Source organism: Mesoplodon densirostris, chromosome 2 (assembly GCF_025265405.1).
Source record: "Mesoplodon densirostris isolate mMesDen1 chromosome 2, mMesDen1 primary haplotype, whole genome shotgun sequence".
NCBI classification, from domain to species: Eukaryota; Metazoa; Chordata; class Mammalia; order Artiodactyla; family Ziphiidae; genus Mesoplodon; species Mesoplodon densirostris.
In genome coordinates, this window is record NC_082662.1 from 118986556 (window position 1) to 119056211 (window position 69656).

A 69656-nucleotide genomic window follows, 5' to 3' on the forward strand; every position below is an offset into this window, starting at 1 on the left:
CTTACTCCAACCTGACTTTTGTGTTGTAAAGCCAGGCACTGCCTCCTCCGACATACTCAGGGCTGAAGGATCGGCTGCAGAGCTAGGGTGGTTGAGGGCTGTTTACAAGCTCCAAGGGAGTGGGGGAAGGGAGACCAGGTCACCTCCAGTTGTTTTTAAAAGGGCTTAACTCCGGCAAGCTTCACATTCCTTCCCTGGATTTTCCAGCCTTATCTCCTTTGGGATCCTCAGAAGGACAAGTTAGGGCGTGGGGCAGGCAGAAAGTGTTGGAGGTGGGATCAGAGGGAGGGAGAAGCCAGGGCAGCTACCATACAGGTGCTGGCACGATCCTCCCGGCTTGAGAGTGAGGGAAGGGCTTTTCTGTTCCTGGCACCCTTCTTTCCCCAGCCTCTTCGTTGCAACCCAGAGAGGAGGGAAGATGAAGTAACCAGTCCCCTGCGGATTGGATGCTTCCCCTATGTTTTCCACCCAGTTCTCACAGCCACATCTCTATGAGGTAGTAATTATCCCCATCACCAAAGAAGAAACTGAAACCAAGAGAGATAACTGTCCAAACTCAAAAGTTAGTGCTCTTTTCTCAACTCAGGCTGCCTCTCTGAAGGAAAGGTGTGAGATTGAGGCAGAAAGGAGGGGGATGACCAAATTCAGGGTAAAGGAATTGCTTCCCAGGCTTTTGTTTGAATATACCTCAAAGCTACCAGTGCTTAAGCTTCAGGCCTCCCATTTGTATGAACCCCTTGAAAAAGTAAGTTGAGGGAATTCCCTGGTGGTCCAGTGGTTAGGACTCCGCGCTTCTACTGCACGGGGCACAGGTTTGATTCCTGGTCAGGGAACTAAGATCCTGCATGCTGTGCGGCATGGCCAGAAAAAAAAGTAAGCTGAGTTAAGGATACATTTTACTTTGGATTTAATGAAACAGGTTTGTGTGGTTCTCCACCACTTACACGGATAGTTAAGTTACCGCCAGCTGTCCAGGTGGAGGAACGGCTGCCTGGAACACTCCTTCCACCAAACCACTATGCCACCTCACCTGATGTCAGGACAGGAGGGACTGGCCATAATCTCCATGGGAATATGTGCTATGATGCTCACACCAAGAGTATTTGCAAAGTGGAGGAAAAACAAGGTTTGAAATGAACAAAGCCAGAAGTCCCTCTGTGAAAAGATTCTAAGCCTCTGTTATGTAAAACTGTGAATGTTCTGTTCTTATCAAGACCTGGTCAAACTGAAGTTCTCTCTGGCCTGGAAGAGACCCAGTGATGCAACATATGTAATTATAAGCACAGTATGCATCTCATCAGAGAAAAAAAGCTGCCTTCAAAGGACCTAAACTCATTGACTACTTCCGTTTTTCCAACAGTGATAGGTTTTCCTTTTGACTTCTCCTTGATAGTTTTAAACACACATGCTTACTTGGAGTTTTCTAGGTATAATGAGATGGTCTTTCCATTTGAAAACTATTCAAGCCTTGTGTACTAGTTTTCTACCACTGCTGCAGCAACTTACCACAAACTTAGTGGTTTAAAACAACATAAAGTTATTACCTTACAATTCTGGAGTTCAACAAGGGTCTTACTGGGTAAAAACCAGGTGTCGGCAGAGCTGCGTTCCTTACTAAGGCTCTAGGCTGAATCCTTTATCTAGTTTCTAGAGGCCACTCATGTTCCTTAGCTCATGACCCCCTTCCTCCGTCTTTAAAGCCAGTAACATTGTAGGATTTCCCTGGTGGTCCAGTGGTTAAGACTCCGCTCTCCCAATGCAGGGGGCCTGGGTTACATCCTGATCAGGGATATAGATCTACTATACTGCAGTGAAGATCCCTCTCGCAGCAACGAAGATCCCACATGCCGCAACTAGAACCCAGTGCAGCTAAATAAATAAATTTAAAAATTAAAAAAAAAAGCCAGTAACATTGCATCTCTCTGAGCACTCCACCTTAGTCGCATCTCGTTCTCGGAAAGGTTCCCTGAGTTTTAGACTTGTGATTAGGTTGGGTCCACCTGGATAATCCAAGAGAATCTCTCCATCTCAGGGTCCCTAATCTAACCATATCTGCAGAGTCCCTTTTGCCTGTAGATAAATATTCATATTTCTGGGAATTAAGAGGTGGACATTTGCAGGAGGGGAGGTGGTGCACTGTTCTGCCTCTCACACCTTGCTACATATCAGTGATATTTTAATGATCTATAATATATTCTCAAAAAGTTGAAAAAACTTACATATGCTTTTCTAAACTGCTTTTTGGAAAGTGTCTTTAAAAATTTAAATAATACAGGGCTTCCCTGTTGGCGCAGTGGTAGAGAGTCCGCCTGCCGATGCAGGGGACACGGGTTCGTGCCCCGGTCCGGGAAGATCCCACATGCCGCAGAGCGGCTGGGCCCGTGAGCCATGGCCGCTGAGCCTGCGCGTCCGGAGCCTGTGCTCTGCAACGGGAGAGGCCAAAACAGTGAGAGGCCCGCGTACAGAAAAAAAAAAAAAAAAAAAAAAAAAAAAAATTTAAATAATACAGAATTCCCTGGTGGCGCAGTTGTTAAGAATCCACCTGCCAATGCAGGGGACACGGGTTCGAGCCCTGTTCCAGGAAGATCCCACATGCCGTGGAGCAACTAAGCCTGTGCGCCACAACTACTGAGCCCATGCGCCACAACTACTGAAGCCTGAGCGCCTAGAGCCCAAAAGCCACAACTACTGAAGCCCGCACACATAGAGCCCGTGCTCCGCAACAAGAGATGCCACCTCAATGAGAAGCCCGCGCTCCACAATGAAGAGTAGACCCTGCTCGCCACAACCAGAGAAAACCCGCACTCAGCAACGAAGACCCAACGCAGCCAGAAAGAAAGAAAGAAAGAAAGAGTACATTTTCTTCTTTTGTCAACTTTACAAGTATGTATTAAAGGATGGAAAATTTACCGAAAAATTAATGGGTTTATTCCACACAGCAAAGGAAACCATCAACAAAAGGAAAAGGCAACCTACCAAATGGGAGAAAATATTTGCAAATCATATATCTGATAAGGGTAAATATTCAAAGTGTGTAAAGAACTCATATAACTCAACAGCCAAAAAAAAAAAAAAAAAAAACCATTGAAAAATGGGTATAGGATATGAATAGAGATTTTTCCGGAGAAGACATATGTACAGCCAACAGGTACATGAAAAGATGCTCAACGTCACTAATCATATGGAAAATGCAAATCAAAACGACAATGAGCTATCACCTCATAACTGTTAGGATGGCTATTATCAAAAAGACAGGAAATAACAAGTGTTGGCGAGGATGTGGAGAGAGGGGAATTCTTGTGCACTGTTCGTGGGAATGTAAACTGGTGCAGTCTCTATGGAAAACAGTATGAAGGTTCCTCAAAAAATTAAAAATAGAACTACCATATGATTCAGCAATTCCACTTCTGGGTATTTATTCAAAAGAAACAAAAACACTACTCAAAAAGATATATGTACCCCATATTCACTGCAGCAATAGCCAAGACATGGAAGGAATCTAAATGTCCATCAATGGATAAAGGAAATGTGGTGTATATACACAATGGAATATTATTTAGTCATGAAAAAGACTGAAATCTTTCTATTTGCAACAACATGGATGGCCCTTGAGGGCATTATGCTAAGTAAAATAAGTCAAATAGAGAAAGACAAATACTGTGTGGTATCACTTATATGTGGAATCTAAAGAAAGAACTCATAGGTACAGAGAACAGACTGGTGATTGCCAGAGGCAGGGCAGGGGGTCAAAAAGTACAAACTTCTAGTTATAAAATAAATAAGTCCTGGGACTTCCCTGGCAGTCCAGTGGTTAAGACTCTGTGCTTCCACTGCAGGGGGTGCAGTTTCAATCCCTGGATGGGGAATTAAGATGCCATATGCCATACAGCATGGCCAAAATATTAAAAAAATAAAAAATAAATTAATTTAATTTAATTAAAAAGTCCTGGAGATATAATGTACATCATGGTGACTGTAGTTAGTAATATTGTACTGTATATTTGAAAGTTGCTAAGAGAATAGATCTTGAAAGTTTTCATCATAAGGAAAAAACTGTGTGGTGATAAATTATTGTGGTGATCATTTCACAATATATACAAATATTGAATCATTGTATTGTACACCTGAAACTAATACAATGTTATATGTCAATTATATTTCAATAAAAGATATTAATGGGTTTATGAAACACAAATAATAAAAATGAACCATGAATCAGTAGAAATTATTTTGAAATTGAGAAGCAAATTGAAACAAAAATTTTCAGATTACCAGAAAAGGTAATTCAATAAGAGGAACAGATAAATTTTGAACAGCATAAACAAGCACTTGGATTGTTTAATAATCCAACTAACAAGGGGAAGAAAATTGTATGGACATATTGGGGAAATATTAAATTTCTTGTTGACTTGATATAAAAGATTGACACTGATGGAGATTGCATAAAACTCACATTAGTACACTAAAATAAGGACTTATGACAATCGGGTAAATGAGTGTCATCAACTCAAAGAACACTTAAGATTAATTACTGAAGGACTTCCATGGTGGTCCAGTGGGTAAGACTCCGTACTCCCAATGCAGGGGGCCCAGTTTCGATCCCTGGTCAGGCAACTAGATCCCACATGCAAGCCGCAACTAAGAGTCCGCATGGCACAACAAAGATCCCATGTGCCACAACTAAGACCCAGCACAGTCTAAATAAAAAAAATTTTTTTTAAAAGATTAATAACTGGACAATCTCCTGAAATTCTACAACTCATATAAGAGAGAAATTTCAGAGGTTTTTCCCAAATTTGACAACAATCAAAAAATTGATACAACAAGAAGCTGTGAAATGAAACATTCTAATCTATCAATAATAAAAGTGGTGATCAAAATCATGCCAGAGGAAAAACACTGAATTATTATTCTGTTCTCCATATAAAGTAATATTATAAAATCTTTATCATGTGAAGAGACAAAGAATAAGTTGCCAAAAAAAAGGTAAGGGCGAAAACTATTTTAGACTTGTTTCAGGCAGTGAATTCATATGAATCTTATGTCACTCTTCCAGATGTTATGATGTTTATAGTATTTGCCAGATTTTTATTTTTTGAATTTTTTTGCCACACCGCACAGCACGTGGGATCTTAGTTTCCCAACCAGGGATGGAACCCGTGCCCTCTGCAGTGGAAGCACGGAGTCTTAACCACTGGACCGCCAGGGAAATCCCTGCCAGGTTTTTTTTTAATGTATAATTTGTTGTCACATTATTCTAGTTCAATGTTTACTCCTGTAATTAATTTTGTTTTTCTTAAAAGGAGCTTCCAAAATTGTGTAAGCTTCAGGCCTCACAAAACCCAGTTCCACCTCTGAGAAGTGGGGAGACAACCTTTCCCTTCTCAGCAATTGGCTCAATTGCCCAGCTGTGTCTGGTGGGTGTGGGTGGATTTCCCTCGCTCTCATCTCCCGACCTCAGCCACGCTCAGCCCACTCCTCCCCTCACCATCCTGTTCCACTTTCTCCCCTCTGCCCTTCCTTTTCTTCCTGTGTCTTCTACTTGCTGTGCATCTTTGGGGGCTTCCTCCTTCTAGCCCAGTGCTTAAGCTCTCATTTCACTCTCCTCCTGTGCTCTGACCCATTTTCAGCATTCTCATTGCCTAGCAAGCCGAGGGATGAGAACAATGGGGGGTAGGTTTAAGAGGCTGGCTGCTGCTGCCTGAGGAAGAGGGCAGGTCCAGATTATCTGCCTAACCCTAACTCCACCTCTGGCTGCCTGACACTTCCTACCAAGTCGCCACTCCCAGAGAAGTCTCACGGTAAACCCAGGATTGCTGGCCAGGAGCCCAGATCCCGGAGAGTTGCTGGGTGTCTCGGAGCAGCGAGCAGAGCCCAGGGGCTGGGCTGGGTCCCTCAGCTTCTCCTCACCCTACCAGGCCTTGGGGCGCTGGGTCAGGCAGGCCTCACCCTGCTGTTCTCCTGAGATGCTCCCCACATTGGCTGAGGCAGGAGGGATAGGAATTTTGACTCTGTGATGAACAAGCACGTTTAAATGGGAGGAGCCTGGGAGACAGGACCCAGAGGAGCCATTTGGTTAAAATGAAAACTCTGGCCTCTCACTAGAGCATGTCTCCTAAGAGCATGAGAAAGGAGACTGATTCCCTTTCTCTCTCTCTCTCTCTCTCTCTCTCTCTCTCCCTCTCTCTCTGATATGCATTTAGGAACAGGGATCAGAGTTGTGGATTCTGGATGTAGCATGGGGGGAGCAGGGCCCCACATGGACAAAAGGCAAAAAGATGGGGCTTCCACATTCCCATAGAAGACTTTGTGTTAAGTGCATGGAGTTGTGGGTTAGTGGTGGTCTATTGCACTCCTGTTTTCTCCGAACTCCTTTGCTGCATATACACATCCTCGCAGTTCTCCAGGATAGAGTCCCCAGCTCCTTCCTCCGGACCCACCTCCTTGGGCAGCTTCTACTCCCATCTTAGGGGTGACACCTGCCCGTGATGGGAACTCTAGGATGCCCATCAGGTCTCAGTAAATCATCATTTCCTAGGCTGTTCAGAGCCCACAATTCTATCTAAGGCAGCCTGGAAGATGCTCTCCCATGACTTATGCTCCTGGGGTAGCTCAGTGAAGAAGAAAATTAGTGACTGATTTTGGAGCCAGACCAACAGACTTTGACCCCTGGCACCATTACTTATAGCTGAGAGACCTTAGGTGAACTGCCTAACCACCTGGGCCTTGTTTCCTCATCTGGGCGGTGGATAATAGCCCAAAAGAGAGGCGCTGGGAAGAGCAGACCAGGCTGGAAAATCAGTTTGCATGGTGCCTGGTGATTTTCTTCCCTTCTCCTTCCCACAGAGCAGGGAGGTACTGGGTGGGGTGGGGTGGGGTGGGGGGAAGAATGTCTCTTGTCCTCAGTGTCGTATAAACGACCAAGAGTCAGACTGTAAATCCTCTAAGTTGCAAAGGATGCCTGAGAGACTGTTTCACAACCCCCTTCTTCCTGGAATACTTGAACTATCAAAATTGCCTCAAGTCTCTCTAAAACAAAGTATGGCTTAAAAGATAAATAAATACTTAAATGCGTGAATTATTTTCCTCCAGGAATTTGCTGCCTTCCTGCTTTCTTCCAAATTCTCTTTCTCTTTCCCATTCTTCAAAACTGTAGAGCCTTCCTGCTACAACCTGAGAGACTGGGCAAGGGACAGGGATGGAGAAGAGAGTCTGAGGAGCAAGAAGAAATTTTGGGCCAAGGAGAAAGATAGTGAGCACCAGGGAAAGAGTTGGGGTGGAGTGGAACTGGGGGAGGAAGATGGTTAGGGTGGGAGTGAAGTGGGGACTACAGGGTGATGCTTGTGCCTGGCTGGAGGCCCTGCGTCTAGATGGGGGAGGGAGGGAAAGACGAGAGGGCGCAGGCCAGAAGGGCAACATCACCCTCTGATACTGGTGCCCCCACCCACAGGAAGAGGCGTGCATGAGGAGATGAACCTCCAGAGCCGTGACAGAGAGAGCCCCATGCTGGTCATACATCCCCTTTTCCTCAACCTCCCTACCTGGCCACGTTCCCACTGGGCAGATAACCCTCAGGCCAAGGAGAAAGTCATCAACAAATCTGCAGCCTCCCCTACTTCTTCAAAATCTCATCACCCTCCTGCTCGCCCCAGGTCCTTGGGCCAGTGTCGCCCTGGTGCCCTGCACACGTCTCCAGACACCTGGCACCAGCTTCCCCTCCTACGTGACCAGCAGGGCCCTGGACTGGGTGGCGGATGCTGAGATAAGGCCAAGGAGGGGAAAACAACCCAAGCCAGGAAGTTACACAGCCTGGTTCCCCCGGCAACCCAGCCACAGTCGCCAAACAGTACAGCGTGTGGGGGGGGGGGGGGGGACAACTCCCGTTCAAGGCGCAGCCAGGGCTGGCTCAGAGCTCAGTTTCCTTGTTGGAGAAACTTCTCTCTCCAAATCCCCTAGGACAGTGTTGCCGCCTAAGAATTATGGGGTAAGCCAGTTTGAAATGCAAATTCAAGACACCACCCACATCACCTCCACCACAGATTCCCGGCCTCATAGGTCTAATAGGACTAACTAGAATCTGCATTTCTAACCAGTACCCCAGGGGATTCCAATGCTCGCAGTCTTAGAGGGTAGCTGGGTTGGGGGAAAATACAGGATGGGGCCTACAGTCAGCCCATCCCCAGGGATGCTTGACATGGGTATTTTCAACACCCGGTGACTGACCAGGAGTCCAGAGACCTGGATTCCAGTACATGCAGAACCAATTCAAAACCATGAACTTGGGCTGAGCTCCTCTGGGCCTGCTACTAATGTTCTGAGAACCATGAGCTATCTAAAGACACATAAGGTGTGCTTTCTACTCTCAAGATCCCTGGGACCCTGACCCATCACTTTCAGCCTCTCGGTTTCAGTTTCTCTCTTATCCCCAAAGGGTATAAAAATATTCAAGCCTTCCCAAGAGGTGACAAGTCTCCCTGGAATTAATAGATATGGAAGTGCCTTGAAAATACAACTCTCAGATACTGTCCTGGGGGCTGTGGTAGTCTTTATGGCTGGAAGGAAATGGTAGGCTGTCAGAGGGCTCCAAAATGTCAGGGGACCTTGGGCTTCCCTGGTGGCGCAGTGGTTGAGAGTCCGCCTGCCGATGCAGGGGACACGGGTTCCTGCCCCGGTCCGGGAAGATCCCACGTGCTGAGGAGCGGCTGGGCCCGTGAGCCATGGCTGCTGAGCCTGCACGTCCGGAGCCTGTGCTCCGCAACGGGAGAGGCCACAACAGTGAGAGGCCCGTGTACCGCAAAAAAAAAAAAAAAAAAAAAAAAAAAAAAAATCAGGGGACCTTCAGGACAGAAACCCCAAGTTGCAAGATCAGGGCCTGGGCCTCAGGGTTTCTTAGTTCCTTTCTGTGGCTGCCAGATCTCCGTTTGCCTTGGAGAGGTGGCTGCTGCAGAGCTGAACTTCCTGCACCTCTTCCTAAGCCAGACCTCTCCCTTCCTCACTGTGGCCCTGGCCTCCACCTACAGAAAAACCACAGTTCATGCTGGCTGCAGGCCGAACCCCTCCCCAGGGTCAGCCACCAAGCCAGGGAGCTCCACGATGGGGTGAGCAATTAGCTTGGACTTCTTCTGCCACAAGTTTTAAGTCCCAGTTCAGCCACCTGCTAGGTAGGTTCTGCAAGTTACTTTTGCTCTCTTAGCCTCAGTTTCCTCATCTGTAAAATAGGAGAGAATAACATTCTGTGGTGGTGGTCAAGCTCCTTCTCCTGGATTTCCCATCCTAGCCACAGACACCATTTGCTTAGTGGCTGAATCCAGAAGCCCGTCTTTCTGGATCCCTCGCCCCCTTCTTCAACTCTGCACAGTCAGAGTACTAAACGATTTTGAAATCCAGTCTCTTCTTTCCAACCCCACTGGCCCTCCTTCCCAAGGCCATTCTTGCCTCTGCTGTGACTGCTGCAGTACCTCCTGGAGTTGGCCTGCCTCACTCACTAGTCTTCTCCAACCCTAGGCCATTCTCTACCCTGCAGCCTAAGGAAATCGGCTAAATTAAAACCCAGCTCTCATCTCCTCATCCCCCTGCTTAAAATCCTTCAATGTCTTCCCCTGCCCTTAATGAAAAGTCCAAAATTATTCATTGACATTGAAGGCCCTCTGATGATGTGCATTTCTCAGCACCCACTGCTCTGGCCTCTAAACACACCCATTCTACTGTCCAGCCCTGCACATTCCTACCTCCAGCCCACACCCATGCTGCAGCTCGGCGGAGACCGGAGACCGCTGTCCTCTTCAACACTACTGGCCTCTCCTTTACGCTTCTAATTATCCTTAAATCCTCCGTTCAGACCTTCCAGAAATCTTCACTGATGCCCCTCCCCGTGAGGCTGGGTTAAGTCCCCTCCTCTGGGTTCTCACCTAGACTCCCCTTAGCACACCACAAATCACATTATAATTGGCTCTCTGCTCTTCTAGCTCCTCCCAGGAGTTAGTACTCCTCCTAGTACTTGTTTTGTTGACTTTTGTACCCTCCAACACCCAGTAGATGCCTCGCCCTGAATAGGTGCTCAATAAATATTTTTTGAAATAATGAAAGAACAAATACAATATACAGGTAAAGCTTTCAGCAGAGTAAGTAACAGAAAAATGGTAGTGAATCATCATCATCATCATCACCGTGATGGTTCAGCCCCGCACGGAGCTACATTTCTCTCATGGAAACACAACTCAAAATTCAGGCCCTGCTCACAGCGGGGTGAAATGGTGTGACAGCCCCAGTGTTTGGGGAGATGCTTGTATGGCCCACTCCCCACCTACCCTCCCCCAGTGATGTTGATCTCTCCCCACCCAATCCCTGGTTCTCACCCTGACTCAGGCTTCTTTGCCCAACCCCACTCCAGGCAGGAAAGGAACAGCCCCTTCACCCCCCACTGAAACTTGACCTCTGACCACAGAGCCAGTGACTACGCCTTCTTCCGGAGGAGCAATCCCACCCCCACCAACCAGCAGCCCCACTCCCCCCAGCAGATCAGGGGAGAGGATCCCTGAGACACGTAGCCTCAGCTCACCATGACATCATCACCAACCTCCACCCCAGAAATGATCCAGGGCTGCGGGAGGCTGGCAGGTGATCCTCCCAAAGAGCCCTATTTGCATTTCTCCAAAGGCACATGTCACTGACTTCCTGAATTATCATGGCTCCTATCCATGTTTTACCTCCCCTACAGGACTAGGTACTTTTTGAGCAAAGAGATCATGTATTAATAATCTTCATATCCCCCATAAGGCCTGGCATAGGGTAGAACCCCAATAATTGTTGAAGGAATTAATACATGAATGAAAAAATGGGTGTGTATATGAGTGTTCCCAGGCAGAATTGCTCATTTTCCACCTTAAGAAGATGAGATTTGTCCTATTATTGAAGACCTTCCTCCTGACCCTTAAGAGAATCCAGAGGCTAATAACACCTCAGACTCAAGAGGATCACTTTTCCTTGTTTAACCTAAATTTCTCTAGGTGCAACTTCAGTGCATTTTCTTTTAATCTACCTCCCTAGCCACTGGGACTAAAACTCATTTCTTCACAAGGAGACAGTTACTAATTTACCTTTAGCCTTCTCCTCAACAAATTTAATCCCAGGCCCTTTATTGCTCCCTCCCTGGGGCCCTACTGCCCAGCCCTTTCCCTGTTCCACTGGTCTTTGGGCCTTTTGCCAAGCTCTCAAAGGCCTCTCTGGGCTGCACAGGCAGGAATGGACATATTGTTCTCCATGGAGCCATGGACAAACACTCAGACGCTTACCCTCTGCCTACACACACCCGACACACACCTCTCTGCACCCCCAGTCCCCAGTCCTTGGTAAACACATACTCACAGGCAGCCTCCACACAAGGTCACAGTTTCATCTCCTCCCAATCCCACCCCCTGAGCCCTGGCCCTGTGAATTCTCACACACCTGGACGCACACTCAGTGCACATGAACAGACGGCACAGAACTATACTTTTCCCCTACAGGTCAGCCACACTGTGAACCCCTCCTCCTCCCCCCCTCCCTCTCCCCCTTCTCCTCCTCCTCCCCCTCTCCATCCTCTTCCTCCTCCCCCTTCCCCTCTTCTTGCTCCTCCCCCCTCCTTCTCCTCCCCCTCCCCCTCCCCCTCCTCTTCCTCCTCCCTGCCTTCCTTCTCCAGCTCTCCTTCCCATCAGCCACCATGGGCCAAGCCTACTTTCCCTTTACCTCCACAGTGATCTTCCACTGCAAGGCTGAAGGCAAGGAGTAAATGAACCAATGCCGGCTCCTACCCCTTCCTCCTGCCCTCTTCCCATTTTTTTCTGCCAAATCCTCAACCACCTTCCACTTGCCCAGAGCACACAAACCATCCTCCATCCCCTTCCCAACCTCCACTCCTCTGGCTATAGGGAGAACTGGCTTCTCCGGTTTTTACCTTTGGGAAATGAACAGTGAGGAAGCATTGGAAACTGATAGGAAATGAGGAAGCATTGGAAACTGACAGGAAATGAGGAAGCATTGAAAACTGATATGGAAACTGGTTTCATTTCAGATCCAATGGCAGGCTGGGTCACTGGGACCCTGGGCTGGCTGGGCACCAGGCCAGGGGATTCAGGAGCATGAGGGCAGTGTGATATTCACTCATTCATTCCTTCATTCAACAAATATTTATCCAGCACCTACAACATGCCAGGCACTACTCTGCATCAACAAAACCAACACAAACCTGCCCTTACAGAGTGTACATCCTGTGGGTGGAGACAGAAGATAAATAAGTAAAATACATTGAGTATCACATAGTGATAGGAGAAAGGAGGGAAGGAGGATGGGGTGCAGGCTGAGAGTGGAGTGTGCAATTTTAAACACGGTGGCCAGGGAAGGCAGTATGTTTGAACTGAAAGGTGACATTTGAACAAAGACCTGAAGGAGAGAAAGTAGCCACGGTGACACCTGGAAGGGGAGATTGTTCTGGGCAGCAGGAACCGTACTGCAGGCGCAGGGTATTAGGGAACACCAGTGTGGAAAGCCATGGGGAATGAGTTGCTAGGAGATGACAGGAGAAGGGGGTGCCACTCAGAGAAGCTTTTCCTTATATTCCCAGGCCTGGGACCCATTCTGGGCTCCAGGGCCTGATGGAGTGCCAGGAGAGATGAGAGGGGCCAAATTAGGGATAAAACTGTGATTTCAGATGGAACAAAATGCTGTAAAGCAAACAGAAAACAAAACGAAATGTTGAGGTGTCAATGGAGGCCATTTCCAGAAGGAAGGAGCTGCGACCTGGAGCGAAGTGGATTAAGGGGCGACGTGGAAGGGCCTCCCAGAGCTTGCTGGTGGGTGGTGGTTCCAGCCAGGAGGGAGGTGAGCCCCGTGGCTGAGCACCTCTCAAATCCAGTCCAGCTGGAGCAGCATAGGCTCAGCCGGCTCCCAGCCAGGATGACCTGGGTTCAAAACCCCTGTCCGCCCACTAAATCCTTATGTGCCTTTGGGTGAGTTTCTTGTCCTGGGACCCAGTATGCTCATCTGGGAACAAAATGAGGGAAATAATACAGTTATATCCACCTCGTGGACTAACATGGGAATCTGCTGGGAGAAGACAGTGGTTCTCAGTCTTGGCTCTGCGGTGTGCCAGTCCCAGAAAGTCGTGAGGCCTGTGACCCATAATTCATTAGAGCTATAGTTAAATCACAGAAGGGTGCAAATGTTTTTTTTTTTTGGTTTAAATATCAATGAATTCAATGTTGCCTCTGCGATGACATCACTCTTCCTCACTGGCATTCCACGGAGGCTTGGGAGATAACGGGGTGGAGTGACAGCTAATCCCCTGGGAATTTGCAAATAGGCTGCACCCTATCTTATCTGTGCCACAGCCCAAGGGAGCACAGCATGCAAGCAAATACCATCTCGCCCATGGCTGGAGCTCGGATAAGGTGGAGAGCCCCTGAGCTGATGGCTAATGTACAGCAGTGGCATGGGGCCTGGCACACAGTAGGTGCTTCTTGGCAGAGGGAACCACAGTGGGGTGGGAGAAAGGAGAATGGAAGCTCTCTTGTTATCCACCACTGCACAATTGGTCACCCTCAGGCACAATGCTGTGGCTTTCCCATCCTCAGGAAATAGAGATACACTGAAGTAGACATGGGGAGAGGGACAGTGGAGGCCAGGCTGGCTGACGCAGGTGGGAGCTGAAGTGGGGGACTGGCCCAGAGCCTCTAGGGAGACACAGGGTCTGATGGGAAAGCCGTAGGGTTGGAACTACATTCATGCCTGGGTCAGGGCTGGGAGCTCAGGACAACCTGACCCCAAAATTGATTATTGTGGTCCAAGGCCACCCGTCCAGAAGGAATGCTGCTAGGCTCACCAGCAAGCAGCTCACAAGTGCCTGGGATGATCAACAAGGCTTCCTGCCTCCAGCCACCACCACCAACTCCTTCCTGCTCACTCATCCCCCAGCTCACCAGATCCTCACCACCACAATGCCTACCCCTGGCCCCCAGACTGGTCTGGCCACCAGAGGCCACCTTGCATCAAGCCTGCCTGAGGGCCTCCCATCCAGACACCTGCCAGGACTCAGGACTGTGTGGACGGCCGGCCCCACCTTCCTGCAGTGGCTGAGAACTCTTCTGGCTGTGGGAAGGGCCCAGCCAGGAGCACCTGGGTAGGTGACGGCCCCCCTCCCTGTGGACCCTGGCCATGTATGCTGTCATCATGGCTTCTAGCCCGAGGGCAGCTGGGAGGGCCTGTCCCATCTCAACCCCACCCCTAAACCAAGTGAGAAAAAGAATGGGAAGGAAATGGATGATGGGGAGATGTTTGTAACCTTTCATTTCAAAGCCCTCTTCCCTGGAGCCAGTCACTGCCCTTCCCCCACATTCCTCCCTTCCCAACAGTGGACTCAGTGGCCCCAGACACAGCCCGAGTCCATCCAAAAAAAGACAGAGATTCTTTATTTAAATCAGCAAACTCAGATTCTTCAAGCCCCAGCCCATGGTGGGCAGCCTTCCCTCCCGAGTCCCCTCACTCCCACCCCTTAGCCACAGAGAGGGGAATGGAAAATGAGAAGCCAGAAGGCCTCTGCCAGGGCAGGCTGCCTCAGAAGTGTGGTGAGCGCAGTCCAGCTGGGGCTGGGGGGGCAGCCGCCACAGACCCCTCCCTATAAATTAAGTCCCTGCAGCCACAGCTGTGGGCGAGGCGTACTTGTGGGGAGAAGGCCATTAGGCAGCATCCCTGACTCCCAGCCAAGGAATGGATTAGGGCACAGGGCTCAGGGGAAGAGAGGCCAGAGAGAAAGAGAAGAGGTATGGTGGGGAGAGGGGGTGATGCCCCCCTAATTTTGGTCCCGGGCAAAAGAGGCCAGTTGGTCCAGTTTTGGTGGATTTAGAGAAGGGAATGTATTAGTAAGCACAGTGTGGAGGCCACCGTCAGGCACCCCCGGAGGAGACAGGTCAGGCCCCCACCCTGGCAGAGGGGAGCGTGAGAGCTCCAGGGGCTCTCAGGGAATGTCACTGCTAAAATATATATATACATATATATATATATATATATATATATATATATATATATATATATATATATATATACACATACATATATATATATATATATTAACCATTCACGGCAGGCAGGGGCAGGGCTGTTGGTGGGATCAGAGGATCTGGCGTGGCATCCCATAGCCGGTCATGCCTGCCTGAGATGCCCCGCGATTGGTCCCCATCTGTAACCCAATCACATTCTTGCCCTCCTGCAGCTGGTTGTCTGAGAAGTTCCGAGGGTTCTCCTTGGATTTCCTGCGTGGAAAGGGAGTGCTGGTTAGGAGGAGGGTGAAGGCTGTCCCAATAAATGTCCTCCATGGACACAGCACAGGCTTTCTTTGGCTTAAGTGCTGGTGCCAGCTCGGCCCTGGAGAGCCTTGAGCTCTCTGAAGCCACCCCCTCATATCTCCAAAGGGACTGTCCCTTGCCATCCTGGGAGACTCGTGAGGATTAAGTGAGACGAGGAATGTGAAAGTGCTTTGTAAAGGGCATTTCCGAGGGACAGGAGTGGGCAGGATCAACGCGCCAGCCCGGGGCCTGGGCTGCCCCAGCAGTACTCACTTGGGAAACCAGTTGGGATCTCCAGAGAAGAGCCCATTGTTCTGGGCTACCGCCAGCCCACCCAGGTTCATCAGTGTCCGCTGCACACAGGCCATGTTCTTTCCTGGGAAGAGGGAGGGGGTGTGTTGGCCTCAGTGGGTCTGGGGTCCTGCATGCCAGGCTTCCACCTCTATCACTAAGTCAGCAGGCCCAGCTTCCTAAGTCTTTTACTCTTGGTCTCCCTATCTTTCTCCAACCCAACCCCCAATATGGCCAACTCCTACACACACACACACACACACACACACACACACACTCTCTCTCTCTCTCTCTCTCTCTCTCTCTCTCTCTCTCTTTGTCCTCAGGTGTCGGAAACCTGCCCCTTTTCCCTGGTGGACATGGCCCAGCCCAGCCTCTGGTCTTCTGGATGACAGTGCCCTGGCCCTGACCCACCTTCCCATAGATCCACAGTCTGGAAGATGTCAGTGGTGTTGATGCCGTAGCGCTCGGCTGCTTGCAGGAACTGGGAGATCTGCTCCATCTGCTTGAAGGCCATGGTGGAGGCCTGGATCTTCTTCACTGGGGCCTGGCCCTCGGGGTACAGACCATTAATGAGCTCACACAGCACCTGGGTGAGGACAGTAGGTGTGCAGAAGTGAGGCCCTGCCTACCACAGATCAGAATGTACCACCCTCGGCGCTAGAGACAGTGAACCGCAGAGATGCCTCTCCTACCTGAAGACAGCTCTGACTCTACCTGGAGTGAGCATCAGGCTCCTTCCTGCCCAGCCCCCGCCTCTGAGCCCAGAGTGTAAACCGTGCTATTCCAGGATTACCAACTACAGCACACCTCCCCCAGCTCTTCCCTTAGAGCTCCTCTTCCTTCCGTCACACACGGCTTCCACTGCAGGGAGGCACGTTCACCCTCCCACTTCCCTCAGCAGGAGGGAGGAAGGCAGGGGGCCTCTGCACGATGAAGATGTCCCGGCTCAAGAAAAGCGGGGAGGGGGCTGCCCTCCGTTCTTCAGCTGAGAAAATCCCCGGTCCCTCAGACCCAGCCCTGCTCTCTTGGCACTTCTGGTCAGAGGCGCCCAGCTCTCACCGTGCCATCCTTGAGCCAGTTCTGAAAGTTCTCGCGCCCAGGCTGGGGCCGGCCCACATCCTTGCGGCACTGGGTGGTGATCCATTGGATCAGGATCTGCTCCAGGTCTGCATCATATTGTTTCTCAATCTTCTGCTGCACCTCCCGGCTCAGGCCGTAGGCAGGTCCTCTGTTGGCCATTCCAAAGGGTGGTGGTGTCTGGGGGAAGCTGGGGAGAGGATACATCCAGGCCTGTGATCAGCGCTCTGCAGCCTGTGGGGTGGGGGATTCTGACACACACCATATCCCCAGGGTGGGCCCCAGAGGTGAGGAGGTGAGAACAGCCACCAAATGAGGGAAGTCTCACCTTAACCCCTGGACATGGGCTAGAGTCTCAGTGCTCAGAACTCTAGGAGGTGTTAAGGCACCTCTGGGTTCTTCCACCCCTGTGACAGGTAGCCTGTCTACTCTACTGAGGCTTCCCATTAGATTTCATTTGAATGGTTCCACTGCTACAATGAAATATAAAACCCACTGGAATAGAAAATAGGGTAAATGAGGCCAGGATTGGGGGTTCAGTCCCTCATTTGGGGTGGTCAGTTTTAGCAAAGGCAAACTAGTCATTCTAACCCCAACCCTGCCTTTTCCAGTTCTGGGCAAGAGAATGATTTGGAAAGAATATGGAGGGTCTGGAGAAACCTATGTCAGGAGCTAGGGGACTGGACAGATCTACCCTTAATTAGCCACTGGATTTTAATTGAACACCCACTATTTGTGCTGGGGATTGTGGAAGAGACAGAAGTCCTTGGTCCTAAAGTTGCCCACAGTGCCATCAGAGAGACAAAGTGAGCACACATGAAAGGGCAAGAGTTGTACATGATGAATATTAAACTACATAGTCAGACCATATGTTATAGGAATTGAGAGAGGAGTATTGGCAGAAGCAGCCTGGAGGACTTCCTGGAAGAGGTAGGTCTGAGTAGGTCCTTAACAGATTTCACCAGGCAAAGGGGTTCCCATGAGAAACCAGGTAATACCTAATTCTACTTTCCTTTCTAGAAGCAGTGGTAGGCAGAATAATGGCCCCCCAAAGGTGTCTATGTCCTAATTCCCAGAACCTGGAAATGTTACCTGATATGGCAAAAGGGATTTTTGCAGATGTGATTGAATTACAGATCTTGAGATAGGGAGAGTACCCTGGGTCTCCGGGGGGGCCAATGTACTCACGACGAGGGTCCTTATGAGCGAAAGAGGAAGGCAGATGAGTCAGAGTGGGAGAAGTGAGAAGGAAGCCAAGGTTGGAGTGACGCAGGGTCATGAACCAAGCAATGCAGATGGCCTCCAGAAGCTGGGAAAGGCAAGGAATGGAATCTCCCCTAAGTCCCCCGGAAGGAATGCAAGCCCTGCCAACACCTTGATTTTAGCCAGTGAAACCTAGCTCTGCAATATATTATATGTGTGTTGATTTAAGTCACTCAGTTTGTGATAATTTGTTACAGCAGGAATAGGGCACTAATCCAGGAGCCTTGGGTGGCATTTTTAGGGAAACCCAGGAAGAGAGGGAGGGATGGGGTAATACACAGTGGGGTTTCTTTAACTTAGTTGGAGGACCTCAGTTAGGAAGAACTGGGTGGTTTCCTGACCACTGGCCTGGGTTGACAGCACCTCGCAGTGGGCAGTCTGTCCCCACCTGCCACCTCCCTGCCTAGGTCCCACACCCAGAGCCCTGTCCTAGGCATGCTACCCATGCCGAGGGGGAGCCAGGACCCCATTTCCTGCCCCCATCCCCTCCCCATGGGCTCTTCTTTCTGCTCTGAGATAGAGCTGGCTGACTGTACATAAAAGGGGATGCCCCAGGCCAGGCACCTCTGTTCAAGGAGAGGGAAGGGAAACACTGCCTCTCCCCACCTCTGGCCCGAGGCCAGGTCAGACTTAAGGGATGGAGTCACTCTGGCTCCCTGGGTCCCGTGCACAGCATGTAGAGCCACCCCAACACCCCCTCACTGTGCCTCGGGGCAGGCCACAGGGACAGCAGCTGCCTCAAACGCCCTCCCACCTCTCAGCCTCAGCAGAGCTGGGGCTCGGGCCAGTCCCCTCCCCCCCCACCTCAACATGGCTACTCCTTCCGACTGCAGCCTATTGGGCTGCACATTTCCGGCAGCGATCCTCCCCATATCAGTTATTGTTAAACCTCATTAAGACAACCCAGCCCCACTTCACCCAGCCCGGAAGCCCGGCCAGATAAATGTCAGTCTGGGCCCTGACCCACACCACCAGCCAGCACACACTCAGCAGGGGGAGAGCAGGCTGGTCGAGTGGAGAGAGGGAGACAAGACTCTCTCCCCTCAGCCCAGCCCCAGCTGCCCAGCCGAGAGCCACTCAGTCTCCGTAAGCCTGTGACCCCTGACGCACAGGGCCACGGCTGGGAGGCTCAGAAGGAAGGAGAGGGGGGCCAGAGGCTGCTGCCACCAGTAAGCCCCCTTTTCCCAGCCCAATGTTCAGACCTCACTTCTGGGAGCAGCTTCACTGTGGTCACCTGGGCCTCAGGGCTGTGTCTCCATGAAGCCAAGTGGCCTGAGGCCCAGGGATCACTATGGCCCAGGGAAAGAAAGGACAGGGGAATGATTAACCCAGACACCAGGGTTAGGAGGGGAGCGCAGGACGGAAGAGTGACCCCTTCAGTGTCACCTAGGGTGTGGACGGGCAGGACAGACTCAGCCTCCCAGACCCACCTCTGGGTGGGTGTTGGGGGCTCGCCTAAACTCTGGTGCCTGGGCGCATCTGGCAAGGTCACAGACTCCAGCTGCCGTGTCTCAGCTCCACTTGGTGGCCATTGCCCTAGATCCCGAGGTGCCAGAGCCATAAAGCAGAGCTCTGGGAGGAGGCAGGCCAGACGGGCCCAGCCTGCCCACGGCTGCTCTCCCCACCACCGCGAGCAGGCACACGCTGAGGGGCTGCGGCCGCTGGAACTGGAGTGGCCCACGCTAGTGACACTCAGGGGACCTACCCTGGCTCTCCCTTAAAGGAGGGAAGGTAGCCAGTTGCCTACTGCGGTGGGGAAAGGCTGTGTGGGAGATGCCCAGAGCTGGGGGTCCAAAGGGAAAACAACAGCTGCACAGCTTGGGGGGTGGATTGGCAGTGAGTAACCTAAACTCCAGAGCTGCCTACAGCGGTGGGAACAGCCCTCACTCCCACCCACAAGGTTACAACAGTTGGGAAAGGGGGAGGGGCCACAAAAGGCACTCCAGCCCTCAGCCCCACCCAGACCCTGGGCTGGAAGCTTACCTCACCCCACCGCCGACGCCAAAGAAAAAGCGGACATGGGGTGGGAGTAGGATTCCAGGGCTCCTGGCTGGGGTGTTGAACTGGAAAGACAAAGGGACTCTCCATTCATTGTGCAGAGAAGACACAGGGGAACTTCCCAATCCAGAATTGGCATTAAGACTATTTTGAAAAGGCGAAACAGGGATACTTGCCCCCAAAGTGAAGTGCCACAGGGAGCGGGGGTAATGGGAGACCTATGATTGAGGGGCCACCTTGGGGCAGCCCCCTTGGTATCAAGAGTCAGCGAGCAGAAGAGAAAGCTGAAGCTATACAAACAGGAAGCCACAAGGCTTGCGCAGGAGGAGGGGTATGGTGGGGGCCGTTGCCATGGCTTCTGTGTACCAAACACAGGAATGGGGCAGGGTGGGGGCACCAGGCAGAAACATCCACTCGGCGCAGGAGTGGCGGGGAGGCTCCGAGTGGGGGCGGGGCGGGGGCGGGGCGAGGGCGGGGAGCAGAAGTGGGATCCTTGGGAAAGGGGCCGCTTCACAGGTACAGACAGGTGCAAGGGATTCCTCGAGGAAGCAGCTGTGGAGGGTACGGAGGGCGTGCGGAGAAGGGAAATTACAAGTTTTGGGGTAGAGAAGTAGATTTAAGGAAATAGTTCAGGAGTAGAAGAAATGTCCTGGGAACAGAAGGTACATTCTGAGCTAGAGAGCCCCATAACAAAATCCTGGGCGGGAGAAGGGATGGGGGTGGGTGGGGGAGAAGGGATGGGGGTGGAGGAGAAGGGATGAGGGGTGGGGGAGAAGGGATGGGGGTGGGGAGAAGGGATTAGAGGCCAATCCCCAGAGAGCAAAAGAGGGACCCGGGGTGTGGAGTGGGGGGGTGGGGGGAGAACTGCACTTGGACAAAGACTTATTTGTTGATTCTGGAAGGGTAGGGCCCTGCCGACCCCACCCTATCTTGGCCTCCTCGGCAGTCTTCCCTGTGGACTAGGAAGGAGAAACTGGAAGTGGGGTTAAAGACGGGGAGCTGTCCCTCTGTCTGGTGCTCTGGAGTCAGAAAACTAGGAGAGCCACAGGTCTCCTCCTACAACGGATCCCTACACCAGTCCATCCTCACTTCTACCCCGTTTCTTTCAGCTCACAGACACCAAGGTGCCCCAGAACTTCACAGATACCGGCTCCAGGAGACTCCAGGAGACCTGCAGAGGGAGGGGGGCGGTGGGGGGAGGTGGCAGTCCATTTCCGGTCCTGCCGCCCCTCCCTCGCCACACCCTGGGCCGTTACTGGGATGAATCACCCACCGCCCGCCGCTGGGGTGACGCAGTGGTCTGGGCAGCCCGCCCGCCCGCGGCCACCACCGACTTTCCCAGCAGCAGGGGGCAAGGGGTGGGGGCATCGGCTCCCGTAGGGGCTGGAGGCCTGGAAAGCATCCATCCTCCCTCAACACCGCCTCCTACAGGCAGGGCTGCAGCCTCCCAGCTGCTTCAGGTCGGGGGGACTCTCCTGGAGGCGATTGGAGCTTCAACTCCCCGCCCGAACCCGGGAAGGCGAGGCCACTGCGGGACCCGCGCACGGAGCCCCCTCGCCCCAACCCGCGACGCCAAATCCCCAGAAAAACGAGCTACAGAAGAATGAACAGAAAGGTCGGCTTCGGGGACGCAGAGGGCAGGCAGCACCCACACGTGCTCCTGGAACTAGGAAGTGAAGTGTCGCTTCGGAAGCCCCGGCGGCGCCGAGCTGGCCAGGGTGGGCGCCGGGACCCTGTACGCTCCATCACTCAGGGCCAGCCAGCTAATCCCTGACGCCCCCCTTTCCCCACCCCAGCGAAGACCTGGCGGGCAGGAGCCGGCGGGCAGGACGCAGTCCCCGAGTCCCTGATCCGGACGGCCGGCCCCGTCTATGCACTCGCAACAGCGGCTGACCTCATTGCTCAACAATGCGGGGTCAGAGCCTGGGGACAGACCTGACAGCCCGGGGAGGGGCAGAGCAGTCAACGGACCCTTGCCTGTTAGCCCTTGATCACCAAGCTCACTGGAGCAAGTCGCAAGCTCTGGCTTCTAGCTTTCTAGAGACCCCTCCCTCCAGCTCACCGTTCACGCGGGCCGGAGAGTTGCGCACTCAAGGCGGGGTCTGCAGCGCGAGTGAAGCGCCGGGGCCGGGCCCAGCCGATGGTTCTCAGCCTGCTCCCGCCTCGGACGGGGCGGACCAGGGGCGGGGCAAGGGCCGAGAGGGCTTAAAGGCGCCGCAGTCCAGAAGCCGAGGGCAGTGCTTAAAAGAGAGGGGCGGTGGACAAGAACCTGAGTTAAAGGACTTGGAGGCAGTAGCCTCCACTCTTGAGAACCCCTACCCCTACCCCAGAGCCCTTAAACTTGTGCCCCAGTGGGAAACTTTCTGCCTAGGTTAGCTCAAGACTGTGGGCGTTTTTATGCGGGAAGAAACCTCTTGGTTTAAAAAGGGTGGTTAGGTAAATGGAGGCACAGGAAGACGCTCACCGCCCCCACCCCCACCCCACCCCCACACAACTGTCTAGGGTGTAGCAGGACTGGGACTAGCAGGCCAGGACAGCTCCGGGTCTTGGTGGTCTTGCTCCCCACCTTCTTCAAGCCCCAGACTAGCAGTGAGGTCATTCTGTGCCCAGGGCCCAAGAGGCATGATCAGCGTTGGGACGCAGGGTTCAGACTTGACTTCTTTTTTTTAAACAATTATATTTTTTTATTTTATAATTTATTTATTTATTTGAGGGCTGTGTTAAGTCTTTGTTGTGGTGTGCAGGCTTCTCATTGTACTGGCTTCTCTTGTTGTGGAGCACAGGCTCTAGATGTGTGGGCTTCAGTAGTTGTGGCACATGAGCTCAGTAGTTGTCGTTTGCGGGCTCTAGAGCGCAGGCTCAGTAGTTGTGGTGCACGGGCTTAGTTGCTCCACGGCATGTGGGATCTTCCCGGACCAGGGCTCGAACCCGTATCCTCTGCATTGGCAGGCGGATTCTCAACCACTGCACCACCAAGGAAGTTCCCAGACTTGACTTATTTCCCCTTCATTTCCTCCTCTATGACCTGGCACCTCTTCTTAATCCTGGAGGGATCAAAAGAACCCTCAGTGGAGGAGAAGGCTGGCAGTTCTGTCTCTGAAGGTGGAGAGCCTCGTTTGGGGGTTGAAGGAGGGCTCCCTCCTCCCTGTTTTCAGGCTTCAGTTGAGCAGTCCCTCTGGGGTGGAGTCCCTGCTTACATCCATCAGTGGAGTTCTTCATAGATGATAGAAGACCCAGTTGAGCCTGGTTTTCAAGCGCATCACCAACCAGTGCCGGACTTCCCTCGTAGTGCAGTGGTTAAGAATCCGCCTGCCATGCAGGGGACACAGGTTTGGTCATTGGTCCAGGAAGATCCCACATGCTGCAGAGCAACTAAGCCCGTGCACCACAACTACTGAGCCTGCACTCTAGAGCCCACGAGCCACAACTACTGAGCCTGCGTGCCACAACTACTGAAGCCCGTGCGCCTAGAGCCCGTGCTCCACAACAAGAGAAGCCACTGCAATGAGAAGCCCACGCACCACAACAAAGAGTAGCCCCCACTCCACGCAACTAGAGAAAGCCCGAGCACAGCAACGAAGACCCAATGCAGCCAAAAATAAAATAAATTTTAAAAATAATAATTTAAAAAAAAACAGTGCCTTCCCACTTTTCCATTCTCTCTTGCCTAATCCTCCCTACCCCTATATTCCAGTGATTCCCTGGTAGGCCAAGGAATCCTCCGTGCCTTTACACAGGCTGTTCCTCTGCCTGGGATGTGTCTCCTCCCTTGACTGACTTCTCACCTGCTCTATCCATCACCAACTTTGTGACTTTGGGGCAACTTACTAAAGCACTGTACACCTCAGTTCCCTAGTCTATAAAATAGAGCTAATAGTACTACCTACCTCAGAGTGGTAGAGAATTAAATGATACATGTAAAGAGCTCACAGCAGTGCCTGGCACATAGTGAGTGCTCAGCTGTGGCTATTATCATTGTTCTCACTTCCTGTGATCATGCCTGCAATCGTCCCAATTTATCCCAGCTCAAGCTGTAAGCATTCAGTTTGCTGACTCCTTCCTTCGTGCTACCTTAATAACCAACACATACTTTATCACAGAACTTATCACATCATACTGTAACTATTTCTTTCTTTCTTTTTTTTTTTTTTTTGCGGTACACGGGCCTCTCACTGTTGTGGCCTCTCCCGTTGTGGAGCACAGGCTCCGGACGCGCAGGCTCAGCGCCCATGGCTCACAGGCCCAGCCGCTCTGCGGCATGTGGGATCTTCCCGGACCAGGGCACGAACCCGTGTCCCCTGCATCGGCAGGCGGACTCTCAACCACCGTGCCACCAGGGAAGCCCTGTAACTATTTCTTTACTTGCCTGCTTCACCGACCAGAAAGAACTCCCCAAGAGCAGACATGTCTTGTGAACTTTGTACTTCCTCTGCATCTAGCTCAATGGCTGGTCTCAGTAGGCATTCAATAGCTGACCTCAGTAGGCACTCAGTAAATGCTTTTTGAATGGATATTGAAGGTACGTCCATTCATTCAGGAAGAGTACCCTCCTTTTTTAGGGTTCAGGGATTTTCCAACCTCCCTCTCAAATTCAAAGCAGATGACACACAGAAAATTTTCAGACTTTATTCACCTGTAAAAAAACCTCATCCACACCACAAACACCACACACGCGTGCATGCACACACACACACACACACACACACACACACACACACACGGGCAGACCTAAGATCCCTATTCCAGTCCCCAGACTCTAGAGGCTCAGCACATCCCACACTAAGCCCACTGTCAGGGTCTGTGCCTGAGCACCAAAGGAGGAGCGGCAGTGTCCCAGGCTGGAGCTAGTTCTTGCTGGGGGCCTTCTTTGCAGGGTCCATGTGCCTTCCCCCTGCCTCACATTAGGGAATTCATAGCAGAGTGGCCTGTTCAGGGTGGGAGACTGGCTGTCGATAGGCCGGTAGCCGGAACCTAGCAGCATCTCGACGGCGGCGGAAGGCCAGGAATTCCTCCCGAAGGGCAGCACAGCGGGCCTCAGGGCCAGGAGTGTGGGCAGTATTCAGGAGGCAGCCCTCCTCTGGAGTCTTTGCACCTACAAGAGGGCAGAATAACGAAAGGAAGAAGTCTTAAGGCTCCCTGGGTGAAGTCTTGTGGTTCACCAGCACCATGAAGCTCTCTAGGGCCTGCCAATGCAGAGAAGCCAAGACAGCAAGAGGAGAGGGCCTGGGGCACAGGGCCCGGCTGGGAACTGACTAGGTCCTAAGGGTGTGGGTGCAGGACAGCAAGGCCAGGGGTGCCTGCCTTTCTGGAGGGCTCCCACACCTAGCTCGGGCTCAGCTTCAAGTCGGGATCGAGGGCCAGTCAAGCCCAGGTGCAGAGTCTCCAGCAATTCCATGTCCCCTGGGAATTCTGAGTCCCATTCATAGTTCTCATCCACAGATGTGTTCCTCCTGTTAAAAGGGACAGATGTTTGGTATGGGTGGAGCAATGGAGGGTAGCCAGAAAAGCCTGAACCCGGGGACCCCAAGCTGAGGGTGGGACATGGGTTTCCTCCGAAGATCCCTGGACCTCAGCAAAAGGACCTCAGCTCTCCTGGTCCCAGGGTGGGAATGGAGCAGAGAAGGCAGACGGTATAGGAGAGGGGTGGGGAGAATCTGGATAGGGCAGGGCTGGGCAGGGACTGCCCTCACCTCGTGCTGACTGTCACCACATGCTCCCTTCGGGGCCACCTCTCAGGGCCACTGGCCCAGCTGCTGGTGTCTCCTGGAGCGGGGCTGAGGTAGCTGCCTCCTGCAGAGGGGGCCGTGGAGGGGGGCCGAAGGAAGGAGGCGCTGCCCCACCCACTGCTCTGGCTTGTGAGGCTGCCCCGAGGCGCGGCAGGCAGAAGGCTTGGCAGCAGCCGCTCCCTCAGTGTCCAGTCAGTCAGTGCTGTGTACGGGGGCTCTGGGGAGGCCCCAACCCCAAGCATGGCCCCAGGAAGTGCTGCCCTGGGGAACTCAGAGCAGGAGTCCAGGGGGTGGAGGAGAGATGAGGTGGGGCGGGGCCGGGTATCCATGTAATCTGGGGAAGGAGCAGGCTCCTCCAAGGGGGGCCAGTCCCCATCTACATTCATCTCCCTGAAGAAGGGCAGGCTCAGGTACTGGAGCAGGGGTCCTGGACCTGGCAGGGAACTGGGTGGCGCTGCTGGAGGGGGCCTCACAGGGCTGATGTCTGCAATGCAGAGGGGCTGGGGCATCCCACTGGGGCTGCTGCTGCCATCATAGGACCTGGCCTGACGCTGAGCTGGGGTCCGAGGCTCAGCCTGCTCAGGGCCTGACTTTTCTTGGGAGGTCCCCACCTTGGGTCCCATCACAAATCTCCCATCTGGTCCCCGGCAAATGGGCTCCAGGGGTAAGGGCCCCCGGCTAGGTGGAGGATCCAGAGGGGGGCTGGGGTGTCCAGCGGGGTCCCCCCAGAGCAGACTCTGGCGCAGGCTGGGAACTGGGGAACACTGGAGCTTCAGCTTCGCCACGCTGTCAGGACTGCCCGAGCCCGAAGCAGAGCTGGGGAAGGACAGGAGATCAGGGTCTGTGGTAGGGGGCCAGTCCCCCTCCCAGGAACCAGGGTCAGGCTTGAGAGGTTTGATGCAGAACAGAGCAGAGCTAGGGAGAGCAAGGGAGAAAAGGACCCACATGCTGGAGGGGTGGAGCGGTGGAGGGAAGGCACAGGCAACACTGGACCAGCCCCCAGGCTGGGGCCTCTGCACTTCCACCCTTACCTCCCTCTCACTTCTGTTCCTACCCCTCCCCAAGGTGCAGAAAAGGAAGCAGAGAGCCCTGGTGCTCACAGAAGGCAGAAGGAAGCCAAGGAAGTGGAGGGACTTACTGGGGAGCTGACTTCCTGGCCAGAGAGAAGATAAGAGGTGGATCTGTAAGGACAGGAGAACCAGACGTGACACAGGCGCCCAATCCCATCTGCCTGGGAAAAGTGGAGGCCAGTGGGGAAGCAGGACCACGGGCTGTGGGAACACACCTGGCCCACGCAGGACGGAGGGATTTCTCCTCCAGGTAGGAGGTGCTTATGGAGGGGCGGGGCCCTTCTTTGGCCGGGCCCCAGGTGGCCTACCTTGGCGGAGGCGTTTGCGGTGGCGACGCGCGGCTCTGCGCCGGTTCATAAGGCAAGCGGCCAGGATACTCACGAGGACAGCCACGCCCAGGAAGCAGACCCCGCCCACCACGCCGGCCAGCACTGGCTGGGGCAGGAGGCCCGGCAGCTGTGTGCGCGAGGGGTAGACCTCCAGGCCTGGGCAAAGGGCCACGGGGGAGGGTCGGTGTCCACGACTTAGTGGGCTTCGAGCCCCCCAATCCCCAGGGCTCTGCCCTCCTGCCAGATTCTCACCAGAAGTGGAGACGTTGGCCGTGTTGCTGGGATCACTGACATAGCTACCGGCGAAGGCCACAAGGCGGAACTCGTAGAGAACGTCCTGGGGGTTGGGGTCCAGGAAGGGGGTTGGGGTCCAGGAAGGGGGTCAGGGCTCAGCACTGCCCACCCCCAACCCCGTTCGGAAAGACTTTGCAGTTGGAAGGTACGGGTGAAGTGGACAGCCAGAGGTGAGGATAGTCAAATCAGGGTGAGATCAGGTTTGGGGAGTGAAGCAGAGGGCTGGAGGGCTGCTGGGAGGACCCTCCCTGTGCCCACCTCCCACACCTACCTTGATAAGTCCTGGCACCAACAACTGCATTTCACTGCCTGCCACGGCCCGATCCAGCACCTCCCACCCCTGGGAGCCTTGCCGTGCCTCCAGGACGTAGCCATCCAGTCTCTTAGGGACCAGTTCTGGGGGATCCCAATGCAGGAGGACCCCCCGGGGTGTCCTCACTGCCACCAGACCTCTCGGAGGGGACAGGGGAGGCAGCATCTCTGTTGGGGGAGGACTGGGGGCAGCTGGTGTGGTAGGAAGCCCTGAATGGGACAGACAGACTTGTAAAGATCGGATTTCCAGTGCTCCTCCCCTGCTCTTCTGGCCTTCGACATCCCCTGGTGCCCAGCTGCTCTCCCAGAGCCCCTAAAGACAAGCCTGGATCATCTTCCACAAAGCCCTCTGGCCCCCAAGCGGCCCAGCACCTCTGCCCCCTCCCACCCAGGTCCCTACAGCCCTTGCCTATCCTTGTCTGCTGCTCTGGATAAGAGGTCTCTCACCTTCAGGGGCAGACAAGACGATCTCGCTGAAGGGCCCGCTCCCCAGCTTGTTCTGAGCGAGGACGCTGAACTGGTATTGGGTGTGGGGCTGCAAGCCTGGCACTAGGAGGTAAGCAGCCCCCATGGGCACAGCCAAGGACACCCAGTCGTAGTGGGCTCGGTCAGGACGCTTTGCCCTGGAGGACAGGAGGAAATGGGGGGCACCTCACCTACTAGGAAGAGCAGGAAGGTTGGAGTCCAGAGAGCTGACCTCTCCCCTCCCTTCCACCATCCGGGGTCTCAGGACCTGGGCCATGAATCCCTGAGATTCTCTGGAGCTCGGGCAGCAGAGTTAGGGCAGGGCTGGGATAGAGGGCTGGGAGAAAAGGCAGAGGGCCAGAGAGAATCAGGGTGTTGGAGGGAGAGGGATGGCAGGGGCAGGTCACTCACAATGGCGTGTACCAGACGCTGAATCTCTGCAGGTAGCCACCATCAAAGCCAGGCTCCCAGGAGACATTGGCACCCTTGGGCAAAGGCACGACAGACACATTGGTGACAACGTGGGGGCTGGTGCCTGGGTGGGGGGAACAGAGGGATGATGGTCAGGCTCCTGAGGGACAGCAAAGAGCTAGGGGGAGACTAGGGCTTCGGCCCTCCACCCATCATCCCAGGGGCACCCCACCCAAGATCCCCCATCTGGGCCCCCCAAAATGATTTATTCCCGTCTCCTTCCCACATGGCTGCCTCCAGCTGGCTCTGCCCCCACTAACCCAGCACGTAGACATTCGTGGAGGTGGCCACTCGGGCCACAGCATTGCTGGCTGTGCACTCCCAGCGCCCGTGGGCCTCCTTGGTCAACGGTCGCAGGATGAGGCTACTGTTGCTATCCACCTGGGCCTGGCCCTGCAGCCCCCGGCCCACCTACAGAACCACTGGTCAGCCCTGAGGACACACGCAGCCACCCCTCACCAAGGGCGCCACTCATCTCTCTGGGCAGCTCCAGTTTCCTCCCCGCCCTGCCTCTGACAGCCCTCTCCTCCCCACCATCTCCCTCCCACAGAACGGCCAGGGGCACGGAGAGGCTGGGGCGTAGCAGGCATGAATACAGGAGGAGTGGGGTCAGGAGCCTTACCTTAGCCCAAGAGATAGTAGGAGAAGGGTCTCCTCGGGCAGAGCAGGGAATGAGTAGCTCCCGCCCTACTTCTTGGAAATATTCTTCCTTGGGCCGTTCTAGAAAAGCTGGGGGAGCCTGTAAGCCAGATCTGGCATTGGGAGGGGGCTCTCTCACACTGCTGTCTAAGGGTCGTTACTTCCCCTCTGCGGGGCCCCCGTCATGCTGCGTCTGTCTCCATCTCTCAGTGTCTCTCTAGCTTTCTCTCTGTTCCCCAGCAGGGGAGCTGTAGGGACATTGCTGGAGAGACGAGGGCCTCTCAGAACACCCTTCACCCTGCCCTCTGCTTCCCACTCTCTTCCCTCTAGAGCAGAAGGCAGCCTGGTCCAAGTTAAAGGGTCGGGGCAGGCAGGATATCTTACTGTGTGGAGGTGACCGATGCCCCACCTCCCCAGCACCATCTCTGCAAAAACCTCTGTGATGGCATCTGATAGCTGCTGCCGTGGCCACCATGGGAAACACAGACTGGGAAGCCCGCCCCACCTCCCCACATGTGTCTGTCCCACCCGCCTCTGTCAGCCCGGTGTCAGCACTAGGCTCACATCTTCGGCCACCTGACCCGCTGCCGCTGCCCCGCCCCCACCCCGAGCCTCACCTTGAGCAGTACGCGGGTCACCGGGGAGGGCCCTGCAGTGCCAAGACGGTTGTAGGGGGTGCAGGAGTATTCTCCCAGCACATCCTCATTCCCCAGGGCAATGATCAGGGAGCCTTCTGGGCCCTGGGACCAGCCAGGGAACTGGAGGCATGAGGAGATGACAACCAGAGAGAGAAACTCAGTGGAGGCCAGACCAGAGATGGAGAGAGGCAATGCGTGGGAGGGACCCACATCTATGCAGAGGATGCCACAACCCTACCCCTAGGCCAGACCTCTCTGTGAATTCCATCCTTCCTTTCTCTTTCCTACAGAGGGGCCACTACCAATGGGTGTGAAGACTGGGACTGCAGACTCCAGGAGAGCCACTCACAGGGAATCCAGTGTGCACGGCACACCCTGGGGTTGAGCTTGAGCAGTGTGGGTCTCCCGGCCTGCTGTCTTCCCAGCACTCCGAGATTACATCCTGCATCTTCCACCCCAAATCGGTTCTTCTTCCTGGCTTCCCTAGTTCAGCGTTAAAGGCTAACATCCGACTCCTCACTCTGTCTCACGCCCCACGTCTGTCCTCCTGGGAAGGCCTTTTGTCTCATCTATCTTCATGTCCTCCTTTCTAACTCAGGCCTCGTAACCTCTCACCCACACTCTCATTTCAATAGCCTCTGTACCCCCTCTGTCTGTCCAGTCTCTTCCTCTCCATTCCTATCACACCGTTGCCCAAGCAACTTCACTGCCTCCGAATGGCTTTGGACTTCTTTTTTTAAACCTTAGACAAAAATTTATTGAGCACCACTACAGTTGCAGTAGCCCTGGGGAGACTAGGATTAAAAAGATGAAATACTAGCCCACAAGGAATTTGTGGTCTTTGCCGACAAACAAAAGATCTCAATCACCGTGGAATGAGGTAATATTAACTTGGCATCCATAGTTCCTCCTTTTGGTCCCAACCAGTCTTTCCAGATTTCTCTGCACCAGTCACGTCCCCATAGGCACTGTAGCTCCCCCCCAGCTGGTAGACTCATTATACCATAAATGCACTATGCTGTTTCCTGCCTCTGGGCCCTGGTTTCTGCATGGAATGTCTCTCCACCCTTCAAGGCCCATCACCAGAGTCCCAGAAGCTGTTGCTGATCTATCCTCAACCAGTCCTAAGAGGAAGGTGCTCGCTGCCTCCTGGCCTTCTAGCAGAGTGTCTGCACAGCTGTGCTGCCCCCTGAAGGCATGGGTGTCTCTGCTCCTGCTCCCCATGTGACAACCTACACAGCGTGTTCCCCATTCACTGAATTGATCTAATGCCACCCCAGCTGTCCTGGCTAGAATACCACCAAGCTAAGCCCTCTATCCCCTGCCCCAAGCCTGTACCTTGTCCAGCTGCAGGGCCTGCCCATCCTTGGTCCAGCTGACAAAGAGCAGTGGGGGGTTGGCACGAACTGGGCACCGGATCACCCCCCGCATGCCCATGGGCAGGGGTGTCTCAGGAGGCATGGCAGTCACCTGGGCAGGGTCTGGGGGGAAGCAGTGGCAAGTTGTCGGGGAGGAGTTTGGCCTGGCCCAGGGGAGGAGAGCAGTCTGGGGAGGGAGCTGGGGTCAGGCTTACAGAGAACAGTGAGGTAGGCAGAGGCCGAGGGTGGGCGTGGAAGGCCATTGCTGGGTACACAGGTGTAGCGGCCCGCATCATCAGGCTGGGCGGCCTGCAGCCGCAAGCTGCCATCCACCAGGATCCGCACTCGGGGCTGCAGGCGGCTGCAGTATGGCACGTGGGCAGGGGGGTCCAGGCCTTGCTGGACTCAGACTGCCCATCAGTTCCCCACACCCACCCCACCCCATGCCCCACCTAATGTGGAAGACATTGGTGCTGTCCTGGAACCAGCTGTAGGTGAGGTTAGCGGGGTACGCCTCAGCCTGGCAGGCCAGGGAAACATCCTGGGAGGCATTGACCGTGCTGTTCTTGGGGGGCACCACGATGACTGGGGGTCCTGTCGGGAGGAGCACACGGGGAAGGGGAGGCCTCAGCCCAGTCTTCCAGGAACCCTGAGGGTCACTTCTACAGTTCTTCCCAGGTCCGCTCTCTGGAATACAGGGCTGGTTGCTACAAAGCCTTGGGAATGGAAACAGGTCCTAACCCTTTTATTTAACACCCTATTTATTTAACCCTTCCTCTGCCCTGGCCATTCACCTAGTTTCTCGTGTGTGTGTGTGTGTGTGTGTGTGTGTGTGTGTGTGTGTGTGTGTGTGTGTGTGTGTTGGGGAGGGGGAATCAGTTTTACCCCTCTGATCACCCTTTACACCTTTACACCCACTACCCTTTCCATCCCTCATCTGTCACATCTGAAATCACCTCTATGTCTCCTACCTTAATCCGGGTACCCAGTACCTTACCCCAAGATGCTGCAGCAATCCCTGACTCCAGGCTCCACCATCACTGCCACTCTGATGGCCATTCATGCAGAAATGCCCCCTCCCCCCACCTTTGGCCATAGAACACGTCTACTCAAGAACCCACAACAGCTCCTGGCTCCTAGCACATTAAGCTCAAACTTCTTGACCCAGCCCTGTGGGCCCTTGTAACCCCTGCCTGGCCAACTATCTTTTCATATGTCAAGTCTTTGTGAACTTTTTCAGGTCAGTATGGGTAGCTCACTGTGCCTATGCCAGTCTCACTCCCATCTCCATGCCTTTGCTCTCTGAACCCACAGTCTAGAATGCTCTTCTCTGAGAGCCTGGCCAGGCCACAGAGCCCCTGCCAAACCGTCTCTAGCATCTGCAGCTGCGCTGCTGTTTCCCTTCTCTGGGCTCTTACTGTGTGAGTGGTCAGTAATAAGTGGTAATGATATGAGTTGGTGTATAGAGCGCTTACAGGCATGCCGGGCATAGCTGAGCACCTCACCTGCACTATTCTCATTTAATCTTCCCAAGAGCCCTTTGTGGTAGAAATTAGTCTCCACTTCATAGGTGAAGACATGAAGGCTCAGAGGCAGAGAGACTGTGAGGTGACTTGCCCGAGATGAGCGGGGAAGGCAAATTCATACTCAGGCCTTCTCAACACCAGACTTCACCCTACACCACTGCCCAGCACTGCCTCTCCCACAGTACCCAGGAGAGCAGCACTTCGCCACTGCGTCTTATTTCCCCCTGTGGATAAGAGGCTCCATGAAGGCAGAGTCTACTTCTCAGCTTTCTTTCTAAGGGGAAGGGCTTGGCCAGGAATTACTATGATCGTTGTGCTCGTCTGAACCTAATTCTTGTAACAGTCCTGCGAGGAACATAGGAACCTCTTTGTATAGATGAGGAAACTAGAGGTCAAGGGGGTTCCATGGCTCATGGTCCAACACCAGCACTCATGCCTTCTCACTATACCACATTGCTGGCACTAAATATCTATCTCCATTCACTGATCCTTTTACAGGCAAGACGCTGGTTTTAGAGGAAGAGCCTGCATTGGGAGCTCCCTCCCTCTCCATGGGCCCCTGCCCTCAGGCACAAGCCTCCCCCCCCCCCCCCCCCCCGCTGCTGGCTGTGTGCACCTCCAGCCACAGGTCAGTCCTCTCACGTGTGTCCTGTTTCCCGGCCCTCCCCCAAGACAGCACCTAGCACCAGCAGCTGGGTGGCGTGGATGGCGCTGCCCTCAGTGCTGGAGGCTTGGCAGGTGTAGACCCCGGAGCTGCCTCGCTCCACCCTCCGGATCCGCAGCGTCCCGTTCTGCACCTAGAATCAGAGTGGGTGAGGAAGGACCCTTGTGTCTCCCCTGCCCAAGGCGGGCCTCAGACCCCGCACTTCCGAGGCTGGCCAGCAGAGGGAGGCAGCGTGCTGGGCTCAGGGAAGCCAATGCCAGACCCCTCCTCAGGCACGTCTCCCAACCTCCTGGCCTCCAGCCCCGCTCCCAGGCCACCAACTGCCTCACACTCTATCTGGCGCACCCTGTCCAGCCCTGGGACTCACCTGCACCTGACTCTGGCCCTGGCCGAGGTCCTGTCCTCGGAGCTTCCAAGTCACACGAGGTTGGGGGCTGCCGCGGGCCGCGCAACGCAGGGTCACAGGCTCCAGTTCCCGCACTTCCAGCACCTGGGGAGGCGTCTCCAGAAATTGAGGGGGCGCTGCAAGGAGAGAGGCGTCAGGGATTGCCAGAGGGGCCATCAGCCGAAAGAGCAGCGTCCGAGGACCAGGGAGGCAGATCAGGGCCTCAGCCTTCAGCCCATCAGCCCACCAGCTTCATAGGAATCCCCAACCCAGGGCCACCCTGTCTGCTGCACCCAGGACCCAGTAAGGATGCACAAGCCCGTTTCCCCACTGGCCTGCAGAGTTGGTGAGGGAGCTGACCACCAGGCTGGGTGTTCAGAGCTGGGAGAGAGCTAGGTGCCCTCTAGAAAAGCACTGTCCTGGGAGTCAGGGGACCTGAGTTCTAGACTGCTCTGCCACTAATCAGTGGCATGACCCAGTCTCCCCATGCCCCATCTATGAAATGGGAATAATTATGACCTCCTTGCTTCTTAGGGTTGAGACAGAATTCATGAGGTACTGGGTTAAAAGGTGTTTTGAAAAAACAAAATGTTGTATATATGTGAGTGATGTTTCACTCAGGGCTCAATAACCCCTTATCCCCTCCTACCCATTACCCTCTCTTGGCCAGGGAGGCAGGTGCAGGGAAGAGAGAGGAAGAGGAAGTTCCTAACAGCTGAGAAGGCTGATTGGATTTAGGTTTGAGGAACTGAAAGGGCAGGAGTGGGGGTGGCAGGGGTAAGATGCAAACAGGGAGCCAGCAAACAAGGGGTGTCAGCAAGGGTGGGGCATCGGGACTGCCCTCCTCCCCTCCCCCTCCTTCCCCTCCCCTCCCCCCTCCTTCCCCTCCCCTTCCCCTCCTTCCTCCCCCCTCCCTCCTCCTTCCCCTCCCCTCCCCTCCCCCCTCCTTCCCCTCCCCTTCCCCCTCCTTCCCTCCCCTCCCCCTCCTTCCTCTCCCCTCCCTCCTCCTTCCCCTCCCCTCCTTCCTCCTTCCCCTCCCCTCCCTCCTCCACCGCGTGCCTGCTCCCAGCTTCATACAATTGACTGTGAGGTGCACCCAGGAGCCGTTAGCAGAGTCGTCCTCGGGTCTGTGCTGGTCCAGGAAGAGCACGCGGCACTCGTACCAGCCCTGGTCCTCAGCCCGGAGCCCCTCGATCTGGAGAGATGCCCCCTTCTGAAGCCGGACACGCCCTGGGGGAGGAGCCCTGGATCAAGGGTGCTGAAGGGACCCCATGGGAGCCCCAGGCCCCTGGTCACACTGGTCATTCTCAGACGTCAAGAACAGGCTCAGTGTCTCCCAGTTACCCTGATAGAGTGGGGTCCAGAGAGGCACAGATGGGGTTGGGGTCACTGAGGGCAGATCTCTCCCTTCAGCCCCTCTGATGGCTCCTGCCTTTCAGCAGCTGGGACCCAGCTTAGACAAAGAGAAACCAGAGCAGCAGCAGGTGGACACTGAACTACGCCCAGCTTCCAGGACTGTAGGGGGAAGGGGCTTGAAGAGCCAACACTTAAGTCTCCTCTGGATTCATACAGAATCTGCCCATCCCTGAGCTCTTTTTGTAAGGGGGGTCCCGGGAGTACTCCTGCCAGAGGACTCGGTGCCCAGAAACCACAGCTGTGTTTGGGATCCACACCTCGCCTACCAAAGCCCCTAATCCGCCAGGGCTATTATCAGCGGCCTAAGCGCCTTAGGGTGGCCAGAGTCCAAACCAGCCAGGCAGCAAGGTCAGCAGCCTCCTCACCCCATCCCCTCACGCTCCAGGGCATCCAAGCCCCGGCTGACAGACTACATAGAGCTCCACAAAGCACCCAGCCCCAGTGCAAGCAGACAGCGCCCTCCCACCCTGACTGGAGCCCTGCACCCCAGACAGCTTCGTGGATCCCTGGCAGTGCAGCCTAGTGAGCAAGGCACACACTTGGGAGCCACAGAAAGCTAGCCTCCAGCTCTGCCATTTACTTCTTTAGCCAAATCACTTAACTTCTCTCTCAACATCAACTTCTTCATCTACAAAATCAGAGAGAAAAAATCCAGGTAGGGTGGATGGAAGGCAGGCAGCACGGTGCCTGGCATCAGCGGGTGCTTAAATAAAAATGGTTGAACAAATGAATGAGCTCATGATTTGAAATCAGCAGCCTGCATTCAACCTTGGCTCCATCCCTCACCTGACGACACACCCTCTCCTTCTTCTCCCCTGTATTAGTGAACAGTGCCATCGTGCACGTCACCCTACCAGAAACCTGGTGTCACCTAGATTGCTCTCCCCATTAACCCCACATCTGCTTGTTCAGTAAGCCTTTCAATTCTACCTCCTAGATGCTGTTTCCCTCTCTACCACCTTCTCTTTAGTTTAGTCCCATAGCATCTCTCACCTGGGTTACGCCAACAGTCCACAAAGAGGTCCCGCTGCCTCCAGCCTCCCGTCCTCCACATTCATCAGCTACCCACCCCGCCTTGACCTTTGATAGGGACAACTGACATTTTCTAATTCTTGTGGGTTATGCCAAACAAAGGCAACCAGACTGTGCCCCTACTTAGCCCGTTCTAAGACTGGGCAATCTGAAGCTGCTCACACACTCGCCCCCTCCGATCTGCTTGCATTCTACCTCGAGGGTTCACCTTTCTGAAATAGAATCAAAACCTGTGGGGGCCCTGAAGCCATCAGGAAAAAAGAGGAGAAGATCAGCTTGAGGCCGGCGCTGTGCTCATAGGCAAGGGACTTTTTTCTTCCAAGAATGAGGTCCAAGGGTGCAGATTCTCTAGAAAGGGTGGAGCTGCTTAAAGGGCTAGGTGTTTAAATCCCCACCTAGAAGATAAGCCTGGGTCGTGCAGGTAAATATTGAATATGATCACACCCTTCCTCCCACCAGTGGGATTCCTCAGTAACCCTAAACTGCCTGGCCATGGGACCCCCGCAGACCCCACTGCCACCTCTCCTTTTTTTCTTTTTTCTTTTTTTTGGCTGCGCCACGTGGCTTGCTCCCCAACCAGGGATTGAACCCCGGCCATGGCAGTGAAAGCCCAGAATCCTAACCACTAGACCACCGGGGAACTCCCTGCAACCTCTACTACATCCCGTGTGATGGCAACTTTTCATTATGGTGATCTTCAGTCGCTACAAAGAAGGAAGGAGAGGGAAGGGAAATAGAGTTTGGGATATGGGCCATGTAATAGTAGGCATTGTCACCATACTTAATCCTTCCAAGAATTCCATTATAGAGGAGGGAACTGATGTTAAGCTTCTTTCCAATAAGCTACTCAGTGATACAGCCAGGCCTTCTTTCTCATGATGCAGCACACTCTCCCTTGCACACCAGTGTGAGGATCAAGTGACGCTCAGGGCACTTATCACTGAGCATAATCAGTATATTCTCACTCGGGGGATGTTGGTAGCCAATGGGTAACAGCTCCAAATGTCTGTTGATCAGAACATCTAATAAAGCATAGAGTATGTCCTAACTTTTCTGTGAGGTATGAATGGCTAGACCTGTAGAGTCACAGAAGGACAGGAAGCTGGCCAGGGGCAGGCCGTCCTGTATCCTCCTGAGTCCTGGGCCCCCCTCCACCCGCAGAGCCAGAGCCTGAGTGTCTTTGGACCTCCCCACGTGCAGGGGAGTATAGAGGAAGGAGACACAGTCCCCATTCTTGCAAGCTCTAGGAAGGCAGGGAATCCACACTCATGGACATGTGCAAGTTCATATACACATATAAGCTTAAAAAATATTCCAAGAGGCTAAGGAGCAAGAGGAGTATGGAAGGCTTCCGGGAAGAGGTGACTCTGCAGAGAGTATGCAAGGCTAAAGGTAGTGAGGGGAGATGATTGGAGGGAGCTAGGTTGTTCTAAATGGAGGATAAGATAACTGATTTGTATCAAATGACTCTGGACAGAGAGAAAATTCATGTCCCTTCTGCCACATGGGGTATCTTGAAACTCCCAAGAAATATAGCACAGAAGTCGAAGACCAAAAGCTGGTCCCATGAATTAGAAGAGCTGATCTAAGATCCACCCCAGGAAAGCTGGTGTAGAGGAAGTGGACCCTCTTTCCTCTGCACGCCTAGTCACGGTTTCACAGCATGCAGGCACTCTGTACAGGCTCTGTGCTGGGTTCTTTATGTACAGCAGCTAACTTCATCCTAGGATTTAGTCCTGGCTTGTTTTATACTGCTTTTTACTACTTTTGTACTAGTCTATAAATCCAGTCTCCTCTGCTAGATGGATTCTAGGGTCCTCAAAGATTGGAAGCCTTCTCTTCAGTGTAATCCCTGAAGCTCCAGTCTCTCTCATGGTCCCTCCCACATTCTACGCCACAGGCCTCACACACACAGTCCCAGGCCATCTCCCCTTCGCTTGCCCAGAGGGTTTATGACAGGACAGCATTGTCCTTAGCAACCTTCACCTCCCGTTGCCTAGCAACTGCAGTTCAGAGTCCCCTACACAAAGGCTGAGAGGCCCCTTCCACACTGGGAGGCAGTAAAAGGGTTAATGGGTGCAGGGGCCTCTCCCCAGGGCCCTGACTCCCCAGACTAGCCCTGCCCGACCAGGAGCTCCAGAGTTGGGGCAGGGGTGGGCATGAAGGGCAGGGGCAGGAAGAAAGACTTGCAGCTCAAAGGAACACCACAGAGACAGAAAGAAAGCCCACAGGTAGCAAAGTTGCTACCGTCCAGTGGTTTGTCTGCCTGAGGGACCTCAAGACAGGACGGAGGGCAGGGGGTGCGGGGGGAGGAGAGTTGCACATCTCCCTGGGGGAAGCCCAGGAAAAGCCCTTCTCTCCCCTGTCCTCCACCTCCCCCTGCCCTGCTGTCAGTCGGGCAATGTTCTGCCTCTGCGGAGCCTCAGCCTGGCAGCCCAGCCCCTCCCAGCCCGGCGGGCAGAGGCAGGGAGGGCTGATGGGCACAGCCGTTGTCTCTCCACTTGTCCTAACTGGCGCCCCGCTTTCATCAGTTCTCCGGGGGCTTGTGCAGACACATACGCTCCCACCAGGCTGTTTGCCAACAACTGCCCCCGGTTTGAAAATAAACTCCTCGCCTCTGCAGCACCTGCCTGAGCCTCCTCCCCTCTCTGTTCAGCCTGCCCCTCAGTGACAGCTCAGCCAATCCTGTGGCTTCTCCCAGGATTCAAACTAAAGAGGGAAAAGGGAGGGGGTCCCCCTGCCCCCATCGCCGTCCTCCCAGGTGGCCTTTCCTGGGCTTCCCCTCTGAAGAGGAGGCAGCCAGACTCTCTCCCCAGCATCCCCAGCCCCAGCCCTAGGCTCTCCTACACACTGCCCTCAGAGACCTGCACTAAACCACTCAGATTAAGGCTCCATCGGGGATTAGGAGGAAGCTGAGCCTTTCGAGGGAGCCAGCTGGAGCACAGGAGAAGGCCCCTAGGGAGGCCTATACACTATTTTAAGTCCATACAGAAGCCAACTGAAGCAGGAAACCAGCCCAGCTCCATCCATTTGCTGATCTTTAGGGGAGCCTGGTCCATCCCCAGCCCACCCTGTCCGTGCACAAACTCTGCTGTACCCAGAATCAGAAGCAGTGGAGAAGCAGACAGGTCGTAAACCCACCCAGCCTGCTGCCCCATCAGCCCACTCCCTAGAAGCCTAGAACACCCAAACTAGCATTTAAGGAAGTAGGGGAGGAGGAGGGCAGGGACCAGGAGAGGGCCAAGTAGGGAGAATAGGGAGGATCAGGATGGTCTGGGAGGTTTCATGAGCTCTAGAAAGAGTGATTAGAGAATTAGGATGGACACTTGGAATAGGGCTGCAGGATCTCTTTTGGAACAGACCATGTGGAGTTTTAAAGAGACCACATGTGTGTCTGTGTCTGTGTGTGTGTGTGTGTGTGTAAATGAATGAATCCTTCAATGAATGAACACTGCTTGGGAGCAGGGCCACGCTTGTTAAGCAGAGTTCAGGCAGTGGAGCTGGAGATGAGGTTGGGACAGGGACAGGCACAGAGCTGTTAAGAAGAGGTCTTATTCCCACTCTACCCAGTCCACCTTTGTTGGGGACACCTCCCGACCTCCCACATGAGGATAAGCCTTACCCACGTAAGCAGGGTCGATGCGGGGAGAGTAGAGGCCGAACTGAATGAAGATGGGAAGCGGGAATCCAAAGCGCAGCCACTCGATGACGTGCAGAGGGGGCCGGCCAGCCGGGGGCAGCAGGTCACAGCCCAGCACTGCACTCTCCCCGGCCCGGCCCACCACCGACACCACCTCAGGCTTCCCTCGACCTGCAGGGCAGGTGGCATGAGGACACAGCAGAGGGCCAGAATCAGGGCTGGGAGGGGAGATACCCTCTCTATCTTTGTGGGCTCCCCAGGCCTTTGTGAAGTGGTTGAGGAAATCCTCGACTTCTGCAGAACCAGTGCTGTTCCTCCCCTCCGCTGACCTGCGCACAGAGAACCCCAGGGGACCACCACCCACCCCAAGGCCAACAGGGAGTTCCGGAGCCCAGGAAGTCCAGCTCACCGTCAGCCCCCTGGCTGATGATCAGGCTGAGGATGGCCAGACTGAGGCACCAAACCATAGCCCAGCTGCCTGCTCGCCCGGCCCCTCCTATCCACAGGGGCCCAGACGGAGGGGCCCAGGGACCTGCACAGCCCAGCAAGCCCTGTCAATCCTTCTGATTGGGTAACAGGGGTCAGCTCTCACTCTTCTGGACAGTTAGGGCTTGGCTCATGTAACACCTGATGAAGCCGTCCTCTGGAGCACCGCCAGATCTAGATGCAAAATGCAAGGCAACATGCAGAGTGGGCCAATCTTGGAAACCAGAAGAAACCCCAAGTTAGAGAAAAGCTGGAGGTGAGCAAAGGCAGAAAAAGGAGAGAGGAGAGCAGATGAGTGGGGGAGGGGCTGGGGTGAGGGAGTGCCGGGTGGGGAGACCAGACAGATGAGGACATGTGGGGAGCAAAGGAGTTGGAAAGATCTTAGAAAAAGCAGAGGAATTCTGGGGATACCCAGGTTACTAAGGCTCTTGGAAAGCTGAGCCAGGAGGGAAATTGGGTTCCTACACACTTGGAAAAGGACTTCTCAGGAAAGTATGGGACATGAAGAGCCCCCACAGCCCAGCCTCTTCTCCCTCTTCTTTCCTTAGTCCTGACGCTGATAACAAGGTAGCAGATAGCAAGGTAGAACCAGTATTATCGCCTCCACCCCACAGTGACAAATAAGGACCTTGGGTATCTCAGAGCTTTGCTCAGGCGCACAGAGCCAGTTAAGGGCAAAGCCTGGATGAAAACCCAGAGAAAGTGGCCCCCAGAGCACAAATCCTTGCCTCATTTCTCCAGCCTCTGGGAACCCTGCAAGCTGGAGGCCCTGTACCTCTTTCTCCATCAGCCTCCCAATACTGCTTTAGCCGTGAATGAGTCAGACACTTGGGAGAGGAAGATTGCCTCCCCATCTGCTGGTATGGGGGGCCCAGGCAGCATCCTCCAGGTCTGGGCAGGTCCTGGGGCTGGTGGCTGGCGCCACTTCCTCTTCTTGATGCTGACAGGCAGCCCTCCCTCTGCCAGACACCATGACCCAAGTGCCTTAACCCAATTCCTCCCGCTTACTCTCCGTCCAATATCTTCGGGGCCTAAGGTTTGCTAGGCTCCCCCTTCACTAACCCCAGGGGCATGGTCCATGAGAAGCTAAAAAGTCAACCAGTCCCTAGGGTGTACAAAGTGAGCCCTGGGCCATGGAGGGGAGGAACTCTTGACAGCCCCAGCCCCTGAGCATCTAAGGAAGTCACAGCGGGCTGGGGGTGGTGGTGGTGGGGGGGGGCGGTGCTGCCTTGGGCCTGGCAGATCCAAGTGGACTCTGCTCTGTGGGCCTCCACCCCACTCTTGGCCTCACAGTTCGGAATGGGCTATAAAACATCCTCCATGTCCCTCAGCCTGATCCCTGCCTGTACTGAATGGCCCTGCACGTCTTACTCCTGATAACTCACCAGCAAACATCCATCCCCCTTGCTTCCCACTGTCCCCAGCCACCTCATGGACATATCTTTTTCCAAATGCATAGGAACCCCCAGTTCCCTCCTGGCTCAGTTTTCTGAAAACCTCAGTATCCAGGTTTGCCCAGAACTCCTCCGTTTTTCCTAAGATCCTTCCAACTCTTCTGTCGCCACTACGTCCTCACCTAATAGTCTCCCCACCCAGTACTCTCTCATTCTCCCATCCCAGTTATCCCCACTTCTCACAGCTCCCACACCCCAAATTCCTATTTTTCGCACCTGATCTCCAATTGCACCAGGTCCTCTCCGCTTCAAGGAACTCCCTGTCTCCTCCCGAATCGCCACTCACCCACTTCTCCTATCCTCTCTTCCCTGGAATTTCCCTCCCTCGAATTCTCTTGCCTCAGCCCACAGTACACTTCTGGTACCCCGCCCCCAATTCCCTTCTCCCTCGCCTTCTCCGGACCCCTGGAACTTCTCCCTATTTTTGGAACCTACCAAACCCCCACCCCCACCCCAGGCACACTCATTACCTCCAGAACTCCTCCACTTCTCCAGGAGCACCCACCCATCCACCCACCCAGAATTCCACTTCACTCCCCAGAACTCCCCTAGTTCTGCTCCCCAAAGAATTCCACTTCTCTCCACAAGTCCCCCGCTTTTTCCTGTCCCCCATAACTCCCGCACTGTTCTCCATCCCCCCGCCGGCACCCCGTTCCATTGCCCCCAGGGCGCTCCCGCCCTCACCTGCTCCGCACCGCTCCGCTCCACTCTTCCAGCTACACAATAGGGGGCGGACCCGCCTCCCAGCCTCGGATGCCCGGAGCGCAGCTGGTCGCCCTGGAGACCGCCAATCCCCCTTCCGCGGCGGCCAATTGGAGCGAGGAGAAGGCGAGGCAAGGCGGGCGCGACCCCCAAGCGGCCTGGGAGTTGTAGTTTCGAGAGAGCAGGACTGGGTGGCACGTGGGCCCGGGTCGCCCCCTGGTGGAGCTCGATACAACGAAGGGTGGAAAGGCCGGTTGGCCGCTTCCCGCCGCAAGCTTGAGGGGCTACGCCGGTCAGGTCCCGGGCTCCCGGGGTCGCAGGAGCCGGCCCTCAGCTGGTTCCTTGCACACCTTCCTTCCTGTGTAAGCCACCTTGGACCCTCTCCCCTCCCCTAACGGGCTTAACCGCAGAAGTGGCAGCTAGGGTTGAAATCTGAGCCCGGGGGCAGAAGCACCAAGCGGGGAGCAGGACTCCCCGCCCTCCTCCCAGGGGATCCACCCCGCTCCTCTGATCTCCTCCCCCATCCCCATTCCCACCTCCACACATTTCTTCTCTGGCTGGACTGGAAATACCTGTCTGCGCTGGCGAGCTCCCAAATCTTGCCCAGGCGCCGCCCACAGTGTGCAGAGGGGAAGGCGGCGCTCCCAGCCTGAGGTTGCCAAGTTAGCTACCAGCACCAACCACCCAGAGAAACGGGCCCAGAGGGGAGAGACATCCTGGCACGGGAGACTGAGAGAGGAGGAATGAAATAAGTGATCATTTACTGAACCCCTAAAGGGAGCCAGATCCTGGACTACATTCTTCATGACTCTTTTTTTTAATTTTTTTTTTTATTTTTGGCTGCATTGAGTCTTCGCCCCTGTTGTGGTGCGCGGGCTTCTCATTGCGGTGGCTTCTCTTGTTGCAGAGCACGGGCTCTAGGCGCACGAGCTTCAGTAGTTGTGGCTCGCGGGCTCTAGAGCACAGGCTCAGTAGTTGTGGCGCATGGGCTTAGTCGCTCCGCGGCATGTGGGATCTTCCTGGACCAGGGCTCGAACCCGTGTCCCCTGCATTGGCAGGTGGACTCTTAACCACTGCGCCACCAGGGAAGCCCTTCAAGGCTCTTATGTAACCTGTACAGAAACCCTCAGAAGTAGGTATGGCTCCGTTTGACTAATAAGAAAACTGAGGCTCCACGAGATGTCGTCACCTGCCTAAGACTTCCTGTCTAGCACAGGACAGAGCTGGAATCAGACCCAGCTGGGGCTCCATCACACCCACCCCCTTGGAAACTTCAACAGCAGGCAAAAATACATGTTGCATGTCTGCCCCATAGAGCTTTCTACCTCCTCACCTTGGTGCCACCTTGGGGATGCAGGGTCATGACACCTTCCCCACCAGGCTTAAGCAGTCTTAAGTCTGTCCGGGTGCTGCCCTGGAAGCCTTCCCTAAAAGCAGCACTCTGATCTCACCCCGGGCTGAAGTCCTGCCCCTCATAGTGCACCATTCCCAATCATGGCCTCAACACCAGGAGAGACCCAACAGAATAGGTCTAACCACGGCTCACACTGAACTCGGAGGGACATCGGTGAGCGGTCCTGAAGAGATATCTTAGTTCTCTGCCCAGAAATTGACACTGAGAAGCCTGGATGAAAACCAGGAATCCTAACCGCCAGACCACCAGGGGCTAGAGACTAGAGACAAAGTTCCCTGGCTCTTACCTCCATTGAAAGTAAGAATGTTTCAAGGAGGCAAAAACTGTAAAAACAGGTACAAAGTTTATTATTAGAGACACAGCACAAGTGGGAGAGCACACAGAAAAACAGTGTATTTAAGACTGAAGAAAGGTAGAAATATACACCTGGAGAGAAAGGGTATGGGTGTCCTCTCTAATGAGGAGGAGCGCAGTAAAGAGGTGATTTAAATCACTTATACAGGACAGTCCTTCTGTGTCTTTGTTTACCTTTGGCCTATTATCTCGTTTCTTTTTGCACACCTGACCAGTCCTAGGACCCTCCCCAACATGCGTGCACAACTTTTTGCTAAGATGGATCCCACCCCAGAGGCCTGTGTGTGCACATCCACACTTATTATGGGGTGGTGCCCCCTCCATTTTTGACCTCCAAGGAGCCTTCCTGCGCATATGCAGACAGGGAATTTTCCCTTGACCTCAGCAGTGGGACCCTTATCTCTTTACTTCAGCAGAGCTCAGCTTCCGCCACTAACTTTGTCCTTGGAGTGCCTGGGTGAGAACAAAGCTTTAGTTTTACTCCACACGACAAACACCAGCTGTCCAGCCCAAGTGCCCATCTATCTCCTACCTCAAGACCCCTGCCACATCCTCCCTTCCAGGTGGTCATCCAGCCCCATACATTCTGGGCCAGGAAGCTCACCACACCTTATAGTGACTCATTCCATCTTCAGGGACTTTTTTTTTTTTTTTGGCTGCACTGGGTCTTCTTTGCTGCGCAGGCTTTCTCTAGTTGCGGCGAGCAGGGTCTACTCTTCGGTGCAGTGTGCGGGCTTCTCATTGTGGTGCCTTCTCTTGTTGCGGAGCACGGGCTCTAGGCGCACAGGGTTCAGTAGTTGTGGCTCGCAGGTTCAGTAGTTGTGGCTCACGGGCTCTAGAGCACAGGCTCAGTATTTGTGGCGCACAGGCTTAGTTGCTCCGCAGCATGTGGGATCCCCCCAGACCAGGGCTCAAACCCGTGTCCCCTGCATTGGCAGGTGGGTTCTTAACCACTGTGCCACCAGGGAAGCCCCATCTTCAGGGACTTTGACTGCTGGAAGGTTCTTCCAGGTGTAAACATCTGGGTGCTTTTTGCCACAGCCAGGGGATGGGAAGTGAGGGAGGAGGCAGGAGCAGTGGCCTGATCTCTCTCTCCCACAATCCCTCCAGCAAATTTTCCCAAAGTGGCTGCTTCCAATGTTACAATGTAACAGATTGACCTAACAGTGCTGAGACTCTAATGAAAACATGTCAGTGGACACAGCATGAAAGCAAGGCCAGGCAGAATGCCTAGGAAAGATGGTCGAAGAGCGCAACCTCTTTTACATCTTGGCCCCTCACCAACTAGTGAGAAAGATCTCCCTTCCCCATGTTAGAATCAGCTCCATCTCTGGTTCAAAGGTTTCATTTCTGCTATCTCCAGTGTTTTCTTGAAGATAAGTTAAACTCTTTTGGACATTAAAATAATTTTTTGTAAAATTGGGATTTAAAATGATTTTCAATTTTTTACAGTTTATGATATGGTCATTTTTTTTCTGGAAGTTTATTTTGTGTTTTATTATTACTGTTATTTTGCTCTGATTCAGATGCATCTTGTTGGCTTTTTGGTAAGAAAAGGAACCTAACCCTAACTTGTTCCCTCACCATGCCAGGAGTGAAAGTCGGTAAAATTAGTCCCTGAGGCTCAAAACTAAAGATTTTCCTCTGGGTTGTCCTGGATCCATAATCATCACCGTCTGGGATAGTGTATTCAATCTGCTAGGATTCTACCTAGCATCATTCTACCAAAGCTTCAGCCAGCCCACGTATTTTCAACTTGTTGACAAGAAGACCAGACAGTGTTGTCAATTACAGGGACTTTGCTGACCACATGCTATGAGCACTGGTCCTGTCACCTGATCAGAAAAGAGGTATGGTTCCTCATCGATTGTTCTTTGGCTGTTGGCGTGCCTATCTGCTGACCCAACGAGACTCTAGCTCCATGAGTGTGTGGAGTTGGTCTTGTTCATCCTTGAATTCCTCCCCAGCCCTTAGCCTATCAGAGGGGCCCTGCCTACCTCTCCAGACTCATTTATCACTTACCCCTTCATCACAGGGCAGCAGCATGTGGCCTCGTAGTCCCTAGAATTCATGGTGCTTGTTCACTTATCAGTGGCTTCCCACTTATCTTCTGTCTCGCTAGAATGTCCTTCTCTCCCTTCCCTGAACTCACTGCTAACCACAGGTCAAAATTCTGTTTACCTCTTCCCTCCAGGACACCATCAATGACTCCTCTCACCACGCCTTCACCTTCACCCATAGCCCTTGTCACAGCTCATTGTAATTATATCTTACACACCCCACAAAGAGTTCCTTGAGGGCAGACAGTGTCTTTCCCGCCTCTCCAGGGCCAGCCCAATGCCTGGCACTTCAATGCTCAAATATTATCCTCCTCCCCTCAGTTTGCTTTTCACCTATTTCAAAACAGCAAACTTTGCAAAAGGCAAAGTGCTGTCAGGTGATTATTATCCTGGCTTCCTGCAGAGGAAGAGGCCTGGGTCTCTCTGAGCTTATATTCCACCTTCTTGAGGGTCTGAGCCTTCGTCTTCCAGGTGCTCTGGACTGGTTGGGGACCTCAGCCTTTCTCTGTTCAGAGACTGGGTGTGAGAAGGTATTTTGCCAAATTCCAGGGAGGGCCCTGGGCTAGCCATACAGGGACATTCATTCCCTTATTGACTTCCTGTGCCAGACTCTGAAATATACAAGAAAAGACCTGCCCCTGTGTGTGCAAGATGGCTGTTGGCCTTTTCCACTCAGTCTCCAGAAAGGTATTAAAGGAACTGGAGGAGCTGGGTGCTGCAGGCTTGGTCCTGGAACTTCGTGCCTTTTTGGAGGTGGGTCTCCTCAGCCCAAAGGGAGGCACAGAGAACCAGCCTCAGGCCAGGGACTGCCTTCCAGCAGGACAAGGACTCAGGCCTTCAGGGAGTAGAGTGGATCGGTTGCTATTCATAGGAGCTCTTTGGGGACCAGTTTCCCAACCTCATCACCTCCTTCCCAAGCCCTACAGGGTTCCATCTCCTGCCCAAAAACCTAGACAGGAAGCCCCTGCTTACCTCCTGGCCCCGCTTCCTTTCCAGCCCCGGAGACCCTGACTCTTGGTTTTCACCATACCCCTGGCTGGAGTGTTCCAGTGGAGCCCCCCTCCTGGAGTGTCCCAGTGCCTGGTCCATGTGTCCTGTTTTCCCTAAAGCCATCCTTGGTCCCTGTGGTTCCCCAGTGCGTCCCATTGCCCCTTCACAGCCTCAGTGTTCCTTTTCTTGGGAATCACTTTGGAGGTCAGCATCCTTCTCCTCACTGAGAGGGGAAAGCCAGATGCAGAGAGATGTCCGGCATGGCTTCTGCCACATGGCTCTGTCTCTACCCCTCAGACCCTCTTCTAAAATCCCCCGGGGTTACCGGCTCCTCCCGCCCCTGTGGGAGCCAAGGCGTTCACTTAGCCCTGTCTCTGTAAGAGCGCCAGTCAGCTGCACCTGTGCATGCCTCTCCTTCAAAGTGCATGTTCCTGGTGGAAGGGGACGGTGCCTCCATGGACATCTGCTGGGCAAAGTGTCCCAAGCCAGAGACCAGTGGCAGAGCACAGCCCAGATCTCCTGAGACCTCACCCAGTGATCTCCCTACCGTATCCTTCACACCACCCTCCTCCAGGTCACTCACTCCCTAGGCATGTCCTGTGACTTGAGTGGCTTTCCATTCCCTCCCCAATTCATCCCCCTCCCCACCCTGCCACTGCAGCCACATTAAGTAACATCTACAAGATCTGATGTGGGGAGAATGACCAAGACTTAAGCAGAGGGTGAGGAATTCAGACTGATCACTGGGCTTGGGAAAGAGAAAGAACATATAAACTTAAAGGCCTTTGTGGGGGGGATGGGTAATGTATGTGTAGCGGGTGGGAATTAACCGAGGACAAGAGTCCAGAGAGAAGGTGTGAGGCCTGGAAATCTATGGAGAAGGGACAGACAGGACAGTAACACCAACCACAAACAGAGGTCAAGGGTTCAGACCTCCACTATTAATCCGGCTGAGTTGCCGTCTCTGTGGGGAAGGCACCAGAGCCCCAGAGAAGCTGGCACCAGGGAGATGACGGAAAGGTCAGAGTAGAAAGGTCAGACCCAGAGTAGGACTGCACTGGGGTGCTTCAGAGCGCCTGTGCCGGACAGCCGCTAGATTGGGGTGGGGTGGGGTGGGTGGGAGTAGCTAAGTGAACTCATCTGCCAGGGCGGAAGGAGGGTGTGAGAGCAGAAAGATCGGCAGGAATAACACCACTCTTATGTAGAGTTCTCATTGCCTGAAATCTCCCATTCACGTGTCACAGCTTCAATTAGGTTAAAAGGAATCTCTCACTTTTCTTATTGAAGTGTAAATGTTATGTGTGTTGGTGGGGAATGGGTTAGGCATGAATAATAACATACCAACACTTCATTGTGAGCGGGTCTTTTAGACTCACTTTCCTTCCCAAAGGCAGGTGAGGGAAGCACGTGGGGTTGGCAGAGGGTAACTGGAATGGAAGAAATGCAGGAAAGCAGGTTTTGCCAGTCACCCAGTGAAGGACCAAACAGCTCCTCCCAAGTGAGGTCACCTAATTTGACTTTATTGCCAGACAATCTTCCCTCGGGGACCATGGCCCTTGGGACACCCATCCCTTGGCCCCCTGGGAAGAGATGAGTCTGCGAAGGAGAGGAAGGTCTCCCTTGGGGCTGGGAAGAAACAATGCTCAGGGCAGGGGTCCCCAGGGGGCCATCAGGCCAGGCTGGGGCCAGGCTTCCCCTTCTTTCTCAGTCTCATTCTGTTTCTCTTGAGTTTCTTCATTCTTGGCATTTTGCATCTTGTCTGGACTCAGAGCCCCACAGCAAGAATTACAAAAAGCAAGAGGATGAGCAATGCCTTGGCCAGGAGACAGAAGGAAGTGGAGGACTTCTCCAAAGGGTAGCCAATATCTGGGACAGAAGAAAGCAAGGAGAGAGGGGCTCCCCAGAGGGAAGGTCTGGATTAGGGGACAGACACCTACCCCAAATTCCACACAGGGGGTCTCAAGTTCACATTCAGTTGATGTTCCTTGGCAAGTATCTCAGGAAATGTATATTCTATTCACAGAATTTCAGGGGCTGGGGTCTGGGGAGTAATCTCAACCTGAGTAAGAGACTAGAAGGGACCTTTGGAAGCTGGGAGGACTAGGAAGGAGCACAGGGAAAGTGGGGGGCCCCTCCCCAATCCAGGGGTCAAGTCTCCACGGGAGTAGTTAGGTCTAGATTCCATGTACTCTCCTGGGGAGAAGGGAGGGAGGGAGCGGGTAGACGTGAGACCCTGTGGTCGCTCAGGGGCTGTCTCTGGGGCCCTGGTACCTGCACAGAAGGGCCCAGCAGGGATGAGATGAGAACTGATGTCCATGATGGGGTTGTTTGCCCTGCATGTGTAGGAGACGGCCTTTTCCCTGGGCCTCCAGGACGTGCTAAGGACAGAGCCTTCGTGGACCATGTCAGCGCCGTCCTCCCAGGATATCCAGCAGTAGGTCACATCCAGGCCTGCCTTCCCTATGGATCATGTCAAGGACATATTACAGTACCTTCTTCCCCAGAGATCTCAAAGTTCACAGTCATGTGAGGCTGTGAGAGCCATCCTAGATGAAGGAGAAACACAAAGACCCTCTAAGTAATCAGGGGTTGGGTCTGTTTTCCTAAGCTCTTCAACACTGGGGTATGGATGCTGCCCACTGAGACCTGCTTCACTTAATAAACGAGCCAAACTAACAGCACCTAGCCACCATCAAACCTGTTGTTCCAGAGTCCCCAGGGTAGCTGCCAAGCAGACAGAGCTGCTTTGGCATCTTCTACCTCCCCTTTATGACTTGCCTTCTCTCTCTTACCTTTGCACCCCACCTTCTTTCAAACTCTGTCCTGCCTCCTTGATCTTAGAAAATATTATCACCCCTCCCAGGGGCATTTATAGTTTAATCAGTGCCTCTGCAAGATTCAAGGTAGAAAATCAGTCAATGGACTTCCCTGGTGCCACAGTGGTTAAGAATCCACCTGCCAATGCAGGGGACACAGGTTCAATACCTGGTCTGGGAAGATCCCACATGCCACAGAGCAACTAAGCCCGGGAGTCACAACTACTGAGCCCGTGCACCACAACTACTGAAGCCCACACACCTAGACCCCGAGCTCCGCAGCAAAAGAAGCCCCTACTCGCTGCAACTAGAGAAAGCCCACATGCAGCAATGAAGACCCAACGCAGCTAAAAATAAATAAATTAATTAATGAAAAAAGAAAAAGAAAACCAGTCAATGTCACAGGCACTAAGAGGAAATTTGGGTTCAACTAGAGAGGAGACCCTGATTAGTAGCCCTCAAATCACACAGGAGGACAAAAGGCTCAAGAATGGAGGTGGCATTCATGCCCAGGATGCAGAATCTCACTGGGAGAGAAAAGCTCCCTGTCTGTCTGTAAACAAAACCCCTGACCCGTCTCACTGCGTTGGGCACATCCACAGGAACAGCCTCAGTCCAGGGTCTTGCTACTCCAGGTCACTTTACCTGCAGTGCAGACACTGGAGTCAGACACACTGGAGGCAGACTGCCTTCCCATCCCAGACCCTCAAGCCATAACCCCGAGTCCTAAGACCCCTGATCCTTTGTGTGAGAAGCTCAAGAGAGCCGGAAAAAGCAACTTTATGGTTCCCAGTAAACTCACGGTACACACGAAGATTGTAGTGCTGCATGGTGGAGATCTGGGACGCCCTCAGGTTGACTTGAGCTTGGTAAGGCCCCGAGTTCTCCCAGCTCAGATTGCTGACGTGCAGGTAGTAGGTGGGCTCCAGGAAGCTCACTCAGCCCTCATAGCAAGGGTTGGTCACCATGATGGTAGCTGGATGTCCCTCTTCCCCTGGCATCACAGTGGCAAGCCTTATGTGGGAGGACTAGATGATGTTCTCAACCTCTTCATCAAATGGTATTTACTGGGGGAGGGTGATGGACTCCTGAAGGACCACGACCACTTCCTCGGGATCCACGCCATCTCCAGAGTCCCCTTCGGCTGCAGATAAAGGAAGAAAAGATGGTGTCTCTAGTCTGTTGAGACTGGCAACAGGGCTGTGGTCTCAATCTCTGAGTATTTTCTCTGACCCACACTCAACCTTGTCCTCCAGTTGCCTCTTCTGGCTCTAGCTTTTTGCTGCACCTGACTTGAGCACCTACCACGGCTTGGCTTCCATCTGTGCCCCACCCTCCAAATTTTGTCTTCTCCATTCACTGTCCTTCCATATCCTCAGGAGGGATATGGGGCTGCTTCCCCTTCCATAGCCCCAGGTTTTCTCATCTCTTGGTCCTGCACTGAAGCCACACACTAGTCCTCTTTACTCCAGAAGAGCTGAAGCATTTGGTCCCAAAGGTGGTGACTTGCTAGCCCAAGACCCAGCAGGAGAACAGAGGGGGAAAGAGATACTCCTGTCCTGGAGCTAGCAGTCTGTCTCACCTCCCTGGAACAGCAAGAGGAGGAGCAGCCATGGAAGGGCTCCCATGTCAGCAGCCCCATGTCCCGGTGTGCCCCAGGTGTGACTTGGTCAGCCCCGAAGGCTGTGAAGAAGACAAGCTGCCAGGATGCTGCTAGAGACAGAGTGACCAACTGACAGTCCTGAGGAGAGGGAAATGACTCTCACCCCATGGAGCAGCCCTCTAACTTCCTCCCTCTCACTAAGCCCCTCCCTGTCCACCTTGGGAAGAGTTCTCTCTCTGAGCCTGATTGGCAAGATGGTTTACCCACTGACTCATGTTTCCTGTCCCTCAAACTCAGCTGAAATCCCACTTCCTAAATGAAGCCTTCCTAGATCCCTACTCTCTGTACTCCCAGACTTCCCAGACATAGCACTTTCCCCAAGTTCTTTGAACACTTTCTATCCAACCCTATCATTTGGCTTTCAGGATACTCTGCCTCCGGTCTCCCTTAGCAGTTCCTATGTTGCTGTGATCATATGACCATAAAAACATCTTTATCTACCCAGGCAGACTCTATCTTTTGGGACATCTCTGTATGTCCTACGGATGCTGGTCCCCATGGAGAAATGATATTTAAGCTGAGACCTCAAGGACGAGTAAGATCTGCTAAGTGAAGAAGATAATGAAGGAGATACTTCTTAAACTTCAATTTATACAATTATCAAACCTCAGAGGCTGGGTTTTTTGAAAAGGTACATCAAGTCTCAGTCTGAGTATGAAAACTTTTTAACATAAAATCATTTAAAAAATAATATTAAAGCAAGGAAGAAAAAATTCAGTTAAAGGTTTGAGCACATGAGTTAGGTTCTCTGAGAATCAGATACTGGAGTTAGGAGTGAAAGAGGTTTAGGACTTCCCTGGTGGTGCAGTGGTTAAGAATCCTCCTGCCAATGCAGGGGACACAGGTTCGAACCCTGGTCTGGGGAGATCCCATGTGCTGCGGAGCAACTAAGCCCGTGTGCCACAGCTACTGAGCCTGCACTCTAGAGCCTGTGAGCCACAACTACTGAGCCCATGTGCCACAACTACTGAAGCCCGCACTCTGAGCCTGTGAGCCATAAGTACTGAGCCTGCGAGCCATAACTACTGAAGCCCATGCGCCTAGACCCTGTGCTCCGCAACAAAGAGAAGCTACCACAATGAGAAGCCTGAGCACCGCAACGAAGAGTAGCCCCCACTCTCGCAACTAGAGAAAGCCCGTGAGCAGCAACAATGACCCAACGCAGTCAAAAAAAAAAAAAAGTAATTAATTAATTTTTTTAAAAAAGAGGTTTAATGTGTGTGTGGGAGGGAGTGTGTGTGGGAGGGTAAAGCCTGTAAGAGATAAAAGGGAAAGGAAGCAGAAATGAGCAAGGAGAGCCTGGGACCATGATGCTGAGCAGGCAGTCTCCGCTAATTCAGCAGGGAGTTCTGCAGCGGAGCTCCCGCACCCTCACTGTGTGCAGTCATTGGCTAGGGCTGCCCAGGAAGTGCATGGGTGCTGCAGGTGCTGCAGTTGGAGGCTGTCAGTTAACTGCATCCCTCACAGCTGAAGACACGTTCTCTCTTGAAAGGAGATCCAGGGGCACCTTCACGGCTGCTGCAGTGAATGTGCTGATCAGACAAAAGGTGACTGTGTGCAGATGGATTAAACTTGTCTCCATAAACAGTACATTGTACTTATTGAGCAGAGGGAAATAATTTGCATCACTCCCTCCCCAGCCCCTACCCCACCCTCACTAAGCCCTTTCCAGTCCAGTGTGGAGAAATCCCTTCTCCGAACATGATTTTCAAGTGCTCTGGAAATCTGATTTTTTATTCTGGCTCATGGACTGCAACCCAAATGCAACTCCATTTCCGTCTCTCACTGCCTCTTCAATCTTATTCAGTGGGGTGGTCTTCCCCTGAGGTTTCTGCTCTCAGTTCAGAAATGAGAACTTCTGTCCCATGTATTGGGTTCGCCCAAAAGTTCCTTCCATTTGTAACTAAAAATAAAAGACATATTTTTCATTTTCACCAATAACTTTATTGAACAACATATTCACCAGTTTGTTCCACTGCTTTCTGCCATTTTTCAGGAAACTTCATAATTCCATCTTCCCAAAACTTTTTATCTTTTTGAGCAAAGAACTGTTCCAGGTGACTTTTACAGTCTTCTGGGGAATTGAAATTTTTTCCATTAAGAGAATTTTGTAAAGACCAAAGTAAATGGAAATCTGAAGTTGCAATGTCTGGTGAATATGATGGATGAATCAGAACTTCCCAGCCAAGCTGTAACGGTTATTGCCTAGTCATCATGAAACATGCAGTCTTGCGTTATTCTGATGGAAGTTTATGCGTTTTCTGTTGACTAATTCCAGATGCTTTCATCAAGTGCTTCTTTCAGTTGGTCTAATCAGGACCAGTACTTTTTGGAATTAATCATTTGGTTTTCCGGAAGGAGCTCATAATAGAGGACTCCCTTCCAATCCCACCATATACACAACATCACCTACTTTGGATGAAGACCGGCCTTTGGTGTGGTTGGTGGTGGTTCATTTCGCTTGCCCCATGATCTCTTCTGCTCCACATTACTGTACAGTATCCACTTTTCATCGTCCGTCACAATCTGTTTTTAAAATGGGACATTTTTGTTACTTTTCAGTAGAGAATCACATGTGGAAATACGGTCGAGAAGGTTTTTTTCACTTAACTTATGTGGAACACAAACATCAAAGCGATGAAAGTAACCAAGCTGGTGCAAATGATTTTCAAGGCTTGATTTGGATATTTTGGGCATGTTGGCTATCTCCCGCGTGGTATAATGTTGACTGTTCTCAATTAATGTCTTGATTTGATCGCTATCAACTTCAACTAGTCTACCCGACCGTGGAGCATCGTCCAGCAAGAAATCTCCAGCATGAAAATTCGAAAACCACTTTTTACATTTTCGATCAGTCACAGCACCTTCCCCATACACTGCACAAATCTTTCTTTGGTAGAAAGGTTTCTACCTTTCTTGAAATAATAAAGGATAATATACCGAAAATGTTGCTTTTTTCTTCCATCTTCAATATTAAAATGGCTCCACAAAAATTCACAAATATTGATAAGATTTTTTAAATGCATGCTGAAATGACAGCTGTCATAACTGAATCTAACAAAATTGTTTCAGATGAAGTTAAAGACAACTAAGCGCTACTAGAGCCATCTTACAGAAAAAAAAAAAAAAAAAAAATGAAAATTTTGGCCAACCCAATAATATACAAAATTCCAAACTTAAATAGAATCAAGCAATCTCCCCTTGCCTTGGCTTGCGTCTATTTCAGGCTGGAAGCTTACAGCAGGGCAATGGGAGAGGTCCTGCTCTCTGCTCAGCTTCCCCCTTCCTCCTTCTCCCCTCAGCTTGCCTCCCCAATTCATGTTCCTCCTCTCCAGGAAGGTGGGCAGGTGGTAGAATTGTTCTTATCTGGCTGAGTGGCTTTGCGCTCTGTGGGTCTGGCAGATGGTTAAGACGAACTCTTCTGAGGAGCAGTTTTGTGGGTTTTTACAGTTTTCTGCTGGCTCTTTCTCTCCTACTCTTGACCCAGGAAGGATGCATCTTTCTTCTGGGTGGTCCTTTGAAAGTCCTTCCTCAGCTCCTGGACACCTGGCTGCATGCCTCGTCTGCACCCTCACCCCTCCAACTGTCCCCACTGTATGGTACCCAGGCCAACCAAACAGGCTGTGTCTCATAGGTGGTCCTCGGTTGCCCTCCAAAAACATTCCTGGCCCCTGACAGGTTCCGAAATCTACAGCACATCGCCACACTCCTGGCTGCCTCACGGGAGTCCCATCTCAGTCCACAGTTTTTTTTTAATTCTCCGAGCCCTGACTTAGGCTCCGGTCCCCTTACTCTCACCTGCAGGCACATGTCCTCTCTCTGAAGTTCCCTCAGACATAAAATCATCTATCCTTTGAGGGATGAGGTGGGGACTGACAATAAATTAACAGCTATTTCTAAAGAACTCTCTTTCTGGAACTCCGTGGTGTTACAGTGGTTAGGACTCTGTGCTTCCACTGCAGGGGGCACGGGTTCGATCCCTGGTCAGGGAACTAAGATCCCACAAGCTGCGTGGTGCAGCCAAAAAAAAAGAGAGGGAAAAGAAATCTCTTTCCAATCTCCCTCTCTCAACTCCCCATCCATGGCTGAGGGGGTTCCAAGAACGGTGACACAGGTTCTCCTTCATTCTGGTTGAAAATTTCACAGGGGGAGGTCTCCCTCACGCTGCCTTTGATCTCTCCTTTCCTGTCCCATGGACTCCTCAGTGGAACGACGGCAGGGAGAGTTCCAGTTAACACATAGGGTCCCCTTACCACAGCCTGTGACCCAGTTGATTTCTGCAGTGCTGTGGTGGACAGTTTCACAACTGTGCCCCTCCACCCTGAAGTTTGCACCTCTGCTTTTCTGCTTCAGGGCTATCTCTGCAGCAATGGAAGGGCATCAGTCTGGTTGCAGTGCAGCTGGAAAGTGTAGGGAGTATACAGACCCCAGAGGCAACCCCTGGAGCCAATAGAGTGCTGCGTTGGTGGATAAATGCCGCAGCTTCCCTGCCCTTCCATGGGATAATTCTGAGGCTTGTTCTCCAGAGTTCTTCAGCAGATTGAGCCTGGTTGTCCTCACCTTTTATGGGCTTTTCTCCCTTCCCCATCTCAGGTTCCTCATTCTTTTATGTTGGCTTCCTGGATCATCTCCCAGAAAATACTACCTCTACCCAAGTTCTTGTCAAAGGCCCTGCTTTGGGAGGAACCTAGATTAAGATACTATTATATATGATAAAGTAGTTCAGCCAGTCAAAGTTAGATGCCCTGTCTCCTCTGCCTGAGTCTTTATGGGGCAAATAAGTTAATGAGAAATAAGTCTCCGGACTTCCCTGGCAGTCCAGTAGTTAAGACTCCACGCTCTCAATGCAGGGGACACGGGTTCGATCCCTGGTCGGGGAACTAAGATCCTTCATGCCACACTGTGCAGCCAGTTCCCACCCCAAATCCCCTGAGGTAACAGCCTTGGGAAACAGGGGCCGGTGAAAAGCTGGTCTTGTTCTGATGAAAGGATGGAGGGATAATAAAGGGTCAAACCTTTGATCAGATTTTCTCTTCAGCTTCTCAGTCAGGAACTGGGACCCACACAGCAGAGCCATTAGCAGATAAGTTCCAAATCAGTCACCTCCCTCCCACAGCAAAGCACATTGAGACCTGCACATGTCTTCTGTTCCATCAAAGGGGCTGCGCCTGGTACATGGTTTACCTTCTTCCTTTCTTTTTTAAATGTCAGGGTTAAAAGAGTGATTATTCAGTTGAACTATGAAGGTGGCTGGTGAGAACCGAAATAGCCCGCAAATTGCTGAAGAGCACCCAGAGGAGCCATTGTGAAACAGAGGAGAAAGGAGTGTCCCTTGTGAGGGACCAGCCTGGGCAGGACCCCCGGGGTGGGAGAGGGCAGAGCACACGGAGGCACAGATGGCATCCTGACCAAGTGGGGCAAGAGTGAGGTGGCGGAGATCAGCGAGGGGGCGGCAGAGGTGCCCTGGAGACAGCTCACTTTAGAGCCTTGGAGACCCGCTCAAGAGCTTAGAAGTCATAGTCTCTCAAGAAGTTTACTCTAACAGGCAGGAGAAATAAAGGCTGGAGGTGAAGGGAAAACAGGGTAGAGGGAAAGTTTTATTGCTGCTTATTTTTTGAAATTTTACTGAAGTATGCTTGATTTACAATGTTGTGTTAACTGCTGCTGTACAGCCAAGTGATTCAGTTATACATATATACACTCTTTTTCATATTCTTTTCCATTATGGTTTACCATAGATATTGAATATAGTTCCCTGTGCTATACAGTAGGGCCTTGTTGTTTATGCTGTTGATTTTTTTTTTTAATGGGAGAGATTTGAACATATTTAAACGCTGGGAAGAGAAGAAGCAAGTAGGGAGTGGAGCTGTGGGAAAGAAAGGAGATGGTCAGTGGAGCAAGGCCTCCCCCACCACCCCCAGAAGATGGGAGGGAACTGGGATTCAGAGCCCAGGAAGAAGAGCCAGTCTTAGATTGCAAGATGGCCCTTCATTATAATAAGAAAAGATGATCAGAGATGCAGGTAGCATCTTCTTTGTCTGTGGCAAGAAGTTAAGGGGTGTCCTGTCATGTGGTTTCAATTTTCACTGTCAAGTGGAGGCAAAGTTATCTGCTGAAAATGAAGGTTTAGGTGGGTGTGTCAAAGGCAGGTATTTCAGGAGAATGGACAAAGTCTGAAACAGATGAAGTGAGTCTGGGTCCAGGTTTCTTGGGACAGTCCCAGCTTAAGTCTGTTGTCCTGGCCTAATTATTATTTTTTTGTTTTGTTTTGTTTTGTTTTGCGGTACACAGGCCTCTCACTGTTGTGGCCTCTCCCGTTGCGGAGCACAGGCTCCAGATGCGCAGGTTCAGCGGCCATGGCTCACGGGCCCAGCCGCTCTGTGGCATGTGGGATCTTCCCGGACCAGGGCATGAACCTGTGTCCCCTGCATCGGCAGGCGGACTCTCAACCACTGCGCCACCAGGGAAGTCCCTGGCCTAATTATTAATCATGCTCCTTTTCACTCTTAGAAAGTATCCTGGTTTGTAGGGTAAATTATGTGATTACCCTAAAACAGGAGCAAAATCTTAGAAAAAGAATCACAGTGAAATAGCTAAGCTTTAAGAGTTCAAGGCCACCTTTAGCTTTTCTGGTCAACAAATTGCCCTAAAGATCTGGAGAAAGGTAGTGGGGTGGGCAGGGGAAATGATGACATATCTGGAACCAAACTGCTTGGTTTGGAACCTTCATCTGCAGAATGGGATCCTCACCACAACAGCTTTGTAGGTCGGTTGTGAAAATGAAGTGAGATGATGCCTGTAAAGTACTTAGCATAGAGCGGCACAGAGCGAGGGCTCAAAGAGTGTGAGTTGTGGTTGTTATTGAAGGTTGGTTAAGTGTCGAGATGGTGGGCTTGGGGATTGTGAAGACCTGGCACCCCTTCGTACTTGTCCAGGGTCTGTGGCTATTGAAGAGAATAGGGAGGAAGTCTCTAACCGAAGATACGTGAATAGGCTGATTTGAGACTGTTCTCTGGCAGCACCAATCAGCCCCTGATCTGAGGACACAGAGGGCTTTGCTGCCGGCAGGTTCAGTCCAGCTCGGTGCTTTCCATGCCACCTGCCTGCTCACCAGATCAGCCCGTTATGTACACAGAGATGCAGCACGCTGGGCTGAGCCTTATTTTATTTTATTTTATTTTTTGGCCATGCGGCAGCTTGTGGGATCTCAGTTCCCTGACCAGGGATTGAACCCTTGCCCCCTGCAGTGGAAGCACAGAGCCCTAACCACTGAACCACGAGGGAATTCCCTGAGCCCCTTTAAAACACACTGCCTGACGACTCATTCCTTATCTCTTGGGCATCCAAATCCCAGAGTGGTTCCTATACCCACACCCTTCCCTCAACCTTCCTTGTAAGTACGACGTGTCTGCCCTTCTTTCCTAAAATCGACTCCCCGCCATATGCTCTGCTTATTGTTCTCACAGTGCAGGTTTTGTATCTTCCACATCAGAATCACACAGAGGGCTGGTTACAATACTGATTCCTTGGGCTCCACTCCAGACCCAGGGAATCACGATGGGGGCGAGACCTGGTGGTGGCTGTGAATCCACCTGCTCATCCAGGTCCCCAGGGGATTCTGCTGTACGCTAAAGTTTGAGAATGCCCCACACTGCCTGCTCTTCTGTTTTGCTGAAGCAGAGAGAAAGTTCCCCAGCCTGAGCTGCCTTTGTCTCTAATCACAAAAGGTTTCTTTCCCAGTGAGTAGAGCTGTGAAATGCTGCCTTCTTGGGCTGGGCTTCCTAGAACATGAGATGGACTCTGGGGGCTTTGGATCTGTCCTCCTGGGAGTCCCCCTGGGAATTGGGAAGCACTGTGTCCAGGACTGCTAAGGGAAGCAGGTCCGGGCCAGAGCTTCAACCAAAGACGTGCGCCTGCATTTATTCCTTGACATGCGAGGTGCTGATGTAGAACTCGTTTGAAAATAGGAAAGAAAAAAAGTTCAGAACCTACTAATCTTGTCCAACCCCTTATTTTACAAAAAAACACAAAAAATGAAAATAAAAACCAGAGGTCCATGGGGTGGAGGGACTTCCCCGAGGCCATACAGTTGCCAAAACCCAGGTCCTCTGGTATCTTGGTGGCAGAACTTTACTTGATGAAACAAATTTGGGATGTAACACACTCTATCTGTGATGTCCCAACACAGAAAACCCTCAGTAAATGTTAGTATTGCTGGTGTCATTATTAATTTGTATTTGTATTCATTCATGATTGTTAATTTCTATTTGAGACTGGAGGCGCTCAAAGAGAGCCCGACGGGAACAAAGTGGGATGGCCTGAGGGAAGCCAGCTGGCCGCCCAGACAGCTCTGCACAGAATGACACTTTTCTCAGCAAATTCAACATTGATCAGGTTCCAGCTCTCCACACAACCACAGGCTCAAAACTCCAGCTCATCAGTGTCCCAGAGTTGATCAGAATCTGGGAGGCTGCCTCCTCTTATCAGAGCTGTCATCAACTGATATATAAAAGTAGCCACTCAAGGGCTTCCCTGGTGGCTCAGTGGTTGAGAGTCCGCCTGCCAATGCAGGGGACACGGGTTCGAGCCCTGGTCCGGGAGGATCCCACATGCCACGGAGCGGCTAGGCCCGTGAGCCATGGCCGCTGATCCTGCGCGTCCGGAGCCTGTGCTCCGCAACGGGAGAGGCCACAACAGTGAGAGGCCTGCGTACCGCAAAAATAAAAAATAAAATAAAAAGTAGCCACTCATCCTACAAATATTTAGGAAGTTCCAACAAAGTGCCGGAAACTGCAGGGCCCAGGGTTGTTTCCCTGAGCAGTCTTGTGACCGTATAGCTGACGTTACTACCTCCTCAGAGTTGCTGCTGTCGAGTAGAGAGCCACGTGGGTGGCCCCCTACGGCCAGGATAGAACACTGAAGCATGCAATTTGGATACGACGGTGTTCCTGGCACTGGCTTATCTTTCTACCCTGCTTTCTTCTAATCTCATTTTCCTGATTGGTGTCTTATCTTGCCACATTGTACACATTTTGTAAAACATGTGTGAGTTTAGCCAAGCATACAGTTAGAGAGAATTGAAGACCACCTTCACTTCTGACACCAACTGCAAGTTTCAGGGGTTCCCCCAAACCATCCTCAGTTTCAAAGATTTGCTAAAGGGATTCATAGAACACACTGAAAGCTTTTATTCTCACAGGTTAAAAATCAGCCTAGGGGGCTTCCCTGGTGGTGCAGTGGTTGGGAGTCCGCCTGCCGATGCAGGGGACACTGGTTCGTGCCCTGGTCCGGGAGGATCCCACGTGCCGCGGAGCAGCTGGGCCCGTGAGCCATGGTCGCTGAGCCTGCGTGTCCGGAACCTGTGCTCTGCAACGGGAGAGGCCACGACAGTGAGAGGCCCGCGTACCGCAAAAAAAAAAAAAAAAAAAAAAAAAAAAAATCAGCATAGGGAGGAAGTGCATAGGGCCAGGAAAAGTACCAAACATGTCCTCTCTCCATGGAATCCTAGGACAGTGTTACGCTTCTGGCATCAGTGTATGACAATACACACAGAGAATCTCGCCCAAGCCTTGGTGCCGGTTTTGTTGGGGCTTGATGACATACGGCCCTCGTGACTGATCTTTAGCCTCTAGCCTTCCAAAGGTTGCAGGGAGAAATGATACTGCATGGCCCAAAGCCCTCATCATACATCACATTGTTAGACGGTCTGGTGGCCAAGGTCCCCATGCAAACGAAGACATGCTTATCAGACCTGATGTTCCAAAGGTCTAAAGATCACTTCCAGTAGCCAATGGCAAAAGCCAGACCTCTCTTTGGGAAAGTTAATTCTTCATGACACAATGTGTTCAATTCATTTTTCCAGCAAGGGGAGAAGGAAAGAAGGAATAAACCAACCAGTCAAATCGAATCAGTCCAGTCATGACCAGACTCCTGACTACAGTCCCCTATTGACAACAGGTGAGGGACCTCAGCAGGGACTCTAGCCCATAGCCTGAGCCCCTCTGTTGTGCTTCTTGTGGTACCCAGGGTTGGAAGAGGGAGCCAGGGTTGCTGCTCTGCCCTGAGTGAGGGTAGGAGAGACAGTGTCCTCTGAGGCCAGGGAAGGCAAGGAGATACTGATGAGACTGAGGTGGATTCAGACTTGTGCCATCTTCTCATGTTACTAGGGAACGGATTCTAGGTGGAGTAGGCTAAGATGGGCATGCGTGCAGTGGAAGGGTGGGGGGGTCCTGGCAGCTTTGCAGAACTGTTTGGGAAGGATGCTGAGTCAAGGTCATAGTTGGCACTCAGGGTCCAGTGCCTCAGAGCCACTCTCACAAGCCTTCAGCCAGCACCTGGGCAAAGCAGCTGCCATTTCTCCCCTGGTGCTGCGGGAGTCCTGGGACTTCAGGTTCCTGAAATGCCTCCAGGCTGTGTGGTCTCAGGGTCCCCTCGGCAGAGATGTATGCAGACCATGTGACTGCTCCAGTAGCAAGGGGAGAAGGCAATGCAGCCAGCTCTGGGGAGAAGGCGTCGGCAGACCCAGGGAGAAATGGGGGTCAAGCTGAGGTTATGGGGCTTCTTGTGGGTATCTGGAGCTCATCTTCACCCAGGACTCCAGCTCCTGCCTCTCTATTCATGTCCCTGTGTGAGCCTCACTCAGGCTCTCTGCCTCTCTGCTCTCTCTCTAACACACACTGTCTTAGCTCAGGCTCCCATAACAAAATGCCACAGACTAGGAGGCTTAAAGAACAGAAATGTAATTTCTCACAGTTCTGGGGGCTAGAAGTCCAAGATCAGGGTGCCCAAGGTAGGTTTCATCCTGGAGCCTTTTCTCTTCACATGTAGGTGGCTGCCATCTTGATGTATCTTCACAGGACCTTTTCTTTTTGCACGCCTAGAGAGAGAGAGAGAGAGAGGAGGGGAGGGGGAAGGGGTGGGGGAGGGGAAGGGAAGGGGGATGGGGAGAGGGAGAGAGAGGAGGCTCTTGGTGTCTCTTCTTACAAAGGCACTTATCATGTCATGAGGGCCCCACCCTCATGATCTCATCTAACCCTAATTACCTTCCAGAACCCCCCATCTTCAACTACCACAATATTGGGGGCTAGACCTTCAACATATGAATTTGGGGTTTACACAAACATTCAGTCTATAACACACACCTTATGGCCTATCCACAGGAGACAAGTTGCCTGTGTCTGAGGCCAAAATCCAAATGGCTCAGACTTAGTGAGATCCCAGGAAAGTGGTTCTCTAAAGGGTCCACAAAATCTGTGACTGTAAAAAGAGGACCCATCTAACTGTCTATTTTCATGTGACCTGAGGTTCCTCTCACTCTACACATCTCCCTCCTCCAAGCTCCCCATGCTCTGTACCCAGCATGGTGGGAGGAGCACAGAGGAGTGAGATCTGACCCTGGCCAGCTTGCTGGGGCTCACAGCCCAGTTGGGGGACAAGACCTACCATCCACGGAGAGTGTCTCAGGCTTGCTTGTCTCTTTGGAGACACTGTTCTCAGCGCAGGTGTAGTCCCCAGCATCCTGCTCTGACATCACCGGGAAGAGGAAGGAGATGGCTCCACCATGGGGAGCCACGTGGTTGCGCAGGGTGTCCCCATTGAGGTAGAATGAGGATCGGAGGGGAGGAGCTCCACAACTCGGCTGGTGGGTCTCAAGGTGAGCAGAGGACAGGACACAGGAACAGGGGCAGCATACAATTGGAAGGGTCAGCGGGACCCCCCAGGCTCCTCCCTTGGGGACCCCTCCCCACATTCCCAGGGGGCCCCACTGCCCAGGCCCCTGGGGAGGGTCTCCCCATCCTCCCTTTACCCCACACCCTGACCTCCAGCTGGGGACTCTGTTTCTGCACCCAGCCACCCTCAAGGGCCTCCTCATACGAGTAAAGCCTGGAGTCTCCCTCCTCGGCTGCTGGGATGCAGAGTGATGCTAAGGAGATAGTATCTAGAAGACTATAGATATATATACATATATAATATATATAAATATATAAGACTATTTATATATACACATAAAACATCAAAAGAGTGAAAACAACTAAAATGTTTATTAATAAGGGACTGGTTAAATAATTACAGCCCAGCCATATAATGAAATATAATGTAACCATGAGAAAGAGGTATGTCCATAAATACCAAATGGAGTGAGCCCAAAGATAAAGTGTTAGTGAAAGAAAATTAAAAGCAACATGTGAACCCACGTGTACAGTGCACCTCCACTGTGTATAAAAAGGTATACACATATATATTCACACATCTATAAGTTTGCATGTGCATATAAGATTTTTAGCATATAGTGGGTAGGCTGGGTAACTCGTGGGCTATGTCTGGGAAAAAAACAGTTTTCACAATGTGCTTCTTTGTTTTTAAAAAATTTTTCTAATGTTTTTTACTGCATTCACTTTTTTTTTTTTTTTTTTTTTTTTTGCTGTACGCGGGCCTCTCACTGTTGTGGCCCCTCCTGTTGCAGAGCACAGACTCCGGACGCGCAGGCTCAGCAGCCATGGCTCACGGGCCCAGCCACTCTGAGGCATGTGGGATCCTCCCGGACAGGGGCACGGACCCGTGTCCCCTGCATCGGCAGGCGGACTCTCAACCACTGCGCCACCAGGGAAGCCCCACATATTTTTTTAATTTAAAAAACTAGATAAAACAAAAGATTCTAACCTTTATTTCCCATTTTCCATCCTTTCATAAACCCCTCCTACTTGAATTACCTGAGTAGGGATGCACTCCCTGCAGCGGGAGATCCTGAGGAGCTGAGTCTCTCATCGCACAAGGAGGATGCTCAGGAGGAGGTAAGGAGCAGACTCTGGGATCAAGAATCTGGGTGAGGGACTTCCCTGGTGGTCCAGGGGTTAAGAATCTGCCTTCTAATGCAGGGGATGCAAGTACAATCCCTGGTCGGCTCATGGCATACCTCTCCCCACTCCCCATCCTCCCTGCTTCAGGAGGAATGAGGAAAGGAAGCCAGATGGGACTTAAATGACAACTGCCTCGTCCTCTAAGAAGCAGCAGGCAGGACAAGACTTGGGGTTGGGGTGGGGACTTTAGAAAGGATAACTGACTTTGGTGTCAGTTATGAGGGTAAACGTGGATCTTCATACAGAACACCAGATCTGATGAGATTGGTCTCAGCACGTGGAAAGGACTCTTCATCTCTTAGGAGCCTGGCTCCAACTTGAAGGAGGTAAATGGATGACTGTAGTCACCTGGGTAACAGATGCTAGGATGGCATCCAAACAGACCAGGACCTAAGAAGGGAGGCAGGTAAAGATGCCTAAACTATATCTTACAAGACAGATTCCTGGTACCTTTTTGTTTGTTTCCCTTTTGTTTACCCTAGCCTTTAGTAAATAGCTGTCTAAAGGTTTCAGCCCAGCTCAGTCATGTGTTGAAGAGGAAGCAGAGCTCTCCAAAACCCAGCATGGTAGACACTGGGAGTGGTCACCAAGGAGAGCCCCCAAGAGAAGGTGAACCTCAAAAGCCAAAAGAACCTCAGATGTGTGGCCCAGTTGGTCCTCTCACCAGGAGATCCTTGTTCCAGGCCCAACTTCAGAGGTTCTGAGTTTTGTTACTATCACAGAAGGCAATATTTCCTTGTAAAGTGAGCTGTAACTGGCTCTCTCCTCTTATGGGAAGGGGGGGAGAGTCTCCCATTCCAAACCATCATTTCCCAAGCTGACCCCAGAAAATACTTCATATGTCTTTGTGAAAATACAGATTGCTTTTCGTTTTGAAGGACAGAGGATTCACTTATGCTTATTCATCATAAGGCACTTCATGAGCCTGTACATCATTAAATGCATCTCATCAATGCCATTGATATTGTTTCCTTTTAATTTCTATATGATGGTGTTCAATTTTCTGAGTTCTTGTCTCACTTAGTGTGGCCATGAGTAGAAAACCTTGCAAAATTGATGTGGGTAGGCAGAAGTTATAATACCGTTTACAAATCAGGAGTAGAAGGCAACCTAGGTGGTAAAGTTTGAGTTGTTTTAGAGAAGCCCTTCTCAAGCACAACTCTCTTAGACGTGCCCCCCACCACCCCCCTCCCCACACCCCCGCCACTGATTTCTTTTTGGCTGTCACTACTGTCCCACAAGTTCTTCTTTAATATGCAAATACTGCTGGGAAGATAAGAGGAAACTACAGCATATCTCTGCTTAAAAACTGTTCTAATATGTTTGTAAATGTTTAGGAAAAAAATGTAAATCTCCTTGGATAAGCAGGATGAGATGAAGCTATGAGCTAATTTTGGTAAATGTGCAAGTTTAAGCATTTAAAGCAAAGATATTTAAATCAACCTAAGCTTCCAAGGCCAGGAGTTAAGCATCAAAGTATGGTAGCCAAAAAAATATTTTATTGACTGGAAGAGCCTCTCATGGGACTCTTTACCATGAATGACCTAGAGAAAATAACATAAGGCAATTTTTTTCTCCTTCAATTTAACTCAACAAAGATCTATTTCATTCTACTATATGTAGGACACTGTGCTAGGTGAAACTGCGGACACAAAATTGCATATAACAGTCCCCATTCCCAGACAGTCTACCATGCAGGACAAAATACATATGGAGACACAAAGCAAAGTGCCAGAGTACTGGGAGAGTTCAATGAAGGGAGATAGCCCACCCAGTTACAGGGCTCAGCAGGCATAGAAGAGATTTAGAGGCAGCTATAAGTAAAATAAATTGTATGTGAAGGAACTGACATAAACAAAAGGCACGGAGATAGGAAATCACAATATATTTTAGGAAATATCAGGTGGTCAGGTCTGGATGAATCATCAGGTAGGAATGGGAAGTTAGTGGAAAATGAAGATGGGAGAGAACATTAGGGCCTCTGAGCAAGACCAAGGCAAAGGAAGTTTAGAGCCAATTTACAATGAGTCTTCTGTTCTTTCCCATTTCTGCTTCTGAGAGCTCATCCTTAACCGCCCACTAGAACCATGATTCTTAGGCACACTTCCAGGATGAGCTTCTGGGGCACAGACATCTCTCCACAATGAGCTGAGTCTTTGGTTCTGCCCTTAGAAAGACTCACCTTCTCATGTAGCTTAGTGTTCTTCCTTTGGCCACTCTTCCCAGCCTCTTCCCATTTGCCATATCCCTAACCTCTCCACCAGCCTTAGTACTGCTCATCCTCTTGGTCTTTCAGCCATGGCTACCTTTGTTCTCTCTTGAAAGTGACTAGTGATAGAATGGTACCCAACAACATTACCCAAGTGCCAGGTCCTCCTTTGATGGGCAACAGAGTCTCCTGAGGATTAAGAGCTAATTGGAGATCTCAGGCCTATTTAATATATGTACTTCTCATTCTCCAACTCTTCTCATGTCTTTCTCCAACACTGTCTGTGTCCACGTCTCCTGGACCCATCTGATTCTCCTTTTCCTCATCAGATAGCAGAAGCAGGAATCACAGGAAGGAGGAGCAACACATGCACCAAAGGACTAGTGCCTCTTAATGCATGAGAGGGTAACAGAGGTGGGATATTGCTTACCCTCTGTTATGTGCTAAATTGTGTCCACTCTGTCCACCATCCCATTCATAAATTGAAGTCTTAACCCCTAGTATCTCAGAATGTGACTGTATTTAGATATAGGATTTTTTTAAAGAGGTGATTAAAGTAAAATGAGGCTGTTAGTGTGGGCTCTAATCCAGTCTGACTGGTGTCTTCGTAAGAAGAAAAGGTTAGGACCCCAAGGCTGCTCGTGCACAGAGGGACCACCCTGTGAAGAGTCGGCGCAAGAGTAGCCATCTGCAAGCCAAGGAGACAGGGCTCAGAGGAAACCAATTCTGCTGGAACCTTGATCTTGGACTTCCAGCCTCCAGAATTGTGAGAAAATAAATTTCTGTTGTTTAAGCCATGTAGTCTGTGGTATTTTGCTATGGCAGCCCTAACAAACTAATAAACCCTCCCAAGGCCATGTTGGAATGGATGGACTGGAGAGAAGTTTTTGATATTATCAGTGTCTACCAAACCCATGGCATCCTTCAGAAGAAATCAGTTCTGTCTTGATATACCACAAAAATTTGCCATGCCTTGAGTTTTATGATCCTGATACCCTGGCCACAACTGACTGGACCAAGGATCAAGGACTGACAAGACCTGTGGGTTTATGGGACAGCTCCTTATCATAGAGTGCTAAGTTTCCCAATTAGATTCTCTCTGGGGAATTTTGAATACAAAACAGTAAAAGACCAGGGAAGGCAGAGGTAATAGAAACAGAAGTAGGAGAAGAAAAGACAGATGAGAGAGAGAAGCTGAGTAAGGAGAACAGCTATATCTAGAGCAGACATTGGCTTCTGAGGGGACAATCAGAGCTGCTGTAGAGTAATTCCCCCTCTTCTGTGAGACCTGACTGTGAGACTGTTGAGACAGTTTCCTTACTTGTCCTTGTAGCCTTAAAATAAATCACTGTCACTCAAGCTCTTTAAGCCTGAGCCTCTCTTTTTCCATCAATCTGAAAGGACCTACCTACTACGATAGTGTGTTTGTTTGCTAGGGCTGCTGTAACAAAGTGCCACAAACTGAGTGGCTTATATAATCAAAACTTCTTGTCCCACACTTCTGGAGGCTGGAAGTCCAAGATCAAGGTGTCGGCAGGGTTGGTTCCTTCTGAGGGCTATGAGGGAAGGATCTATTCCAAGCCTCTCTCCTTGGCTTGTAGATGGTATTCTTCTTCCTGTGTCTTCCCTTTGTACACATTTGTGTCCAAATTTCCTTTTCTTCTAAGGATATCAGTCATGTTGTATTGGACCCACCCTAGTGACCTCATTTTAATGTAATTGCCTCTTAAAAGATTCTATCCCCAAATATGGTCATATTCTGAGATACTGGGGGTTAAGAGTTCAACATATGTATGGGGGTTGGGGTGTGTGTGCACAGTTCAGCTGGCAACAAGTAGGTTTTTGGTCTTTTTTTTTAATTAATAAATTTAATTGTTTATTTATTTATTTTTGGCTGCATTGGGTCTTCATTGCTGTGCTCGGGCTTTCTCTGGTTGCTGCGAGCAGGGGCTACTGTTCATTGCAGTGTGCGGGTTTCTCATTGTGGTGGCTTCTCTTGTTGCGGAGCATGGGCTCTAGGCATGCGGGCTTCATTAGTCGTGGCACGTGAGCTTCAGTAGTTGTGGCTCACGGGCTTAGTTGCTCCGTGGCATGTGAGATCTTCCCGGACCAGGGCTTGAACCCATGTCCACTGCATTGGCAGGTGGATTCTTAATCACTGCGCCACGAGGGAAGCCCAACAAGTAGGTTTTTAATGTTTTAATCTTTTAAAACTTTTTTCCAGCTTTATTGAGATATAATTGACAAATAAAACTGTAATATATTTAAGTGTACAATGTGATGATTTGATATATTTATGCATTGTGAAATAATTCCCACAATCAAATTAATTAACACATCTATCACCTCATAATTTTTTCTGTAAGAATGTTTAAGATCTACTTCTAGCAAACTTCAAGTATACAATACAGTTATTAGTTAATTTTTTTTAAGTAAACTAATATCTTTCAGTCATAAGTTTTGAAGATCTAGTGTACAGCATGGTGGCTATAGCTAATAACAAGTAGGTTTCTATCTAAAACCAAGGCATTTCCAGCAGGCCTCCTCCCAGCCAGTCAGCTTTCCTCCATTGACTTTTCCCCAAATAAGCAGCCATTCTGGGGTGATGGCCCTACTCAGCAACCAAGCTGTCCCTGAGGCCTGATGTTAATGCTCTTCCAGAAAGGAATACTGATGTTCCTACTTACCTCCAACCCACAAGCACAAACTAAATAAAGTATGATAGATCTGTGTATCCTGA

The 69656-nt window shown here is 52.0% G+C and overlaps 3 protein-coding genes across 4 annotated transcripts; all 3 read right to left on the reverse strand.

The window, feature by feature from the left end:
* Nucleotides 1-14418: 14418 nt before the first annotated feature.
* Nucleotides 14419-22116, reverse strand: TAGLN2 (transgelin 2). The gene is made up of 5 exons (XM_060090794.1): nt 22009-22116; nt 16668-16875; nt 16020-16194; nt 15588-15690; nt 14419-15281 (listed from the first exon to the last, which is right to left on the reverse strand). The coding sequence occupies exons 2-5, from the start codon at nt 16845-16847 to the stop codon at nt 15140-15142; spliced, it is 600 nt and encodes a 199-aa protein (XP_059946777.1). The 5' UTR covers nt 16848-16875; nt 22009-22116; the 3' UTR covers nt 14419-15139.
* Nucleotides 22117-24635: 2519 nt separating this feature from the next.
* Nucleotides 24636-40378, reverse strand: IGSF9 (immunoglobulin superfamily member 9). 2 transcript variants are annotated; one of them, XM_060088321.1, is made up of 20 exons: nt 40321-40378; nt 39894-40082; nt 34901-35053; nt 33806-33960; nt 33454-33571; nt 31701-31842; nt 31464-31609; nt 31229-31371; nt 29870-30010; nt 29236-29352; nt 28874-29024; nt 28554-28677; nt 28125-28300; nt 27637-27887; nt 27324-27408; nt 27051-27227; nt 26811-26853; nt 25637-26488; nt 25269-25396; nt 24636-25038 (listed from the first exon to the last, which is right to left on the reverse strand). In XM_060088321.1, exons 1-20 carry the CDS (start codon nt 40376-40378, stop codon nt 24857-24859), a joined length of 3531 nt encoding a protein of 1176 aa, XP_059944304.1. In that variant the 3' UTR covers nt 24636-24856. The 2 variants fall into 2 exon arrangements, with proteins under 2 accessions (XP_059944304.1, XP_059944305.1); XM_060088322.1 differs by having other exon boundaries at nt 31229-31316; nt 31457-31609.
* An 8519-nt stretch (nt 40379-48897) lies between these two features.
* SLAMF9 (SLAM family member 9) lies at nt 48898-51832 on the reverse strand. The gene is given in 5 exon segments (XM_060088323.1): nt 48898-49237; nt 49643-49861; nt 49864-49917; nt 50990-51331; nt 51770-51832. Coding segments are annotated over 5 exon segments (762 nt in total). The 5' UTR covers nt 51816-51832; the 3' UTR covers nt 48898-49136.
* Between the last annotated feature and the right edge of the window lie 17824 nt (nt 51833-69656).

Coding starts and splice junctions, on each gene's coding strand:
- TAGLN2 (XM_060090794.1), bottom strand. CDS start 16,847: ATGGCCAACAGAGGACCTGCCTACGGCCTGAGCCGGGAGGTGCAGCAG. Junction 15,691..16,019: donor GACTGTGGATCTATGGGAAG/GTGGGTCAGGGC, acceptor CCCTCTTCCCAG/GAAAGAACATGGCCTGTGTG. Junction 15,282..15,587: donor GATCCCAACTGGTTTCCCAA/GTGAGTACTGCT, acceptor CTTTCCACGCAG/GAAATCCAAGGAGAACCCTC.
- IGSF9 (XM_060088321.1), bottom strand. CDS start 40,378: ATGGTTTGGTGCCTCAGTCTGGCCATCCTCAGCCTGATCATCAGCCAG. Junction 33,572..33,805: donor AGGGCCAGAGTCAGGTGCAG/GTGAGTCCCAGG, acceptor CTCTGATTCTAG/GTGCAGAACGGGACGCTGCG. Junction 31,610..31,700: donor ACCAATGTCTTCCACATTAG/GTGGGGCATGGG, acceptor GCCATACTGCAG/CCGCCTGCAGCCCCGAGTGC.